This window comes from Cygnus olor, chromosome 3, assembly GCF_009769625.2.
Source record: "Cygnus olor isolate bCygOlo1 chromosome 3, bCygOlo1.pri.v2, whole genome shotgun sequence".
In the NCBI taxonomy this organism is placed as follows: Eukaryota; Metazoa; Chordata; class Aves; order Anseriformes; family Anatidae; genus Cygnus; species Cygnus olor.
Genome location: NC_049171.1, coordinates 18,378,989 through 18,451,077, shown reverse-complemented (window position 1 = coordinate 18,451,077; position 72,089 = coordinate 18,378,989).

The window sequence follows — 72,089 nt, the reverse complement described above, 5'->3', positions numbered from 1 at the left end:
CTGGTGAAAGCCTGAAAGCTGTTCAAAAACTGGAGAAAAGTAAAAGACAGGGTCTGTCTCATTTGGATTTCTCTTCAAGTAAACAGGAGCTACAAGAAGATTAAAACTGTGATGATAGGGCAGGAGCAGATGTTCACTCTTGAGGGCAGTGATGGAACAATAATTATAGCATATGTCAGTATCCTATAGACAACAGAAGACTTGTGCCAGTAACTGTAACTTGATAGATCTGGATGAATATGTCAGTACTGCTCATCTTTATGTTCAAATACACCGGGAACAAAGAGAAAAATAGAGACCCCTCCTCTCGCATGCATGCAAAAGACTTTGAAAACCATAGAGATATGATTCTAGAAAGAAAGGCAAGATTAATATTGGGTTTGTTTTTTTACTGTAATAAAGGGGAGAAAAATTATGAGTAGTGTTAGATGGGGAGGGTTTTTTGAAAGTGTTAACTTTTGGTTACCCAGGGAGGAGGGAACTGGATTAATCAGGGGAGAAGAGGTTGAGTTGCATCCCAAATAGATTAACTCAAGTGCTGCCTGCAAGTAAAAAGCCTAGAACTAAAGAACTGGAGAAAGAAAAAAAATGTAAAAGCAAGAAGAAAGAAGTCTGGAGAATGAAAGCTACACTGGTTAGCATATAAAACATAGAAAAACATCTTGAAAATACAACCCAGGCTTAACATACATAGCAGTGGTTTTTAGGCTTCTGCTGATAATTCCCACTTCTGGTTGTGATCCTCATTTCTACAGCTGAATTTGACCCTTATTTTCAGAACTACTGATAGAGTCATGCTTACATATGCCTGATGCAAATCATCAAATATATGAAAGTGTTTCAGCTTGCAGTTTGTCATGTCTGTTCTAAGATTTCAGCAGATGTTATTTATTTATTTAATCAAAAGCAGATTTTATCTAACATTGGTGCAAAGCTTCAAAGAATGCATATGCTTTTTCTTTTCTCTCTGTAAAGTAATACTGCTTTCACTGAGGAGCTCCAGAAAGCTGTTCCTGCTGAAGTCAGGGCAAATCTCTTACTGTCTTCTGTCTTACTAATTCAAGATGCCTGTATACAGAGAGTAATACCAAAATGAATTCTTACCCTGTTCTGTACAGTTCTCAGGTGCTGCCAGAGAAAAGTGGGCTTGGTTAGCAAAAAGGTAGTTTACAAGGTTTGATAGCAAAAGCAATAAGCAAGTATGTTATTTAGGTACTGATATTTAGAGTTTCACCATTTATTTCAATGGAACTGAGACTCCAGTCTAACTCCTTAAAAAAATGTCTTTAGTTATATCAGACAGGAGATAGTGCAAAGATTTCAAAACAATAAAAAGCGTGACCTTGTTTTTCTTAATATACCTTGCTAGAAGCCTTTCATTTTCTCTCTTTTCATATCTTTTTGGCACTTTCATCAATGTGGGTTATTGTGATGCAACTCAGGATTTGCCTTGGGTGTGAAAGAGAATAGCAAATGTGAGACATCCAATTTCATGTTACAAGGAAATAATACTTTGCCTGCATTCTTCCTGCCAGTTGGCCTACAACTCTGGCATTAGACATTTCAACAGTGAATAATGAGAGAGATCAGGAAGAACCGAGTTTAAAGCAAAATACCATAGAGAATATTACAGGATGACAGATTATTTTTAAAAGATCTATTTCCTTTGGTTTCTAAACAAATTATTCCATGTCCATATGGAACCTGTACAGGGACAGCAAATTATAATACAGTTTTCTCTAAGTGAAAAATATCAAGTTCTCTGTTATTCTATCACAATGAATAAATAAGAATGAAATGAACAGGAAGTGTTGGAGAAAAAAAGGTGTATATATTTTCATTGCAGTGTTTGAAATTGTATAGAAGTATTTAAGCCTGTCCCTGCTTCTGATTCTTCATTTACTCTCAGGGTAGGATAGCAGAAGCACCAATCGATGCAAGATTGTGAAATATCCAGAGGGTGTTATAGCTATAAGGGAGGCTTGATGGTTTGAATTCCAGGGTTCTCTCAGAAAATGAAAAAAAAAAGTTAAAAAAAAGTTATAAAAGTTAATTTTCATCTATAATTTTTTTCCAATGCCTTCTTCCTCTTACTGACATTTGTAGCTGTGCACAGTATTTGCTCAGAACTCCCCCTGCACTCCTCTCCAAAGGTGAGATACTCCCCTCACTGAAGTCTGGGATAAAACCTCCAAGCAAGAGAGGGATTTCCCATGTATCCTTTATCTACACTTGGCACAGAAGAAAATGGCAACAGGGCTGATACCTGTATTTTCTGTAACTTCTGCAGAATGAAGTATTCTGTGTCTTTGTGGATAGGTTAGAATCTCAGACCTATTAAATGACAGAAGAACAAAACAACAACAAAAAAGAAAAAAATAGCATAGTGGTATGACAAGAAAGCCATATCACATGTACTCTTTGTGATGTACAGTCAGAGTATGTCTTGAAGTTTTACATACAACTGTTCAAGGCCACTGAACTTGGCTTACAGCAGACATCTGTCCTACTGTGCCCAGAATTTAGCAGTACAATGACTTTATCTGCCTTCTTGAATAAGATTGAGGTGTTTATCTATCTGTTGTGTTGGGACTTCGCTTACAGTGGTATTCCAGATCAGCTACATATTTTACTTTAGATCTTCATTTGACATAAAACCATATGTAATCAATTATAGAACAGATGATCTGTGTTGGAGAAAACAGAATAAATGTTTGTTGGAAAAAGCTGCCAAAAAGCTCAAAGAGCCAATATTAGCGTGGCTGGACTTATTAACACAAGTTCAGCTCCAGCCATGCAAGCTCTTCTAGCTCCAACAGAGCCACTGAAGCTCCCTGTATAGTGCAGTTCTGAAAAAGCTCACTAGATGCAGCACAATAGGGCATGGATGCTACACAGTAGACAAGGATCCTAAAGTTATATTATTGAGCAAAACAGCATAGGTCCTGTTCTCTTGCCCCAAAGCTAGCTGATTTTGTCTTGGTACATTCATACTGTGCAACTCTCCCAAACAAGTTGGCACATGTAAATTGCCCATCTGGGGTTGTTCATGAACATGCCTGAATATTGCTTGGAACAATGCCACTTCCTGAAGCCAAATGGTTCTAGAGAACAGGTCTAACAATTTCAAAGTTGATAACAGGTCTTTTGACCAGATCTGTGCCCTGGAAGAGTAAAATTTACCAGTATAGATGTAGCCACTGACTTCAGTTTAGAACTGGATCCAGGATGTCTGCCTTATCATCCACAGCAAGATGAGTCAACAGAGTGCCCTGGTAGCTAGGAGGGCCACCTGTACCCTGGGGTGCATCAGGCACAACATTGCTAGCCTGTCGAGGGAAAAGATTGTCCTGTTCTGCTCTGTGCTGGTGTGGCCTCACCTCAAGCACTGTGTGCAGTTTGGGGCACCACAACCACAATATGAGAAGGACATAAAGCTATTAGAGACTGTCCAAAGGAGGGCTACAAAAATGGGGAAAGATCTAGAGGGAAAAACATATTCTTAGAATCATTTAGGTTGGAAAAGACCTAAATCAACTCTAAATGAAAGATCATCAAGTCCAACCATTCACCTAACACTACAAGTCCACTGCTAAACCAGGTCCCAAAGCATCACTTGTACATGTCTCTTAAATACCTCCAGGGATGGGGACTCCACCACCTCCCTGGGCAGCCTGTTCCACAAAGAAATACTTCCTGATACCCAATGTAAACCTTCTCTGGTGCAACTTGAGATCATTGCCTCACATCCTATCACTCATCTCCTGAGAAAAGAGAACACCTTCCTTGCCGCATCCTCCTTTCAGGTAGTTACAGAAAGCAGTGAGTTCTCCCCTCAGCCTCCTTTTCTTCACAAGTTTTCCTGCCCTCTTCATTTTGGGAGCAGCGACTTGTACAAAAGTGATTTTATGTAAGAGTAACTTGGATTAAGTAGATTTCACTCTGTCTTGTTCCCTGGGCCAGAGAATAGTACAGTTCTCAAAGCAGTATGTCTTTGCTTATGTGGTATTGGGCTTTGGGCAGTAACACTTTGAGGCCTGAGGTCACTGCACTCTGTGACCTGCATAATTTGCATTGATAATCTTGCTTCAGGTAAACAAGAGCAGCATACAGTTTCATTAAATTTCTGAAAGTATGTTGATGTCAGTATACAGGCTGGTATAAAATTAATTTTACCTGCAAATGTTCAGAAATGTGGGTTCACAGATGAAGTTCTCTATCTGTTATGGAAATCTAGACAGACACAGTCATTTATGCTTAAACTAAATTTATTTGTCTTCTGCAATTCATTTGTATATTAAGTGCATATTTTTGTAAGGGTGTAAGTGTGTAATGACCAGTAATGAAATAAATGAAAGTGTATTTATGGTTCCTAAAAGTGTCTGCATGTCTTTTTGGGTATATAAAGTATGAAATTGGCTGAGTTTGACAACAAGAAGAGACTAAGAGTTCCAGATATTATTTTTAAGGTTTTTTGTTTTGTTTTGTTTTGTTTTGTTTTGTTTTTTTGGTTTGGTTTGGTTTGGTTTGGTTTTTAATGTCACATAAATTGTTAAAAAAAATAAAAGAGGGGAAATGAGCAGAACAAATTAGCATGAACAAGCAAATCCCCTGAATGTGAATCATAGTAGGCTTCTGCCACATAGTAGGAGCCCGGAACACAGGTGCCCAGTGCTTAATGTGGGGATGGGCGCCTGGGGCTTGCATGCAGTGCCACTTGCCAGAACAACCTTTGCTACACTCAAGGCTCAGCATTTGTCAGTAACTTAAGGAACTACCTTCCCTTCATCCTTCTGGTTATCTAGTCATTGTAGGAGGAGCGACCAAAACCAGGCCAGGCCCAGCTGCTTGAGCTGGACCATCATCATGGCTCTGGCCAGACCCAGCTTGGGCTGCCTGGGGGCAGAGCAGGTCTGTTGCCACTCTTCTAGGTGAGTTTATCTGTGTGGAAGTGAGCTGTTCCATGCCAGATGCTTCAGGGACATAGAATGAGCCTTAGCCCAGTATAGCAGCTAGCACAGATAGAGCTCTAGATACTCCATTTTACTGCTTAATCCCTAACCAGGGTAAAAAAGCACACAGACAAATGTTTATCCTTAAGAGGTTTTTGTACCTTTTTAGTATTGGAAATGCAGACCTGTACAAAATAAAGAACACACTTACAGACATTTCTTTATCACAGTTTCCTCTCAGCACTCACAGGAGTTTTAGCCAAAGACAGCATCCTTTTAAGATTCACCAACTCCTCTTTCCTATAAATGTTTTTCTTTCCGCTGAATCATGTTCTTTCACTCCCTCCCTTTGCTGCCGATTACTTTTCTATGATTTTGGCTGGTTCTGCATTTACAAAAGATTATTTTGCTATGAAAACATACATTGAGCTTCCCGTCTCCCATTTAAAGCTTACTGACATGCTCTTTGAGTCTCTCAAAATTACATGCACTATCACCCCTTTGTTCAGCCTCTGGGGATTTTATACTCAACTTTTTCTGTTTCAGCATAAATTTGGAATTACTGGTTCTCCTAGACTAGTTTAAGGTACTCCTACCAAAATGAGATGGTAAACTAAATATCATCCATCTGACAGACGTTGGATACTGGCTTATTGCATAGTGAAGTAACCTAATTAAAACTGAAGTTAACATATTCTATTACTTCTCTGTGAAAGGAAGACTGTCTCTTGTTATATTTGGTATATTTATGACATCCCCAAATAATCAGTTTATTGCTCTGTGGATGGAAAATGAGGCCTGATATAGGATGAAAGGCTAAGCTTTTCCAGGCATAAAGCCTGAATAGAGTATTTACGGCACCTACGAATAGTTCAGAATATGTTCAGAGATCTCCATGTATCCATAAAGATCTAATAACTATAGTCACTGAAGCCTAGAGAGCAATTCAGATGAACAAGTACTTGAGAGTGAGCTGAATTCCCCTTTTGTCTCCATTGACTACATTGACCACATTTCCCTTGACTGTTACTGGTGCCTTTACACCTGGCTCATATAGAAATCCATGTCAGAAACAGCTATATTTATGAATGTGGGTTGCTTACCTATGCTCAGTTGTCTCAAACCATTTGAGATAGCATAGGATATCCTGTCTGGCCTTTCAGGAGCTGCTCCAAAGGCAGGAGTCTTGTGTCACATCTATCAGCCCCATGCAGATACCCTCAGAGATGGCCTGTGGCTATAGGCTCCTATTTTTAGTCAACCTAAACACGATTGTTCCAGTGTTTGAGTCTGGAGAGGAATTCCATCACCTGTCAGACTGTCACCAAGTGCTTTAATTTCTTTGAACTCAGTTCTGATAAAATGATTGTTAAAGAGGACCAAAGTCTCATCTATTTCCTGTTTCTCCTTCAATAGAACAAATTTCTATTTTATTGTGTACTTGCCTGGATAACTAATCAATGTTTGCTAAATTTGTCAAGATCTTTGCAGGAAAGTAACCAAAGTGAAATTGGTACTTCTATTTGGGAGGAGTTGACAGAGCAAATCTTTTTGTCTGTTGTTTTCCTATCCTGCCAGTTCTCAGGCAGAACATCATCTCATTTAGCCTCTCTCACCTTTTTGGTTAAATGTGTATAAAGTAAAGATAATCAGTCAGTTCTGCCCTCATATTGACCTGCTCAGCTCTCCAGGGTCAGTAGTATCACATCTTTCCCATTCAAGGTAGGAAAGGACTTGCTAAAAGCCATCTGATGCCTTGTTACTTCAAGATTAATCATCTGAGAAGCCCCCTAAGTGAGACAGCATGGAAGAGGGGACCAATATAAATGTAAGGTAGAAAAGAATATGACATTTTACTTAGAAAAAATGAAACAAGGCAGTATAGGATCAGGTCTGCCTATCTGTTTCTTATAAAGATTTGCTCCTTCCAGTGATAATTTGTATTCATTTATTTGAGCAGTGAAAAGCGTCTTTAATTTAACAGTAGGAAATGTTACGATTTTGTAATGCTATGTTTATTATTTGAGGAGTAATATAGTTCTGGAAATGTGTCAGAAAAACTGAAGAAAACAAACAAACTTCAGGGATTCATCATAGTCTTTCAGTCCAATTATTCCTGCACTTGTTTTTGCTTTGGTTCAATTTTTGGTGATCAAATTGAAAACTATCAAGACAGTAATTAATGTTATGTCTCCAAATCTTTATGTATGATGAAAGGCGATCACTCATCAGTATTACCAACCCCAGGATGTACGTGTGTGTGTGTGTCGGGGGGGGGGGGGGGGGGGGGGGGGGAGTAAAAAACAGAGACAGAATCTAAGTTCTCTTGAACTGCTCTAGCACATACTGTTGGATCAATTCATATAATTAGTGTGAATGTACAATGGGCCCTCCTGGCAAATGCTGTTCTCAGTGTGGGTCTAAGGTGCAGCGCTGCAATTGGAAAAGAGATCTTTTAAACTGCCTGGTTGAGCAGTACGGAATTCTGTGGATAGAATCCTTTCTATAATTGAAGGTGGTTTTGTTGTTGTTATTGCTGTTGCTTCTTCTCTTTACATCTATTCCAACATGTTTGACTGGAAAATGCTACAGTCATTTTTACTTTTCTGCTGATGCCATTGATGATTTCTAAATGTTCAATATTTCTTAAGCACAGAAAGCATTTTTAGTTGCAGAACTATGTGTGTGTAATTTGTACAACTGTGTCTAATAAAACATTTGGAAATGAATATTGTTTCTTTACAGGCACACTGTAATGGTGCGCTGAAATGTTCATTTTTGACTGTCAACACTGTACTGCAATTCATTTGACTTCACCTACCTGGGGTTTCAGCCATTCTGCTTACACACCACTCATATATTCTCAGAGATGTCCTTGCTTTCACCTACAAGGTTTCTATTAAACTCAGTAGTAGACCTGATAGAAATAAGTCATTCAAACCTTTTTCTGCTGCTTTGAATAAATATCTTTTTCATAAAGTCACAGTGATATGATCAATATTTATTAAAAATTAAAGGAAAATGTTTTAAAATAAAAGGGTATCATTTAAATATTTTAACAATTATAGATTTTGAATCAGTTACAATTTTTTAAAAAAAGTGAAACAAGCATTATAAAGCAGCATTTGTAATTTATCAAAATACAATCTTATATACATCTTATCCTAGGAAAATGTCACTGTTTTGCCCAGTTGGCTATTTTTGCCTGAAGTTTGCTGTTTTATCTGAAATAAGCAATAGATATAGAAATTACAAAAATTTCTAAGATAGAAATTTAATTTTCTGAACTGTGCAATAATTATATTGGTAATTGGTTTTCTCTGCAATTTCACCTCAATACCAGAGCTGCATGTTTTTTCTACGCTGTGATAACTTGACATTTGCAATACATATGTTTTCATTATGTGGTCTCTACTGAAATGAAAAGTTTAGTAGTCTCATAAAAATCTCCTTCAGCATTTGCAGAAAATCATTTTAATGACTAGTACATTTTAATGCCTAGTTTTCTCCTTCCTATCTGTTTGAGAGGTTGCTCCAATGACAGAATTCACATTTTGTATCAAGTAAATATTATTATTGAACATTTTTTTAGAAGGCAATGAACTCCATAACTGATTATTCTCACCTCTCAAATTTCTGTCACTGGGGATACCTGGATGCTGATTCAAGCTGTAGGATAGTCAGAATAGGTTTTTGTATAGGCTGAAGATATGGCAGTGCTTTGAGATCCTCGACATGGATGCAGATTTTAAAAAAGGATAAAGAATAGATGGACCCAAAAGATTTATGTTCCTGGAGTTTGAAATCTAGATTCAAGTGTTTGCATCTTGAGATATGCATAATATTAGCATAATAACAACATTATTTTTGAGTGATCTTTAGTTCTCATACTACGTTTTTTGAAAAGTGAGAAACAAGTTCATTTGTTATTATTATTGTCATTATTAACATTTATATTGCTGTATTGCACAGAATTTCCAGTCACTCTGAGGCCCAAATGAAGAGGGAGGAGAAGAAAGGTGCATTCAAATATATGCAGTTTTTCTAGGTATTGGCAATTACTGTTGTTATCAGCAAATAGTTCTCAGCACCCATTCTTCCCTTCAATCTATTCATTATTAATAATCTGATTTCTTACAAGCACACTGAAATAGGAAATGCAGAACAAATACTAATAATTATAATGCATATTGAGTGCCTTGCATTCTGGCATTTCATTTATTGAATGATGCTTCAATAAATTTATACATGACAGAATTTTATTAAACCTTCGGGTATCATGACAGTAGATTTTTGTTCCCTATCAGTTTAAATTCAATTCACTTTTTTTTTTTTTCTTTTTTTAAGTTTCAAAGCAGCATAAACAATTTAGATACTTTTCCGCTTATAGCACATTCTCTTCTCCTGGTTTTAGACAAGCTGGTTTTACTCTTGAAACTATTTAACTGCATAAACAATTCACAAATGATGCCCAATACATAAGAATGTGAGGCATGTCGACTTGTCTAGTAGGCATCTCTGGAATAACATATGTCCTAAAAGTCAGCTTGCTGTCACTGGGGAAATGGTGACATGTCTGAGGCACTGCTGCTGACATTGCATGAGGTTAATGAATGACAGTGCCAAAATGCCAGCACTTACCTTGTCACCGCCAAAGAGCTACAATTAAATTGCCCCTTAAAGAACTGACAAGTGACGAAAGGGGTTTCAGTGAAGGTCATGAGTATCTAAGATTTCTATTCCTTTGAGCACTGCTGTAATTTCTGATTTGCCACAAAGAAATCACAAGACAAATATCCTCTATAACCCAGCAGTCTTCCCACAGAATTATTAAATTACTGGGGTGCAGTTAGCATTAAACCTATAATATTGAGACATATTGTATGGCATCACAAGTTTACACACTATAACTGTTCTGTGTCCTAAGTTATATTTCTTTCTTGGTCAGCAGTATCTATAAAAAAGGGGGAAAGGCCCTCCAAAATGCATTAGAATTTTCTTTTTGAAAGAGCACAGAAGATTTTTTTTTTTCTCTTGAGAAAGACATGATTTGTATCTCCCATACGAAGGGAGGATGGGTACTGTCTAACAAAGGTTTGACTGTGTATCCACTGACAACAGAAGATGGAATGAATGTACCTCTTGTACTGATATTAATCTGAGCAAAATATTTCAGTCTTTTTTTCTTTCATTAATCAGGCAAAAATCCCATCAACAGAGGTCACAGAATTTGGTTTTCAGGGTTTAAATGGACGCTTTCAAATGATGCTCATGCTTTAAAGCCTTCATCTTTCTTACTGCATAGCAAAGGTAAGTCACATTCCTAGAACACATCAAACTTTATACATAGGTCAAATAAATTGGTGAAAGTATTTGCTCTGTATTAATTTTATCATGTGTCTGAGTCTTTGCAATACTAGAACTTTCTTTTACATCTTTGAGGGAAAGGGAATCTTGTTTATATTTTTAGACCTTAATTGTGAGAGTTGACTTATGAAGTAATAACAACTCAAAATTGAAAGGCAGGTAGAAGAAGAAATAAAAACAGTATTAAGGAAGACAGTAAGAGAAATCTTTCCATCTGAGCTTTGAAAATAAAGTATGTGGAAGCTCTGTGAAAAAAGCATTATTTTTTTTTCTTTTTTTTTCCAGGTGGTAGAAATTGCAGAAAACAGACGCGTTCACCCAAAAACAGTAGTGTGGAATGAGATAGAGAAAGCCCACTGTCAGCTGAGTGACAGGAACAGGCAGGGAGGAAGGCAAAGCTGGTAAAATGGGCAAGAACTTGTCCATGGTAAACTCCAAAATGGGAGGAGAGGCCCCATCTTCCTAAGGGCCCTAAAAGAACACCAAATGTTTTGACAGTAATTGTTGAGACTCCTGAAACTGAAGCACTCTACTTCCGAGGTGGAATTCACATTTACTAAATTTAGTGCTAATATTTTGAAATACTGAACTTTGTCTCTTGCCCAGACTTGTGGTGCTTCAGTAGTTAGGGAGCATGGTGAAACTACTATTGAGACTCCAATTACACTTTTTGCATTATGATAGAATTTTGCATTATGATTTCTTTCTAAAAAGTTGTTGGATTAAAAGATAATGATAATTTTTTTTTCTCTTTTTCTTTTAATAGTCTAGTGATAACAGTATTTCTACATGAAAGAAAAAATTAGGCATCTCAGCTCTGTGTAGTTCTACAAAGACACAACCATAAATGCATTTTCTCCTAGCAGACTATCAACATCCATTTCAATTTCTATTCATCTCCAGATTCCTTCTTCCATAGTTTCAGAGATTATCGGAACAAGCCTCTTAATGTCACTGCAAATGCAGAAATGTAGATGGAGGCTTCTAGATGAGATAGAAGACACTGTACCCCACATGCACTTTCAAAAATCTAGTGGCTTGTGGCTTCCCCAATGAGTACAGACTGGCTTCATCCAGAACTAGGCCAAATTACTCTCTTAGAAGTGACTAATGTATATAAGTAGCAAACATGGCCTTGACCATGCCCCATGAGCCACTCCTGCAAAGGGTAGGGATGCAGACATAGCACCAGAATAGAATATTTTGAGTATAAGACAAAGTAATGAAAAAAAAATGGTCCAGCTGTTAAAAAAGAATGTCCTGGACAGCTGTTTATCATGCCTAAAGCCAACCAGCAGCACTGTCTTCGCTTTCCAGTCTTTCAAAATTTCCCATTTAAACCATACTTTCGGACTATGAGGGCCAGCCTTGGAATAAACTTAAACTTTGCTTTAGAGCATAACTTATTTCTTATGTCTCATATGTAGGAAAAGTGATACATATCTCTAAATGTGAATACCCTTAATTTCAAAACCTTAGCCATTAATTTGCAATAATGAGGTATAATGAATATTCGTAGAAGATTTTATCTATATCTATTAATTTACCATCATATGCCATTGATATCTATGCATTCTTAGTTAATAACAAAAGGCAGAATTAAATGGAAAGCCGATAAAGCTTGTTTGCCATATGAGACCTGAATATTATGTTTAAAGGGTAATATGTTCTGTTTCAATGGCATTTGACTATGTAGTTCACTGGGTACATCACAGACAACTAAGCGGCTCTATGGATGTAATTTTATTGCTCATATAGGTCAGCATTTTTCACCTTGAATTTTAGGCATAAGCTAAAAAAACTGTCTTTCTGCACTTAGTAGAAACTGAGTGTCCTCACTTTCAATGGTTATTGTAAGACTCTCAGGAAATCTTTCACTTAGATTAAAGATCAAATGAAAAACTGTAATTATAACTCACACAGTTTTCGCCATAGTCTTTGATAAAAGGTTTCAGTCTCAGTCACCAACCATTATATATTCAGCTTCATGACATCATATTTAGTTTGGAAGCATTCTTCCCTTTTTAATTGCAATTTTATATATTAGTTGTTTTGCTACATGCTTTTTACAAAGAGGTGTGGTTGATTCAATTCTTTCAACTTCATTTCACCTTCCAAAACAAAAATTGCAACAAATTCTGTGATGTGCTGAATTTCTCTAATGAGCATATTCAAAGTGTGAGTAGATATATTCATGAAAAGAATGGGGGTAAGAAAAAACAAGCATGTACAAAACAATGTATTCACTTTTTTTTTTTTTTTTTTTTTTTTTCCCTGAGATAGATTTCCTTTGCAATTTCTGTTGACTAGAGATGTGGAAATATTTTTTGGCCTTCAGAAATTTTATATTTTACACATATAAAACTATCATTTTATATTCTGTAATGTGCTCTTCATATGAGGGACTAATTCTAGCTAAATCACTTAAGATCACCAAACTAATGACTTTGCGTAGTATAAAATTATTGAGTTTGCATATATTTACAAAGCAATTTTGCATCAAAAATTGGTGTCTAATATGGTTCATTTTTGCTTCCATGAATTAAATAATAATAATGGTCCATTACTGTAAATCTAATGCAAGCTTTTTGTCTGTGACTAAAAAAATGCATATTCTGCAACGGAAATGTCCAAGTACAATGCTGACACTACCCTGCTTTCATTGTACTATAAAGATAATTTGTTAACTTAGCCCTAACCATATATATAACCAATATAAGCACAGCTACTATTTGAGCATACAAAAATATACTTTTACAACAAAAAAATACCTATGTTGAAGCTTTGGGTTCAGCTCAGCTTCTCACACCCTTCAAAAAAATAAAAAAATAAAAAGTTGTGAACACTGTTTTGAAAGCTAAGTGATTTTTCACATTGGCTATATTTATGCCTAATAATATTTCGCTAATTGCCAAAAGTTTTCACAAAAGGTTTTGTGGTGTTGGTGTTTTTGGTTTTGGTTTGGTTTGGTGTTTTGTTACTTTGTTTTTTACACAAAACCCATCTTTACCTTCAGACTTGGGTAATAGTGCATTAAAAAGAGGATTTCACTATTCATCCCTTGTCTTCTGTTCATCTCCTATCTTACAAGTTTCATTTGTCAAACCAGAAAGCAGAAAAAATGTCTAATGATTAAGGTAGCCAATCATACAACCAAGTGGCAAACAGTCCATAGTTCACACATAAACAGCCTACATACTAGATACAGGGACATTCAACAAATGCCTAAACACTCTTTTTAAAAATTTTATTATTTTTTTTTAATTTGGATTTTATCCCTCATTTTCCTTTCTCCATTATTCTGTAATGTTGAAATCCTTATAATAAATCCTGACACCTGCAATTTCTTACATGGTAGTACGTGTGAAAGATTATAAATTTGAAATCCGATAATCATGTATGTTTCTCTGCCACTAAGATTTTAAACTTGAGAAAAGAAGGGTGGATAATAAACCTTTTTAAAATGGCAGCACCATGACATACTTTCTGGCCACAGCTGAGTTTTCTTACACTTGTACAACTCATGGACTTCCCTGTTATTTTCTGAAATTATTTCAAACCTGTTATTATTCTTCCCCATGTTATTTCTTCCGTGTTATTTTTCTGAAAGAAAACCAATATAAAATAGCACCACCTTGGTTTGCGGGTAAAGATATTCGAGGCCATGTCCCACTCTACAGAAAGGTAGCAGCCCCTGGCTTCCTCAGGGTCACACCAGTTGTTTGATTAGAGATGTGTGGTTGACACCATGGTGAATCAGGGCTAGGACTTTGTCTTAGACCCAGATTTCTTTCTAATTCTGATATCCAAAATGATGCACAATGGCATGCTCAGATAACAAAATTGATTTCAAATGCAGACACAGATCATTTCAAATTGGGAAGAGTTTGGGGTTTTATAGCCATTATTTAGTGGTATCTTGTATGTTCTTGTGGCAAATATCAGAGAGACTGAGGAAATTTAAAAGGAGAATGAAAACATGAGCAATAGATATAAGCACTGCAGAATCCTGGCAAAATGACTGGGAGAAGAAGAAAGCTCCATGACTGAAAAGGAAATTGGAATCATGAACAATAGTGTTCATAGTGTTATCCATTGAATTTTGCTGTGTTCAGAAAATAAAGTTTTTCTGTGTTCAGAAAATACATTTTTACATTCTTGAATGTAAACAGTACTGCATCAGGGTTGCCTCACCCCATAATCACTCTCTTGCTAATGACACTAAACTTAACTGCTGCATACAAAATATCATAATGATATTGTCATGAAACACAGGCTAATCTCTTACTCAGTCCTGAATGAAACAGCTCAAAAAAAAAAAAAAAAAAAAAAGCCAATGCTGAGCTGAAGTACATGTACTAAATGAAATAGTGTCTCTGTAAATGATACTTTAACAAATGCTTCTGGTAGGGAAAACCATAATGACAGAGACCATAAAGAGAGTGATGTGCCTGGACCCAGCCTTCAAAATTGAATATCTTGAGCAATGCACTTCTCTGGCAATTTCATGCATTTTCTCAGCTAATCTCACATCACAAATATCAAGCTTGTCATATTGATTTTAAAGGGGAGGTAAAAAAGTATGGAAAGGTAGCTTGCCTCTGTCAATCCTTCCAGGGTTGCCAGGCAACTTGATGACCTGATTCAGGACAGATTGTTACAGTGACCTGACTAAATACCCAAATCACCTGAGAATTTGTAAAGAAATTTCTACAAATTTGAATTATTGTTGCAATAAATATCATGTTTCCTGTTTGCCTTTACAAAGTATTATATCTTAAAGATGATTTTTTAATAAAAAACAAAGAATATTCTTTATGCCAAATAAAAATAGATAATTATATAAAAGAGGAAGAATGGTCTCTTTGGCACTGTAAACTTTGAGTTAATATTGTTTCCATCTGGAGTGCTAAAAGTGAAATATATAATTAATTTAGTATAACTTTTTTTTGCAACTACAGATTGTTTCTCAGATTTACTGTTTAGGTGGACTGTGTAGGACAGATGTGCGCAGACTAGGCTAAGTTCTAACGAAAATTTTTAGAATAACAATTTTTTCAACAGATGTTGATCTTTATTTTGCTGTAAGTAATGTTTCATATTTACAGAGTAAGTTTCTAAACTTAAATACTAATTACTAATTTTATTATTTATTTTTTTTACTATGGTCAAAGCCTGCTTTCAATCACTTTTTAGTTTTGCCAAATACTAACCATACTGATACTTCATGAAATAGATAAAATCAGGTGAATTGCTATGAAATACCAGCTGAAATGATTTAGCCATATCTGATAAATAGAGGGAATGTATGGATTAAGTGGGTCACTTACATCTCTGAATTTTGGAGCAGATAGATAAAGAAAACTATAATATAGATGTGCCTTTTGTGGTTTTCCTTTGAAAATTTGCCCAAATACACCCAGGTTATACATACATGTTCTGCAGAGTAAGATGTGAATGGTTTACTTCTCTGAAGTTCTGCTCTCATGGGATATATTTGTGCCAGTGAGTGCAGGAAACACAGTGCTCCTGTTCACAGACCCAAAGACATTAGGAATATTACATCTCCATTGCTCTCAGGCCCAGATACATCCCATCAAACAAGGCTTTTAATTTAGGAGCCTAACCTTTCTGGGCTTCCTATTCTGTGCATGGAGGGAGGTGCAGAGGACAATTTAGACTACACAAGACCATAAGGACTTTCCCCATTGACTATAGGGCACCCTAAAACAATTACCCTCCTAGTTTAAGTATGCCAGGTGGATGTCTAAATTACCACCAGATGGACTACTAGTGCCCCATGGATGTCACCATGGCAGCACTGGGGAGGAAGTCGTCTGATTTAAATGGAGAGAAAACGAGAACTGAACCATGATCAGGGGAGTAGGCTAGGAAAAAAGACGAAGGAGGAAGGACAAACACAACTTTAAGCTGTAATTAAGTTTGTTTGAAACTGGCTCTGCAAATGAGGAATCTGATAAAGAGAACAGAGCTTTGGTGGTAAATAGATTTCTTACTATCTTTTTTCTAGTGGTCCTCTAAGGAGATGTTTGTCTACTGCCCCTGCTATCAGATCTGGAGTAGTATCCTCAGAAATGCTCTGGTGGGAATGGACTGCTGTTCTTGCACTGAGAGGGTGGTGTGCTTGACAGCTCAAACCTCCTGTGTCCCAGTGGTCCCTGAACTTTATGTGGTAAATGAAGTAAGAAGCTGACATTGAATGGATCAATTAACATCTTTTCCAGAGTTTATATTATTTGGGAATACAGAAGAGAGTGATAAAGAATTTCAACAGTTTGACTTTCCATTTGCACCTACAAGCACATGCAAAATGAAGACACTCAATCTATTACTAACAATGTCTTGTTCTGAAGCACTTGATGTTTTCATAGTTTTCAGACAATTTAGGCATAAGGAGGTGACTCTGAAACTGTATTATACTCTGAAGGGTATTGTGTTCTCTGTAGAAATTAAGCATCTAAGAGAGGTGTTTGTTATCAAGAGGTACACAAAAGAGTTGAAAATACAGAAGAGTCTGTGAATGATTTGAGGCTGAAGAATGTACTTTGTGATTTGAGGTTGAAGAATGTACTTTACAATTCCAGTAACGTACAGAGGCCTTCGGCTGGGATATGAAACAAAGCACTTCTCCTTAAACACTCCAGGGACTCCACCACCGCCTTGTCCAACCAGTTCCAATGCCAAACTACTCTTTCTGAGAAGAAATGTCTCCTGATTTCCAACCTAAACCTCCCCTGGCACAACTTGCAGCCATTCCATCTAGTCCTATCATTGGTTATACGTGAGAAGAGGCCAACCCCCAGCTCCCCACAACTGCCTTTCTGGTAGTTGCAGAGAGCAATAAGGTCTCCTCTGAGCCTCCTCTTCTCCAGACTAAACAACCCCAGTTCCCTCAGCCACTCCTCATAGCACTTATGTTCCAGGCCCTTCACCAGCTTTGTAGCCCTTCTCTGGACATGCTCCAGGGCCTCAATGTCTTTTTTGTAGTGAGGGGCCCAAAACTGAACACAGTACTCAAGGTGCGGCCTCACCAGAGAGGAGTACAGGGGGACAATCACCTCCCTGGTCCTGCTGGCTACACTATTCCTGATACAAACTGGGATGCTGTTGGCTGGCCTTCTTGGCCACTTGGACACACTGCCGGCTCAAGTTAGGTGAGCATCGACCAACACCCCAAGATCCCTTTCCTCTACACAGCTTTCCAGTTACTCTGCCCCAAGCCTGTAGCGTTGCATGGAATTGTTGTGGCCAAAGTGCAGGACCTGTCACTTAGCCATGTTGAACCTCATCCCATTGGCCTCTACCTGTTGATACGACCTGTCCAGGTCCCTCTGTAGGGCTTTCCTACCCTCCGGCAGATTGACATTTCCCCCCAACATGGCATGGCCATCAAGACAGTTTTTAACCCAGGAAAGGCACCCACCTCATTTAGCAGCACAGCTGCATTTTCTTTACTCTTCTTTTTTCTGCTGATGTATTTGAAGAAGCCCTTCTTGTTGTCCTTGATGTCTCTTGCTAAATTTAATTCTAACTGGGCCTTGGCCTTCCTCATTGCATCCCTGCATTCTCTGACAATGTTCCTATGTTCCACCCAAGTGGTCTGTCCTTTCTTACACATCATAGAATCATTAAGGTTGGAAAAGACCTTCAAGATCATCTGGTCCAACCATCACCCTACTACTTCCTTCTGCTTAAGTTTTCCCAGGAGCTCCTTGCCCATCCACACAGGTCTCCTGCCCCCCTTTTGCTTGACTTCTTTCTCATAGGGATGCACTGATCCCGAGCTTGGAGGAAGTGGTGCTTGAATATTAGCCAACTCTCTTGGGCCCCTTTCCCTCTAGGGCCCTGGCCCAGGGGATTCTTCCAATTAGGTCCCTGAAGAGGTCAAATTTATCTCTCTTGAAATCCTGGGTTGCGGTCCTACTTTTTGACCTGCTTCCTCCTCGCAGGATATTGAACTCCAACATCTTGTGATCACTGCAGCTGAGACTGCTTTCAACCTTCACATTTCCAACTAGACCATCTCTGTTAGTACCACGTCCAGCAGCGCCCCTCTCCTTGTTGGTTCACCTACCACCTGCATCAAGAAGTTATCCGCGATGTTCTGCAGTAACCTCCTGGACTGTTTGTTCTGAGCTTTGTCTTCCCAGCAAATATTGGGATGGTTAAAGTCCCCCATACGAACCAGGACCTGTGAACGTGAGGCAACTTGCAGCTGCCTTTAGAAGGCCTCATCCACCTCCTCTTCCTGATCTGGTGGCCTGTAGTAAACACCCACCACAATGTCATCCCTGTTGGCCTGCCTTTTAATCCTCACCCATAGGCTCTTGACTCACATTTCGTCCCCTCCTAGGCAGAGCTGCATAGATTCCAGAGCAATGCCACCACCTCACCTTCCTGGCCTGTCTTTCCTAAAAAGCACAAAGCTGTCCATGGCCACATTCCAGTTATGAGAGCTGTCCCACCATGTCTCATTAACTGCAACGAGATCATAGCCCTGCAACTGCACACATACCTCCAGTTCCCCTTTTTTATTCCCCATGCTGCATACTTTTACACAGAGGCATTTGAGTTGGGCTCCTAATGCGTCTGCCTTTCTGGATGGGGCAACTATAACTCGTCCATGTGGGCCTACAGTAGCTCTCCTCTTAAGCTCTCTTCTGTCTCTAGGCTCTGTGCATCCTTTGCTAGCGCTGGTATTCAGCTATGTAGGATGCAATGTAAAATGATATGTAAGAGCTTTCAGCCATTCCAGACTGAAGCTTTCTGTGAGTAGCTTTGTCACGATGGGCTTCCAGCAGTCAGAAGTTCTTGGCAAAGATCTGATGCAGAATGACATGCAGAGCTCAAAGTGATAATTCATTCAATGACACAAAACTGTAGAATTGCACCTCCCGAAACAAACAAACAAACAAACAAACAAAAAAGACTTGGGAATTAGGTAAAAGTAGTGTAATGGATAGTATCACTTTAATGCATATCATAGATGTTGACAGGCATCAGAAAACTGCTTAAACAGAAGGTGATTCTTCACTAGGAAAGGCTGGTGTATCATGTTCTACAAACTTATAGTTGAGACACTAGTTGAGAACTTACAGTTGAGACATGTTATCACCTAAAAGTAACAACATATGTATTAATGGAAAATAGGAACAGGAACAGGAGTGTAAACAAACTTGCTACCACTAGATCTCGCAAGACTTGGTGGTTTTGTGCTTTCAGTTCACCATTTCTAAAGAAAAGGATTATTGACATTTCCTGTTTTCCATAGGGTATGGGGGATGAAGGATGAAAAGCACAATCATAACTGCTCAACAAAATAACTTATTTATTATAAGTTATTATAAGCACTGTCCAAAGCTTTTATGGTGGTGGTGAGACTCTTGTGATAGTATTGTAATATTTGGTTTTGTACCAGGAGGAAAAAAAACACAGTGTCGATGCTTTTTTTTTATATAGTTATATATCTAGTATTTCTCTAAGATATAATTTTTTACTTTTTTTTTTTTTTTTTTTTTTTTTTTTTTCCAAAAGCGCTGCACATAAAGACTGATACTTTAGCATCGGAATACTTATCCAGACGTTTAGCAAAGTTCTGACAGATTTGGCTGCCTATATTCCTTAATCTTGAAGAAGCAAAGGAAAGGAAGAACACAGTGCTCATATAACTTTTGTTCTCTCACTCACTCGAGACTGACTCTGATTTGTAGCTTACCATAAGGATGTCTTGATGACACAGAGCTAGTGCAACCAGATTTATTCTCCCAGTTTGGGGAGACGTTTAGAATGATTATAGGTTTGGAGTAGAAGAAGAACAAAGACTATTTGACAAAGAACTATTTGTAGAGTAGGCTTCAGTGGATTGCACTGAGAAGCAGTTATCAAAAAAATAGAGATGTCCCATAGAGAAAGATTCTGGGCCCACAGTTTTTCAGTTTTGTATTTAGTGGTTAACTAACTCAACACTACAGGGAAAGCTCTGCCAACTGGCTGGAGGAGAGATCATGAGAAAAAGGGTAGCTGGATACCAAAATGGTGGCCTGCTCTTTCTGCTCAGTACAATCTAATAGACCACCCTGAAAAACAGATCTTGTACACCTTTTGTGCCAATCCAACAGAAACATGATGAGAAATTACAGAAAAAAAGAAAAAAAAAAAAAAAGAAAAAAGAAGCCAAACTTTTGCAAATCAAGTACAGGAAAAAATGCCATTTATAATATTGAGAGAAAGGGAGAGAAAAAGACTATAAAATTGATGAGGAAATAGGTCCTGTAAATTAAAAGAAAATTCTTAACCATAACATCCTCAATTTTTTAGTAACCTTTCAAAGAGAGTAATGGGAGCAAGGACCTAAACTGTTTCAAGATGAAGCTTGATAAATGTTTACAAAGGATTGTATGACATACTAGAGGTGTGTTTCATATTCAAAATAAAAGATTGAAATAAGAAACTTTCTTATAGTGGAGTTGAAAGGAATGTAATCAACACTTTTTTAGTCATATATTTATATTGAATTAACTATATTCTAGAGGTCATATGTAAGCATTGAAGAAAATAGTTTTCCCTTTTCCTTGTAACTTGATTTCCTTTCCTCAGGTACAGTAGGGATTAACCACAAAACCAGTTGTTGTGTGAAGTGCTCTGAAACACCCTATAATACTGAAAAACTCACATTTAGCTGATGTGTCCTTCCAGTGCTTGGAGTTGAACTGCTTGCCAGATGCTGGAAGAGGAAGCTATTTTCCCAAGGTCAGACTCTAAGCAACCCTTTTTTTTTTTTTTTTTTTTTCACTCAGGAGCATGGGCTGTAATTTGTGTGTTCAAGCATATCTGCTGTTCTTCAGTAGCCTACTGGAGATTTTTTCACTTTTTTCCTTCAACACTTCAATACTCATACATAAGTTTGTAAGAATTGTGAGTGCTGTTTGCCTGCTGTGGCATGGGAGGGCAGAAAATAAAATTTCATACCTGTATTGTAAAAATCTGGACTACAAGTTCCAGGTAGATTTTTTTTGGTCCTATATTTTAGGGCACTTCTTGATCATTAGTGGGCAGCCATGAGATGAGGTGGCGTTATTATCAAGGTGGGTGTGATTCATTCAGAAATTTAGAAATCTGTATTTTTAATCATGGGCAGTTTCCTGAACTACATCTATCCCTCACCCTATTAAAAGCCTAAAAGACTTCTAGTAATACCCAAATATGTATATAAAAAAAATAAATAAAAATAAATAAAAATATGAATATTTTCATTTTCTGATCTTTTCTGTGTTAAGGGTTAAAAATCATAGAGGTCAATCAAATAATTTCAGGTTCTCTCTGGAAATTATTTCTTTTCATTATTCCTGTGCAGTGTTCAATAACAATCTGGCATTTGCTTAACAAGACAACATCCTTTCTGTTCACAGGTCCTTTCTCTTTTTCAGAAATTAACAGTCTACAAAAGATAATGAGCTCAGTGAATCTTATTAACACAAGCTACAGCTGACTGACAAGTAAGTACATGGCTGTCATGTAATCTAATCATGGTGTTATAATTCAATTAACTATTGATTTTAGTTACCGATACGATATTCTAACTGTTGCAGAAAAACATTCAGTATTTGTAAAGTTTTTTGTTGTTGGTGGTGGTGATGCTTTGCTTTTTTGTTTGTTTAATACAATTTTACCAGTACCAGACATTAGTGAACTTAGACATTATGGAATTGTATGTATTTTATGTTTAACAAAAATACTGTTATTTTCACATTTTACTAGCTATGAGCTATTCTGAAGTTTCTTCAGTTGATCAGCCTAATTAGACTTGGAAATGAAGAGGGGACTATTTGCTGTTTATTTAATACTGTTGTGGTTTAGCCCGGCTGGCAGCTAAACACCACACAGCCGTTCGCTCACCCTCCCCCCTCCCTCTCCGGGATGGGGGAGAGAAACGGGAAAGTGAAGTCTGTGAGTTGAGATAAAGACAGTTTATTAAGACAGGGAAAAGAATAATAATAATAATAATAATAATAATAATAATAATAATAATAATAGTAATAATGTGTACGAAATAAGTGATGCACAATGCAATTGCTCACCACCCGTTGACCGATGCCCAGCCTATCCCCGAGCAGCCGGCCCCACCCTCCACCCCGGCTAGCCACCCCTATATATTGTTCAGCATGACGTCAGATGGTATGGAATACCCCTTTGGCCAGTTTGGGTCAGCTCTCCTGGGTCTGTCCCCTCCCAGCTCCTGCTGCATCCCTAGCCTGCTCGCTAGCAGGACAGAGCGAGAAGCTGAAAAGTCCTTGGCTTGGTGTAAGCACTGCTCTACAACACTTAAAACATCAGCATGTTATCAGCGCTCTTCTCATTCTAATCCAAAACATAGCACCCTGCCAGCTACTAGGAGGAAAATTAACTCTGTCCTACCTGAAACCAGGACAAATACCTATATAGATCTGATGCTTTATCATTTGGCATTTGTATAATCATTCATATCTATGGACAATGAATATAAAAGAGGCATGAAGCCTTTTTTTTTCCAGACTGTTCATTTATCTACCCATCTGGACTAGTGTATATGAACACACATGGAGTCATAACACATATGAATCAGGCACAGCATTGCTAGCTGGTCGAGGGAAGGGATTGTCCTGTTCTGCTCTGTGCTACTGTGGCCTCCCCTCAAGTACTGTGTGCAGTTTTGGGCAACACAGTATAAAAATGACATTAAATTATTAGATAGTGTCCAAAGGAGGTCTACAAAGATGGTAAAGGGTCTAGAGGGGACAAAGTATGAGGTCCTGTGGAGGTTAGTTGATTAGTTCAGCCCAGAGAAGAGGAGACTGCGGGGATGCCTCATGTCGGCCTGCAGCTTCCTCACGAGGGGAGCGGAGGGGTAGGCGCTGAGCTCTGCTCTCTGGGGACAGCGACAGGACCCGAGGGAATAGCATGGAGCTGGGACAGGGGAGGGTCAGGCTGGGTGTTAGGAAAAGGTTCTTCACCCAGAGAGTGATCGGGCACTGGGACAGGCTCCCCAGGGCAGTGGTCACAGTATTGAGCCTGTCAGAGTTCAAGAAGCATGTGCACAATGCTCTCAGACATAGTGTCTGATTTTTGGGTGGTCCTGTGTGGAGCCAGGAGTTAGACTCCATGATCATTGTGCTTCCCTTCCAACTTGAAATATTCTATGAGTCTATGAATTCCTCCTTTTTGGACATGGTCCATCATTTAACTCTGCACCAGTGAGTACAGTTCTTAGAGCTCTCTTATAGCAGTATTCCAGACTACTAGTGTTTAAATACTGTTAGAACCGTGCCAGAGACTGAAGGCTTTAGATACTTCCTTTCAAACTGCTGATACCCGTCATGAGTTGCTTGGATTTCAGCTTGTGCTGTGTAAAAATTAACAGTGTACATATTTTGCTTTAGTGTGTATTTTTCTAGCAGTATGAATATCCGTCAGACACTGTTCCCTGAATCTGGTTACACCAGAAGCTTCAAAATCGCAGGGTCTTTTACCTGACAGATATATCAGTCAACTAAAGTGACTGAGGCTTGCCAGCTTGCCTGTATACCAGTTATATTAACACTCTGAAAGAACCAGCAAATAATGCAGGTAATTCAAAACAAGAGTCTTTTATGCCTATCACGCATAATTTACATGTATGGAATAGTGTATTAGAATGACTTAGTAAAAAGAAACGCTATTGCAGAGCATTACTTTTTAATGTCATTGTTTACCTCATTTCTTGTTCCAGTATGGCCCAAGCCCAGGCAGTTTGTTTTGTCACTGGCATTGCCAGAAGACACAGACGGCAAGTTAAATTTAATAAGCAATCTGCCTACTTTCAGGAAAGTAATGCATTATCTCACTCTCACAAATGGGTACCTATCACCAGCTTCTGTGTATAACCATTTTAATGTGAGTGGCATCCTGGCTGAAGAACGCTTCTTCTGTGTAGTCTTAACAGATAAGCAGTTCTTCAGTATGACTGTTTTGTTTTGTTCTGAATTCCTTTCTAAGGAATATATGCCTTTCTATGGGGACATATCCCCATAACAAGTGAAAGCGGTACAGCTAGGGAAGCCTCCAGCCTCAGTGTTGCTAGCCTAACTGATGGTGAAGATTTGGTGCCAGGGGAGTCTGTTTTGCCCTGTATAAGCACTCATGGGATGCCTGCTAGCCATGTTCTCAGATAGCTAGCCCACGCAATCATGTTACAGCAAATTTCTTCCCTAAAATAACTATATAAAAGCAGCTGGGATATGTCTGTAGTTTTTATAGTTTCAGTGCAAGTTGCTGTGTAGAGTTTTTAATTGATATTGTCTAGGATGGGCTGTGATTCTTCAATGGAGAAAGAGTGAGTAAGAGAGGGGACACTTCATTCCCATTCATAAGCTGACTTATTTTCTTTATGTAAGTATACTCAGATTTTGTAGTAATGGTGGAATATAAATATATTCTTTAAGACTTATTATTCACTTTATTTGATGTATGCCTCCAGCCAGAACGTGTTATGTAAAATAACAGGGCAGGGTGGAAATAAATATGAAAGGTACCTTTCAGCATACTGGAGTGCAGAAGCATCCCTCCACCTAACAAGATGGCCCTGCAATATTGTCAGCTTGCAGTCACAGCACTCAGTCAAAACCAACACTGCATAGTCAAACCTTGTTGAAAGCAATCACTATTTTAGGATTTAACAGCAACACAGAATCATTTTAATTATGCCATAAGAACAAACCCCGATGAAATAGGGCTCTATAATTCTTAATACACTTTACTTTTTTTGTATACCTGAGTTAATTAATAAATTAAAAATCACACTGCAGGACACTGAGAACTGCAGCCTCACAGACAGCTAGATCACCATCTCCTAATCACCCTGTTGTCCACTGCTTCAGTTAAGTGCCAGGCTCCTAGTGCAACCTGTGTGCTTCTGAAGGGTAACAGTGGATGGACACTCATTCTGCAGATTTTCTTTAGGGGAACAGTCAGAGACAGGAATGCATGGTCCAGCATGTAACACACTTTGGTACACAGATAGAGCATAGGTCCCTGGAGCAGGACTGTGGGAGACACCTGAAATATTCCTGCTCTCTTGTGTGGATTCATTTAAATCTCATCAGGCTGGTGTCTAAAGATGTTAACCAAGAATACAGAATGGAGGCACCATAAGTAAATCAAATGCATAAAGACAAGTGAAAAAATAAAAAATAAAAATAAAAAGGAACTAATGTTCTTTTTGGTCTCTCTGTCACAGAAGTAACCACCAAAATTGCACATCTTCCTGGGCACGGTTTACTTGAAAAGCTATTCAACCCTTTTGTCAGGGAGGGCAAAACTATGCTAAACTGTGGTTAAATAGCTAAATCTGCTATTTCAGTGGTAATCCCCAGTGGGGAGCACACTTTTTATATGATGGCCTTTCAGAACTTGTCCTTCAACAACATGGAGCAGTGACAGATGCTTGCAAAGTATATGGTCACACATAAGGATGCCACTTGGTGAGGATGGAGTCCCTGAAAGGGACTTTTGCTGCCAGGGGATGTTGCGGTACCCACCATCTCTCACTCTGGGCAATTGTCCACCTGTCCAAAAAGGATTTGGCTGCAAATATTCATAGCTTCTTCTAATGACAAACACAGTGAAATTACCACAGTGTCTTGTTAGTTTCCAGGTTCTGCTACCTGGGAAAGAAAGAGGCCAAAAGCTGAGTGCTGATATAAAAATTAGTTGAGCTAACCAACTTATTTTTTGAACATGCAATATTCTGGGCATACTGTTCCGACGTGCCTAAAGAAAGCAAGAGAGCAGCACCAGGCAATACTGCAAGGTGCACACGTGTTTTTGTACAGATTCAAAAAAACAAAGCTGACAAGCAGACTTGCCTAAATTGGGTGGGTTGGTGTTCGCCCAGAGCTGTCACTAATTCAATGCAGATCGTCTGTGTAATATGAGTGCTTATTTTCAAAAGAAACAGGGTGGAAAAAGTGTGTGCAATTCTCATGAGAGCCTGATTGCAAAAGGCATGGTTGGAGCTGATTAGCCTGTTTACCCTGCCAGTTTTCACACACAGACAGATAGGCAGTCTCATGCATTTCCCCAAGCAGATTCTGGAAAAGGCTGATGAAGAAAATGAAATCCGGTTTAATTTCCATTTTTTACTCAGCCCGTTGTTGCAAAGAGGGATAGTGCTTCAGCTGGAGATCTCTTGTCATAAGTGGAAAAAAAGGACTAATTCTGATACAATCTTTGTGACATATCAGTAGTTCCTGAACTTACTCCCTTATTTTGCCTGCCAGGGCTGAGATTTTGATCAATTGGTCACCGTGCAAAATCAATTTGCTTTTTCCTTCTGCTTTTTACTGTTGCTTTGCAAGTGGACTTTTTTTTTTTTTTCCACTGCATTTTAAGTTACTTACAACTTTAATGTTACCTACAGAATCTTTTTAATCTTTGGGTACTTGCAGAATATTTAATTTAATGTCAGGAATAGAAGTTTCCCTTTCTAAATTGTTTCCATTGCTCCGGCGGCTCTAAGTCACAGCCTGCCTTCTCCCCTGGACAATCTATGGTCTCTTTTCAAGCCTCAGATTTTTCCATACTTTACTTGTGTTGTTGCTTTTCTTTAACTGAAAGAGCTGTTTTCTTTTCCTAATTTTAAATTGCTATTCACTTTTCTGTTATAACTTGAGGTTTGAATTTGGTTTCAGAGTTCAGCATGTCAGGCGGCCCAGGGATCCAAAGGTAGCACAGGGAGAAATGCATCAGTTCTGGGGGATTCCCTGCTGTTTGGACTGATTTTCCTGAGACTACTTACAGCATTTTTAGGACTGCAATATTTAGTATAGGTGAAAATTTATGTTTGTTTTCGTTGTTTTTTAATTGCTAAATAGTTGTAAAGAAGTGTCATGAGTGGGATACATCTTACCAAATATGTGCCATCCAAATTTAGGTATCTAATCTAAGCTAGTGTAATTGTCTGCTCTAAATTAGAAAGAGAGACAAGTACCTCCAGACAGCAATATACCCCATTTTCATTCTCTCTCTGCATCTTATTGGGTCTTGGGAAGGTCAATGTAAACTAAACATAGTTGAGGAATTTGTAACTGTAGGAGAAATCATCAACAGGAAAATATATAGCACCAAGGAATCAGGCCTGCCAGCTAGGACATCATCAGGCATTTCAAAAAAAGCAAAAAAAAAAAAAAAGAATTGCATGGTAGAGCAAGCAAAAAAACAGTAGGCAAAAAGTACACTTGATTCTGATTATACTAGAGTGTTCTGGCACAGTAAAAAATCTTCATAGAGGGTGTAAATATAGTTTACTCCCACAGGAAGGCTCTTTTACCCCTGTTTGCTTCAGATGTCATCTAACTTGAGTGAAGATGTCGTAAAATTGAAAACTGAGGAATATGTCTTTTTAAAAACAGATTATTTTATGTGTCTACTGCATATTAAACAAAATACATATAAAAAAAATACTCCAAGGCAATTTCAGCATCTACAATTGATAGCTTAGGACAAATTGGCAGCTACAAATTGCTTGTTGCCTGTCTAATGCATAAGCACATTCTCAGAATGGTATTTACTTAGGCATGAAAAGTATCCTTCCTAGAAATAACACGATTATGCAAATAGTGTCTTGACAACTTTTCACTCTAAAACAGTCATGCAATTAATGTTTCTGAGCTATTATTTCCATGACAATATTTGGGAAATACCTAATTTATAACCAAGAGGTTTAGGACAAGGTCTGTAGTGCAGGGACACCCCTGTAGCGAGGAGGCACCCTGGACATATCCCAGAACTTTAATTTGTAGACTGCTGTGTGCACCAGAACCTGTTTTAGTTGTCTTGGCTCCTACAGACTGGATTATGGAATTATTTATGCTCCTCCAAAAGTGATGTAAAGGACTGTTCTAAGTAGGGAGATGCCTACTGTTAATATAGTCAACATGCAGCTGATTGCAGCTAGAAAGTAGGAAAAACTATAGCTACCAGAGGATCCTCAGCTCCCTATAGTGTCTTGGCACCTCATTCAGGGAAGATTTCTTTTTGTTCTGGGTCCTTTTCCTGATTTCTACGATTATAACAGGTGAAAGTAGGGTGGGTGTAAGAGCAGTGGTTCCACCCAAGCCCTCCCATAACAGGCATTTCCATCTTCTGGTGACGGCAAAACACTTCCTCTGTTGCACCAGATGAAGGACCATCTGACAATATTAACCTGGAATGAAGCAACTTGCAGAGAGAAGTTTCAAAAAGCCATTTTACAAGCCATTTGCTGGCAGTAGGGGTGAAATGTATCACTCTTAATGCTCACTTTGCAGCTATTAAACCACAGAAGAAAAAAGGAGCAAAGAAATCTAGACAGGAATGCATGTATGCATGCTGAGATGTTGTAACTGCAATTACAGTTTACTGAGCTGAGATAGGCTTGAGAGAAGTGTGTTTTCTGATTTCTGATCCTAGAGTCATTTTGGACTTCAATATTAAGCAATATATATATATGTATATATATAAAATTCATAAATATTTATATACTTCTGGAAGTGTGAGGTCTGGATTTCATGACTATCTTTCTATTTCCAAGTTCCCTGTTCCCTAACTGCTTAGCTGATACATTAGGCTTTCAGAAGGATTTTTTTTTTTTTCCCCTATGTGAGCACCTCCAAGGACCTAGGGGGAGGAATATGTAGTTTCTGGTTCCTAACTAGCCTAAGGAAGTGTTAAATGCCTTCTGATCAACCCTTCCAGAACAAAGCAAATTCTGAATATCTGTCTACAAATGTGTACTTCTAGGTATGCAGGGAAACTCGGAGTTAAAGAGAAAAGTGGAATCTTTTTCAGAGTTCAGACATGTCAATGTTTGAACTGAATGATCTGTTTTGAAATGAATGGCTGTACCTGAGTTCATGATTTTCATACATGTCCATTCTGTTTTAGATACTGAAGTTTTCTTGGGTGTTAATCTTTGATACTTTGGTCCCCACTACACTCCAATATCTTTGCTGAAGATCTGAGACACTGCAACCAAATTATTTTAAGAAGTTACATAACTGTATTGCACAGCTAACTGTACTAAGCAGTTTTGCTAAATAACATGTGAAGCTTGCTGTGAGTCAGATTCAGATGCCCTCTCTCGTGTGGAATATTTCTGTGCTGCACATCTAATTAGAAATGCCCAGACTAGCAGTTTGTTCAGTTTTGTTCAGTATTCTTATTTTGAATAGGTACAGAAGGTGCTGACACATGATGTTCAAATACTTTCCCATAGGCAGAGGATGGCAGTCATCTCAGTATCCACAGTGTGACATGCATTTACAATTCCCTTGTATCAACCCTCCTAAGGGCTGACAGGTAATGAGGCTCTTTGCATATGATCTTGTGCATTTCATTATTATCACTAGGTTCTAATAATATTCAAATGTGGGATAACAGGTACAAGGAATTTTTAGCCACATTGGAAAACATTCAGAAAATAATTTGGTCAGGAACCTCAGTCTGCCACTGCAGCTGCCTTTAGTTTTTCTGATTACCTGGAGTTTCAAACATGAGTGCAGCTGACACTTTCTCAGTTAGGAATAGAAATGCTAACCAGTCTTGTGATTTTATTTTTATTCCTTCATCACACTTTTTTCAGTGCCCCTTTCTCTTCACTATCCTATTGAAACAGTTAAGAACGATGATGTGGATCTTTCAGAGGCATGTAACCTTAGGAAAGCAACCATAGCAGGTCCAGTAAATGCAAAAGAGGGGCAGGACTTCACTTTGCATTCATATATGCAATCACAAAAAATATGGGATCAGAGTAAATGCAGTCTGAACCATCCATGTTACTGGTTCTCTTTGGTTAAAGGCCATTTTGGTCTTAACTATCTGGTTCTGACAGTTTCGCTGGGACTTCTGAGGCCATGCCCAATTCAGCCAGTCTTCTGGAACAGCTGAAAGTATAACTATACACAGTTTAACTATAACTGGATGAGATAAAAAGGTGAGAAAATTAGAGCTGGTCTTTCCAGCCCAAGAAGTCAGGCATTTGTTCATATTCTTCTCAAGGCAGGTGCAGGAGAATTGCAAAGGCAATGTCAAGGTTTCATTTAACCTGAACGATGCCTAAATACCATCAAATGTAGCTGCTGGTCCCAACGTCAAAGCACTCACCCAGCAAGACGTGGCTGATGAGCAGGGCTATGCTGCATGCTCCTGCAGGAATCTCTTGGGCTGGGCCACCCCTGCACTGTACTGTGAAGAAGGTGAGACAGATGCTTTCACTAAGTTTCTTTTTGTATTATCAACATAGTCGTTTCCTAATGAGATGTTAGTGTGGGTGATCTGTTTTGTTTGTTGTTGTTGTTGTTGTTGTTGAAGACAAACTAACAAAGAAAGAAAAAAATAAAACAAAACCTTCTTGTATTATATTTCTACCACATACTCTTCCACTTCAAGCACTGAATACAGTTGTCTTTGAAGGGACATGCAATACATAATCTAATGAAGGTTTTGGTAGGAGAGCTACAGAATTGTTGTCTCACATCTGCAGATACAGCCAGTGTAATAAAATGTGGTATGCATCTATGCTTTCTATTTATGAGATGCTACAATGTTATCAGCTCCATTTCAGAAGGCTTGCTGGGGTCTGAAACAAGTACAGCTAACCAGCAGACAAGTGTCTGCAGCTGTCTAGAAGAGTAAGTTTCAGTAATAGCAATCCTGTTTCCTGAAAGCTTCTCTTTTATGAGGAATAAAAATGTATATTATTATCCTAGAAAGCAAGAGAAAGTAAACGCAAACATATTATTTTCCATGAGCAGTGTAAATATTACTGTGTTCCTGTACACAACTGTCCAAATGCTTACTGAATTCTATCACTGAAAAGATCTTCTAAGTGCCTAAGAAGTTTATGTGCAATTTAATAGGATCAGTATTAGCAGCATTAGCACTGATACTTAAATGGGAGCTCTGATCCAACCTTAAGCTCTGTGAGTCCTGAAGACAATACTTATTACAACAACATAAGTATCATCTTCAATGCCATTAAAATAAAATATGAATACACATCAATTTCAGTGTCAGGAGACATACTGTAAAGATCAACAATAATTCAACTGAAGATCTCTCTGGAAGCCTATAAAGCCTGAATACTGCAGCACGAGCTATACAGAAATTAGAACTCTTTGAGTAGTACTTATGCATATAGAATATTGTTATTTTTTGTCTTTCATTTTTCTAGAGCATTCACAAGGCAATTCTGCGATTTAAAAATTCATTAAAGTGCATCTCAACACTGTACAAGCATAAGGATATTTGAAAAGTCTTTAACACTGTTATTTGTGATATGAATTTCAAACCTGCCTACCTCAGTTCTTTGAATACTGCTCAGACATGGTATAGCTGAACCAAAGTGCTCAAAGGACAAAAGAGTGATACTTATTGGCAGATTCTGTCTGGTTTGTGCCACTCCAGTAATGCAAGGAAATAGCAAATCTGTTGTCTGTTGTGCTGTAGCTGTCAGTAATTGCTTTATGGCTTCAGAATAGCACAAGGTAGATGAAGAGTTGTTGAATGTGGATCAAATATTCACAATTATTCATTACCCTCATCCAGCTTTAAAGAAAATATACTAACTGTAGCCAGGCTATAATAAAACTACCAGAGTTATCCAGTGCTGAAGCAATAATTCTTTTTAATAAAGGGTCTGGCAATAGTTCTTACCAATAGTTCTTACCATTGGTACCCAAAGTAAGTGCTTAGGCTCATTAAGGGTCTAATTGTATCTCTGGGAGAATGAGCTGCTTTCTACATGTCAGCTGATCAACAGGAACTGCGTCTGCATTCACATTTACTGTAAACACTTCTGCAAAGCTGAACCTTGGAGTGTTTAATATATCTTACCATGGCCATGGGTTATGCACCTCCCGGACCTGGCTCCCACAAGCCTTCCAACACGTCCTCCAGCACCTGTCCAGCCTCAGAAGAGGCACTCCATTGAGCAGCAGGGGCTGTGGATGACTCTGCCATCCTGTCCCCCTGCCTTCTTCATACACATGTTCACATGATGGTGCGTGCGGTGTTACCCATGCCACCACAACCAATCATTTTGTGTTCTTTTACGTCCTAACTCTTCAACTATTTGTCAATACTGGGATATAAGGTTATTTCCTAGAAGAGTCATGTTTTCTAAACATCATCAGTTCTGCAAGACCTTAGCTTTTGAAGTTGGAGCTCCTGAGAAAACAACGTCCTGGCTGAGTGAAATGGGCTTGGTCGTGTGCGTCCCTTAAGACTATCTGGTAACAGGTCTCATTAGGCTATGGAAATATAGGAGGATTAATGTTATTGGCTAAGAAAGGGTCTGAAAGATCTGTAGGGCACTACTGGTTATCTTGGTGTGACTCAGGGATGATGCTACCGGAGCAGAAATGTGGGAGACAAGGGATTGGAAGCAAGGAAGCATTGCATTTGGCAAAGGTGTAAATCTCTGTAGTAGGAGTTGTTTTAGAGTGAACCAATGAAGTGGAACATTCCCTGGCATGGGAAAGGTTTTGGAAGAGAAGTCCATGGTTAAGGAGATCTTTGAAAGAAAGATAAAGTTTGGAGGAGAGACTTCATAGAGAAAAAGAGACTGAGGACACTAGGGGAGAGAGATCACAGCTCTAAGGGACTCGATTTTTTGGACAGCCTACTGCCAGAAAGGTCAGAAAACAGCAGAAGGTCCTGGACTACAAGAAGCTCACTGTCATCATGTAGTGAGCAACCCATTGATTTAAAGGTGGGGACAATCTCATTGAACAGTATAGCTCTCTCCTCTCTTTCCATTTAAGTTACTTAATACACTCCTGCCACATCTTTACTTTGTATTCAAATATAATAGTTCTGCTCAAAAACAAACAAACAAACAAACAAAACACAATACAAATGGGTTTGATAGCAGTTGCAATGCAGTGTTTAGATGAGGAAAGACCCCTAATGTGGTTCAGAATTAAACCTGAATGGCAGATTTGTCACCAACCAGTGAGTTTGTGACAAATTCAATATTGAAGAACTCATGAAATATTGAAGTATATGAAGAAGAATTCATGAGTTTTTCTTTATAACAGTTACAGATCTGTTCTATCACAGATGTTTTATTATGTATCTTCCATTTTCTAGTGAAATATTTCCAAGTTCTAGATTGAAAGGACTTCGTTCATATGTCTTATTCATTTCTCTGGACTGTAATAGCATTTGCTTCACATTTTAGCATGATTAGAACACACCAGCACGAACACAGTGTCAAGAGGTCTCTACAGATGATTTCTGCAGAAAACCAAACCACCTCTACTACCACCCCAGACTCTGAGGGGATTTCAGAGTACAGGATAAATTAACCTGTCTTATTCTGCATGATTTGGGAACATAAACTTTGACTATAGAGAAGGGTTTGGCAAAGCCCCTCTTAAGATAGCCCATTCGGTTGTCAATTTACCTGAGTAGGCAAGCTCTTTTCATGGGTAACTTTCTGCTGTGTTAGATGCCGTGACTAGGGAATTAATCTTTTACACATGCAGAGATCAAAAGTGTCTGCAAGATCAGAATGTAAATAAACAGAATTTATTTATCTCTTTTCCATCATCCCATTCATTCACCCTTCTTATGGATTAATGAAGTATCAATAGAAGGATTAACAAAGAGGCAAACCACACTATGGCAGTGGCATTCTTGCAGTAAGGAACACTGAAAATTTCATGAGCAACAGCTTCCATACTACCCTGAAAAGCTACATCCTTCTGGAATTCCAATGAATCAATGCTTATTCATCCCTTTCTAATGGTACACACACTGTAACTCCAGTTACTACAAATTCATATCATGGGAAAAGACAAAAGCTGTTTCTAAAGACCTGGAAGCAAATTTCCCTGCACGTCTCACGGCAGCTATGCAAATTAGGATTATATTGCTCATGTTAATATGAGGTGATACGAAAAATATTTGGGGCTCTTTCAGAGATCCCATAGTACATCCCTCAGTCTAGAGGCAGAGATTTAACTTTTGCTGCAATCATTATTTTATTATTAAAAGTGTACGTGTCAGTGATAAGAGGTTCGACAAGGCTAGTAAATGAGAATCTCAAGTTGTATTCTGTACTGAGTTTTGCTCAGCAGAGAGGTTTGACATTTCTGCTGATGTCAGCTGCCATGGTAGACCCTTGTCATTTGTACAGAAAAACAACACCTCATTACAAAGGGTATAATTTTTTTCCATTCTCTTTTAATCTCACCAATTATAACCCACATTTACAGTCTAACTGAATGACACTTTGTTCAAAACATGCCAAATTGTGCTGGCTTGGGATCATATGTCAATGCAACTAGAACAAGGTTGAAACTAACAGATAAAATATTTTGATATATAATCTGAAAAAAAATCATGAAACCTGTGAGACAACCTTTTGAATAGTGTTGTAATGCTGGTTTCTTATACAGTGAGTGAAAAGACTGATATAATATCATATATATGTCAAATATATCAATTTTTCAATCCTGGGAATGTAGATCTTGGCAGAACAGTGGCTTTTATTATACTACTTGGTACAAACAATACTTAATTGTCTCAAAATGTACATTGAGAACATTTTCTCTGAAGCTGTTCAGGGAAGACAGAAGTTAAGACTAACAAAGGTTATTGCAATTCCTAAATCCTGCAAAAGGACAATAGCAAACCACCTCTAATAATCTTCCTTGATGTCCTGTCAGTTTCAAGAGGTTTCGGGGCAAGGTCCTCTCTTTCAAGACTGGTTTCCTTAGCAGAAGTTCTGTGACCATATGTCCTGCATGAGGATACCCAATACCAGTATTAGTCATATTGTGAAACTAATCACTCTGGAAAGTGACTCTGATTATTAACACTACACTAGAGGTTTGCAATAGGTATTTTTCCAGTTTGAGGGAAGTTCATCCTGTACAAAAGGACACCAGATGTATGATCAAGCTACTAGAGCCCCTCAAGCAAGTTCACTCTAGTTTTTAGGAAAAATGTTAACGTCATTTTAACTGCTGCTGACTCAACCATAAAGAGGTAGTGCAATCCTTAAATCATAAACTGCAGAGATATGGTCACTATAATTTTGGAGCATCAGCGTATGTGCTTTTGCACATTGTTGAGTTAACAGGGCTGTTGAGGGAAGCTTAGAGCAAAGGGGACAGGATAGGGATAGGGTACAAGATAAGGGCAGTCTGATTGATGGTAACTAAATGAAAAGACAAGTTATACTTCCCAAATTGTGTATGAAGAAAGTAAAAAAGGGGAGTTATCTTTTCCTTCCTGATGAATGGTAGGTTTTACTTGCTTCATTTGCAGCCTTAAACAAGGGAAACAGCTGGACTTCGAGCTGAAATTCTCCTCAGTATCACTTTATCCTGCCTAAGTATTCCCCGACATGCATGTTCTCTTGGATTGATCACATTTCTCCTTCTCCTTCTCCTTAAGCACTACTGGGATAGCTAAGGCAATTTCACAAGCAGAATGATTTATATTGTGTCCCAAACCAAGAGTATTCACAATGTAGGAGTTCTGGACATTTTCCCTGGTTAGTGCTTGCTGTTATCTCACAGGCAAAATAAAGCTTTCCAACACCTCACCAAAGGTATCTGCACATTGGTGAGCAGCAACAAAGGTTAAAAGTTCTGAGAGGGATAGAAGAAATGCAGATATTTGAAGGAGTAGTGAGACTGAGAGGGGATGAAAGCAGTGAATAGGGCAGAAGTGAGGCAAGGGGTACACAGCAAATGTTTGAGGCAGACTAGAGAGATGTAAATGTAGGTGGATGCTTTCCTGCTGCTCTCCATGGATCCTGACAGCAGCACATGACGGTGTCACCCATCCACACAGCCCTCCTTTCCATTCATTCCATTAATCACTGGCTGCCGCTGAGTGTGAAGCACAGAACGAGAGGGGTGCTCTCGTTAGCATGTAGCCATCCTTCATTTCAGTTCTCACTGCCAGTCATACACATCAGTCTGAACAAGCAGTACTCTAGACCTCAAGGAAAAAAACATGAGTTGGGAAGGGGAAAGAAAGAAAAAAAAAAAAAAGATTTCTGATGACTGTGGAGGAATATAAAAGGAGACGAGAGGTGACGGTTGCAGAAAGGACATAAAGCAGGGACAAAACCCAATTTTCTCTGCAGGATGGAGCAATCTATTAAAATATTTTCTGTTGGACTCATGGTTAAAATCTATCAAGCTAAGAGTTTTTTGTTTGTTTGTTTGTTTGTTTTTTCCCCCCATATTAGTGGTTTTCTTAAATTCTCAGCAAGGGTTAAGAGCACTTTATTTGCAGGATATCGTCTTTTCATAAATGTGGCTAACTCTTGCCAATAGCTACAACTGGGATGTAGCCAGGCTTCCTATATGAGGGGAAGTCCAGTTTGTACCATTAAGAGATGTGAAGTGGTGCTGTTGTGGCACCCTTAGAGTTTTGAAGGTCTTGCACTGTCTCACAGGCCAACTCTTATTCTCCTGATGGCATCTGCATTTAAATTTATAAAACTGTTTGGTTATAATTTACAGGGCTTACACCATATCCAGTTGTAGTTATGCCCACTTAAAGAAAACATGCAGCTGATCTTTCTGTTATTAAAGACTAGACTACAGCCAGGGAACTGGAATGACAGGTTTCAGTTTGAGCAAAATATTGTTTAAAAAGTAGATTAAATATTAAATGGCTATTTAATTTTCCCAGCAGTACAAGAATTCTAAAATATATGAAATCTGAAGTATTTTTTCTGCTCATAAATTTCTTGGTGTTCATGTCACCAGTTCCGTATCATTCATCCTGCACTTGGCTGCTAACTGAAGTGTCTCATAGAGCTCACTGACTGATCATATGCCTCAAAAAAATAATCTACTCTTTTTTTTTTTTTTCCTTGATTAGTGAGATTTGTACACCATTAATATATAGGCCTGTCACAAGAAAAATGCCAAAGAACTTTGAGTGGCTACAGGTGTTTTTGTTGTTGTTGTTGTTGTTGTTTGTTTGTTTGTTTTAAGTTAAAATACAAAATCAAAACATTTGCTTTTTCTTAGAGCCTGAATTTTGTACTTAGTGAGCCAATTTTATGTTATGTTGGTAGTATAAAGTTGTTTCATGCTGAATTCAATTCAATTTATGTCTTCTTGAAAGACAAGTACCCCTCTGGTTGAGTGTGAATGAGAATCTTATCCAATACATATGTGTATACTTTGAATTTTGAACTTACAAATGAATCTGGTGATAAGCACCAAGCCTCAGATTATCATGCCTCAAGGACCTCATAGTTTCCTTTAATGTTTTATTATCTCTGCCTCAGAACTACAGGCACTGGTCATCCACCAATACCTCAGCAAGCAAATCAATGTTAAAACACAATAAAAAAAATTGGAACTGCCACAAAGAGCTTCCACATTAGTTGAACACAAAGTTCTGTAAAGAATACTCTAAATTTCTTTTAAATCATATGAAAAATTGTGAAGTAGCCATGGCTTACTTGATTCCAGTGGACATTTTTTTTTTTTTTTCCACATGTATTTCATGTATCCCATTGGCGTAGTTGTGTTTTGCTTACAGTTTCTGGCCCCTTGAGCTTAGTTTCATGGTCTTCATTCAGTGATGTGCTAGCAGAAATTCATATTTTTCATTCTTTCTATCTTGTAAGTAAATGACTAAGTAGTTTACTAACAGATAAATATCCTAATTGATTTCAGAGGGATTTATGTGTTTGTAATTAGTTACTGAAGTTCACTTTATAAATTCTAACATGCTCCAAAACTGACCAAAACTTTTTTTTTTTTTTTTTCCAATAGAAGCTAATGCATAGTGTAGGATATAAAAATAGCAATAAAGTAGGATTTATGTTTGCATGACTCAGTGTGACTATATTCATGCTCATAATTCAGCAAACTTGAGAAAATACCTCTCCCATGACCCTGCCACAACACATTGGCAGCTTCAGTATGAAACATGCATTCCTGAGCCTGCAGGTGATTCTCACTGCAGAAGATCACATATTCACAACTACCCAGGAAAACCTGAGAACTGGTAAAATGGAGGATAAAATACAACTTCAGAAGATTATTCAAAGGAAGCCACTCTAAAGTCAAAATCCTCAGACTAGATTTAAGGTTTGAAGAAAGGCAATTCACCTCAAATAGGAGCAAATAAAAGATACTTTAAAAGCATAGGATTAAAAAGTAGACATAAAAGAACAGTGATACCCTCTTTTCAAGTAATAGAACAAACTATATTATGAGCAGCATTTTGAAGTGTACATCAAACTGATTTTTCCCCCTTTATCCTTTTTAATCTCTACCAGATGCACTTTAAATTCAAGTTTTACATTCCTAACCATAACTTGTCTGGACACACAGAAAGAGCATTGAGAGACATTAGTGGCATTCCTTTTCTTTTTCTTCCTCTGTCACTTTATTTTTTTACAGCTGCTGAAAGCTTATCTTCTTAAGATTCTCAGTTTTATAGATTGGGTTTACTTAATTTTCATCCATGTTTTAGGCTCAAAACATTTCCATACCATTCTTCTGCGGGATGCTCACTGTGAAAAAGATGCACCACACACACAATTTTATATATAAATGACCCCAAAGACAATCTGACATGATTGTTGTTGGCATGGTAGAAAATATATTCACAATGCTACTTTAAAGTTTAAATGACAGAACATATCGTGATTGAAATCTCCGAATGAAAACGCTGTAGGTGGAAAGAAGGGTTTTCATTAAGACACACCAATACTCAGTAGCACTTCTGCATTGATCCCTCAGGGTCATAATTTGCTCAGGAATGATGAAATGCAGTTTCCTTTCCCATAAATGTTTTAGGCTTTTTTTTTTCTTTTTCTTTTTCTTTTTCTTTTTTAAGAGATTGTCAGTAATAATTTTCTCTTTTATTCTTTCCTTCTCCTCCCTTCCACCTCATTTAATTGTGGGTCACGATGGATTTGCTGTTTACACTGTTTCTTTTAATTAGAACTACATACATGTGAAGCAAAATATTGTGCTACTAGTGTTTTTTATTTATTTATTTTTTTTCCATTCCAAGGAATGCCCATGACTATTATCATGCAGTAGTAGAGTCTCTAGAATAGGCTGGGTTTTTTTGTTTGTTTGTTTGTTTGTTTGTTTTCCATTAAGGCAGCACAATACTTTCTAACGATGTTTAACAAATTCTGGACAGTTTCAGCAACTGTCTGCTGACCCTACGCTGTAAACATAGGAAACATTCCAAGGATTATAAAAGGCAGAGCAAATTTTATTTTATTTTATTTTATTTTTTCCTGCAGGTAACAACCTGGCTGTTTGTTATTTATTGTGAATCTGTTCAGCAGGGTGAACAAGAATAATTACATTTTTAAACATTGTCAAATCCACAAAACATAAAAAGTGCAATGCATATAATGTTGCAAATAACTCTCAGTGAGGAAACTCTAGGATAAATGGTACAAAATAAACCCCTCAAACATTTGATTAATCAACTCCATTCCCCTTTTCCCCTCGTCTTTCAAATTCATGGGCAAATGACATTTGCCTTTCCCCGGCATGCACCTCTCCATTAAACCAGGGAGTTTGCCTGGGGCCATACCTATATATCTGATCCATGCATAATGAAGCATGAAGCTGCCAATTGTAGAGAGCGTCTGCTGTGTCAGAGACTGATAGGCATTTCATTTGCTGAACTCCCAAGGGCCCTCACACATCTCAGGGTTCATGTAGTATTTATTTTAGGCACTCACATTTCTCATCTGTGAACTTCACACCATATGTAGAATGAGTAACACAAGCTCTACATGAAAAAGCTCTCCAGGTAGTTTTAAATGTAACTCAGTGGAGTGGGTACATTGTGGGCTTGAAAAATAGGCTTGCATGGGAAATGAAGGAATATTAAGCTTTGTCCATACAACAGCTGTCTGAGTCTTTCACTGGATAAGAATGGCCATATTCTAATAAGATCACTGCTCTACACTTCCATTGCATAAAATGTTGTGTGGCATGTACTTTGTGGATCTACATTTTTCACAAATTATTGCTTCTCTGCTATACTGTCTACAAGGAAATGCTCACGTGCTTTCTAAAGTGCAGTCTTGTTAGGTCTGAGGCTCACAGTCAGAGGGAGGCTGATGGATAGCTAGCCCATATGCTGTGCATCTTTGAAATCTGAAGGCTGAAAAACAACCCTGAAAGGATTGCTTTAGTTCTCAGTATCTGACCTTACAGAATTATTAATGTGAATGTATATCTGTTTATTTTGCTCCTAGGCATCTGGAAAATTTTTCATATGAAATTCTGTCTTTTAGTATTAACATGAGGGAGAATAATAAAGAGAGCGAAGTAAAAGAAATGTCTACTTGCTATAGGTTTCGTTTCTGAATAGGTGTTTTTAAGCATAACAAAACCTTTGATATTTGCTTCTCTATATGTACGCGAGGTGATTACAAGAACCTTGTGAAAAATCTTTGCATGTAAACATTCACAGGGGACATGCTCCTAGGACAGGATGATGTAGACTAGACAGTAAAAATGACCTATACAAAATAGATCTGTTTGGCTGCTGGGAATTAAGCTTGTTTCTGGGAGCAGATAAATACCAAGTCCCCAATCAGAAGTGTTTAAACATGCACATAACATGAAGTCCTTTGCTGTTTCAGTGGTTCCATTCCCAGATTACTCTAGTTGAATTAAATGCTTTTGTAGGTGCAGGCTGTGACGAGACTGAACCCTCTGCTGGTTTGAAGTGCCTTTAATGGAGCAACGTCAATTTAAAACAGGAGTATTGTTACCCTGCAATTCCACCTTCATCTATTTGTAACAGTCATGCTCTCAGAGTCCAAACTTCTTTTGGGATCAGCTTTCTCTATTTTGGCTCTTATTGAAGAGGACTCTTTTATTTATTTTATTTTTTTTTACCTTTACAAATCTTCAAAGGCCTTTTCTGTGGGTGTTACATGTCATGTATGGTTCATAATAGGCAATGCTGTGAATGAGACAGTTCACTACTATTAAGCTAATGAAATACAAAGTGTAAGTGGTTTCATTATGCCAGCAGCAATTCTGTCTTACATTTCATTGCAATGCTTATTCGGTAGTACGTTGTACAGTAGGAAATTCTATTGATTTTTTTTTTTCTTATTATTAACTTTGAGCTGTAAAAAGACATAACGGAACCCTACTCCATGTATATATAATCTTGAAAACAAGCTGAATGAATAGGGTTGCCTGCATGGAATTAGGGTATTACAATAACGAATGCAATCATGTTGTGAAAGGCTTTTTATATTGTTCATGGTCACACAAGAGTGCAGCAAAATTTCTCTGGCAAGTAGCATTTTGGCATTCTCCGGCTTTCAAATTCCTAATCACAACTCTATCTTAATGTGAAGATTTTATTTCCAGTACATTATTTATTTGTGTGCGCTTATAAGCATATGCTGAATGTTTAAAAAAAATATGTATATATATATGTACAGTTCATTAGCGTGGCTGAAATTAAGTAGGTGTTATTGACAGAAGAATAAATTGTACAGTGGCGAATTCAGTTCCTTTCATTGCAGCTGCTGTGGGAAAGCTGTAAGCTGTCTTTAAGCTGCCTTATTGGTACAAATACATGCATGTGCAGGTGTCTTCATTTATGTGCATACATAATATATGCAAGAAGACAGGTACTGCATGTATGTGTATACCTACTTGGCCTGTGGCCATGCACATTTATTTTCTTTAATTGCCATGTTCAAAAGGCTGAGAAAGGCACACGAAGGAAAGACACAGACATCTCCTGATTCATGTGTCATCTACGACGCAGCTGACTGCATTGCAGGTCTTCTCCTGCTGCCAGTGGAATTCAACCATGATGAGGAGGGACCACCCTCTAATGGAGAAAAATAGTATTTCGGCTTCAGGCCTCATTTGAATATTGGCTTTCAGCTTTGCCTTTGTAGCATGGCTGCAGCATGACGCAGTGAAGCAGAGACCGCACAGTACCTTAGCACAGAAGGGGCAATTTACAGACAGCTGGCCCGAAAATGTGTCAGATGCTTTCCATTCAGACTGCTCCCATGACTTTAATCCTGTGGTGTAGAACCTCATTTCTGAGTTTAGTTTTTAGTCAGTTTGTATTTTATACATGTCAACAAGCATTTTAGACATGTAAATACTAGTGGCATAAATAGACATTTCCCCTCTAAATCTCACCAAGAAAAGCAGTGCTCCTAGCAAAGAGATTTCATAGTCAGGCAGTTGCAGCACTCTCTGAGAGGTGTATTTATTTCAGAAGCCTACATGCATTTCTGCTTAATTGTGCAGAATAAAAAAAAAAAAAAAAAAGGGGGGAATTTATCCTTCTTGAATTCAGACTTAAGTATCATGCATGTAAAAACCTCTAGCTCTGCAAAGATATATCCCCAAATACAACAAATATTTCCCTCAACATTTTGAAAATTTCATTTCCACAAGGAATCTCTTTGGTCTTGTTGAATTTTTCTCTTTTTTTTTTTGTTTTGTTTTGTTTTGTTTTGTTGTTTGTTTGTTTGTTTTTTCCAGTTAATATTGTAATTTAGAAATGTCTGTTCATGCTCTTCAACAGGATATACAACAGGAAATACCCAAATGGATGTTCAAATTCTCTGTCAGAGAAACCACATGACAAACACATTGTATTCATGTATAACACCATGAATATTCATTACTAGGAAGCGTCTCTTTAATCAACACTGAAGATACTTAGCCAATAGAACTGATTCATGTATTCATTGCTGAAAGGCTCAAACCCCTCTAAGTCTGTCAGTGTAAGCTTACATGTATTGTTCATTTCAGTTCAGGTAAACCTTAAAAGGGTATAAATTATGTTTTCCAGCCAGTGGGTAATTCAGACATTCACACCTGCAAAAGTCTGCAGAGGTGTTGTAATCAAAGATAATATTAAAAAAATAATAATAATAATGAAAGCACAGTTAACCGGTTTGTAAGAGGTAATTACATTTCACCTCTCTAAAATTCCCCTGATTGCTTCAATAGTGAATGAAAGCTCTTTTCTTAAACTGCTGTGTGTTGCTGCTACACACTATTGACAGTAGACCTTGATGGAAAAATCTCTAGTTGTAGTATTGTTTTCCAAATTTAAATGTTGATTAATCAGAAATTACATGCATATGTACTTTCACATGTACATACACATACACACTCATGTATACATACATGCATATATGTGATTTGGGATTTTTTTTTTTTTTGATAACCTGTTTATGAAGGAAATGATACCTTTATACAGCAAAGAGAATTGTTTATATGCTCCCCTGTGCAGGAAGTACTCACTTTATGTCAAATAAAGCAGAATACAATGACATTTCCTCTTTCTGGCCACTTCTTTGTCCAGGTGGTGTTTGTGTATAAGATTCTTTGCAGGCAGAATATTGCATGGATAGCAGCTGGGAGGAGGGATGCTTGGGCAGAAAGTCTAGCCTTGCATGTATAAGAAAAAACAGCTGCAATCTGGCTCAAAATTTCTGTATTCTGTCCTTAAATTTTGAAGTGCTCCAGGATGATGAAACATGGTATGTAAATGAAACATATTGAAATTGCATGTCTAAATGTCTAAAATGTATTGAAGAAATTGAGAATGTAATACAAAGAATAGAGAAGAAGGGAGCACAGGCTGAGCAATACATTTTCACAAATAAAGAGCTGCAATAAATAATATATGTTATATGATTGATTCAGCTGAGGCAATCTCTGAATTACCACTTGTATTTTCCTTCGCCATTGCCTTATGAAATTGGTAAAAATTGTCACCTTAGAGAAGTGAGATGGCAGAATTTACCAACTCAGACCCATGCAACTGTGCATTTCATCTGCTACTTTTCTGTTTAATGACTCGCATGGTTTTTATCCAGAACTAATTTCATGTGGATAGAGGTGCCAGTACCTGTGCTAAAACGCTAATACATATTCAGGCTGTAGCACAGTGGTCTATACTGTTCTGCAGTGAGTCTTGCTACTGTCGCTCCTTGGTGTGAAAACTACTCTGGTATTTATAAAATTGGCCTCCTAGTGCTCTTGAGGAGCTGGGTTTTTGAATTGTTCTTGTTCCTCTTTTCCAGCGGAAGCACAGAGAGCTGTGGAATGTGATCACAGCATGCTGGAAGTCAGTGACCAACATGCAGTATGAAGTTTTACTTTAGGAGATTTATTCCTAAATTTAGGGGAGGGACACCACAAATATATTGACTCACAAGTTTCAGGATGGAATTTGCCTCAACTATACTTACATGCACCCCAAAAATCCTCTGGCTGTCTAAGACTCCATTTGTAGTCAAAGTGAAAAGATTTTACTCTCCTGTGGTGAGTCACCCTACAAATCATAGGTACCGGATACTTACCTTAAAATTGGAGGAACTGATCCTTTGGAGATGTGTCTTTCTTGATGACAGGGGGAACGTGAAAAATAATTTTAGCTTAAATGCCTAATTTTCAGGTCTCTAAATTACGATGAACCCTGCTTTACACAACTAGATAATTATTTAGATCCCAATTAACCACAGAGAAGACTACATAAAGTGGAGCCATCAGTGAAACACCATGTTGATACTTCAATGTATGGGCTACAGCCTGAACATTAGATGTCTTCATGCAGGTTTAAAATAGTGCTAACAAAGGAGCTGCCTTGGAGAGCTGTCATGTCTCTGTACACCTGTCATGGAAAACAGCTTTGAGCAGTTATGGTTAAAGACTTTGCACAAATGCAAATTAAGGATTGATTGAGTGATAGGTTCTTGCTCAATGTACAGCCCATGTACCGCTTTCTTGGTCAATTTTTTTCTTCTTAAAATAATCTTTCTTCTTAAAATAGTTTTAAGTTGAAATGATGGGATGATACAACAAAAGAAAGAGAGAGAAAGAGAGAAAGCGAGAGAGAGAGAGAGGAAAGAGAAGAAAGAAAGAAAGAAAGAAAAAGAAAGAAAAAAAGAAAGAAAGAAAAGAGAAAGAAAGAAAGAAAGAAAGAGAAAGAAGAAGAAAGAAAGAAAGAGAAAGAAAGAAAGAAAGAGAAAGAAAGAAAGAAAGAAAGAAAGAAAGAAAAAGAAAGAAAGAATGAGAGAAAGAAGGAAGGAAGGAAGGAAGGAAGGAAGGAAGGAAGGAAGGAAGGAAGGAAGGAAGGAGGGAAGGAAGGAGGGAAGGAGGGAAGGAAGGAAGGAAGGAAGGAAGGAAGGAAGGAAGGAAGGAAGGAAGGAAGGAAGGAAGGAAGGTTGGTTGGTTTAGTCTAGCAGGAAGCTCTGGGTGTTGAGCTGCTTACCAAGAGCTGGGAAGGCAGCCATTCCCACACACTGCCTCCTTTGGAGGTTCAGCCTGCCTGGGATGGTTATCCTGTGTGAGAACTGAACTAAAATGGCTGGCTGTTTGTCTGCTTACATTCAAGCTGGCTTCCATCAAGAGCAGAGCTGGAGTACCACCTTCACACATGACCGAGGATGTCGTCACATCTTTTTCCAGGTCTGGCCATCATCCTTCCTTTGAAACACTGCTGCCTGCATTTCTATGTGGTCTAAAACCACCCACATCTCTTGGCTTCTGCAGAGCTCTGTGGATGTACTACATCTGAGATTTTTAGCCACTATCTAAAAAATCCTGTTTGAATTATATCCAGTGGGTTAAATTTGGTGGCAGTAACGTCACACAGTCCTCCTAGCTTCCAAGCGACTGCAAGAGTATAACTGTTGGCAGAGGCTATCTCATTTTGTCTTAGCAGAGCACAGCTCATTTAATCCTTTTAAGACTTGGAACCACTGTTATTCATGGTCTGACTTGAACCATCATTCTAGGTGCTTTTATCACCTGATTAATTAGGAATCAAAGTAGAAGCATGCTGCCTAGTGAATTCTGTATCCTTTTTTACCCATCAATAATGGGTGACACAGCTCCACATTTTGAACGAACACAACATTGACTTCTTGCCTTTTTGCAAGAGAAAAGATCCATCTTGGAGAAATATTGCACATGCTCATTTGGAATCTTTCCAAAGATCGATTATAGGTAGTTTACCTGTCTGCATGTAAAGGATCTTTGGGCATAAAGGACTTTGCATGTGACAGGGTTCTGGACACAGTAGTTGGTCAGAACACCCCAACAATGAAGAGCAAAAAGCTCAGTTCAGGTTTCATTGTTCTGAAGGCACCAGTCTTCCTTTCAAAAAAAAATTTCCAAGGCTTATTAACAAAGTTACACCTCCTCATTACTCCTAGCTACCTGATCCCATGACACAGCATTAGTAACCTGCTCTTTCTCATCACAGTAGAGGTAGCTTTTAAATCTCCACCATGCAATGAAAGCAGGAAGACAGAGTCAGCCACGGCTCTGCTGCAGGTCCTCCTATGCTATCGGTCCATGCCAAAAAGATCTTGTCACTGTCAATGTTGATGGAGGAGATGCAGTTCACTTAAAGCTTGTGTCTGTCCCTGTTTCTTACTCAAAGGAGGCTGATATTGCTCAGCTTTAATGAACTTATTAAAGAATGGTTTCAGTGGATGTATGAAAGGGGGAGACGGATAAGGCACTACTATGCAAAATATATAGATTTTTTTTTTTTGGACTCATTTTCAGATTTACAATTTATCCATCCCCAGTCCAGACATGAATTACATAGTCATAGTTTTATTTTGAATTATTCATCTTTTCAACAATCTACATTAAAGATTGGCATATTTTTGGCAAATATTGTAGTAAACAGCCTATGTTCTGTTTCACACAAGTATTTAGAAGGAGATGTTAATCACACAGACCCTAGAGCCAACTTTTTAGCTCTGTCTCCAAAAGAAAAATATACCTTGAATGTGGTGCAGAGGTGAATAATATATCACATTACTAGGTTTTTCTTCATACAGCACACTAATACAACAACGTCTATGCCGAGCAGTATCCCAGAAACTATTATAACATTTCTAAACAGCCTGCCTGTTTTTCATATGTTATCAGCCAGTGTAGTTAAGGGAGTAAAAGTTCAAACGTGCCTTCCTTTTTTACTACCATATTGAAAGCGTCTACTTAACAGGCTGTCTCAGGTATGCATGAGGGTCAGAGGAACACAGCACTCCTACCCATTAGATTAGAAAAAGTAGATCATCTAAGGGTGGAAATATTATAGAAATGATCATGGAGTATCTGTAAGCAGAAAGTACTGTCAGAGAGTGATGCTTCAGCTGCTGTGTCAGGGTCTGGTACAAGTGGTGATGCATGAAACTGTCAGTAGCAAAAGTAAAGACCAGATTAGTCAATTAATATGTCTATCTTGAAAAATCATAGTGGTTGTCTTTTTGTTGACAACAGGGAAAAACAGAATTGTTATTTTGAAAAATATTTTTGATGAACGGTGGCCATTTTAGAAATATAGCTTGTGAAGGATTTGCATATATTTATTTAAATTACCTTTATAAAATTTAAAACTGGAGGATTTAAGTCCAAGGAGGATATATTATTTAAAAATAGTGCAAACATTCTTAGGGAGCCCTTTGTCCCCCAAACTATTTTTCTTTTTCTTTCCTTCTTCCTTCCTTCCTTCCTTCCTTCCTTCCTTCCTTCCTTCCTTCCTTCCTTCCTTCCCTCCTTCCTTCCCTCCTTCCTTCCTTCCTTCCTTCCTTCCTTCCTTCCTTCCTTCCTTCCTTTCTTCCTTTTTCTCTTTCTCTTTCTTTCTTTCTTTCTTTCTTTCTTTCTTTCTTTCTTTCTTTCTTTCTTTCTTTCTTTCTTTCTTTCTTTCTCTTTCTTTTTCTTTCTTTCTTTCTTTCTTTCTTTCTTTCTTTCTTTCTTTCTTTCTTTCTTTCTTTCTTTCTTTCTTTCTTTCTTTCTTTCTTTCTTTCTTTCTTTCTTTCTTTCTTTCTTTCTTTTTCTTTCTTTCCTGAAGGTATGCAGCACTCTTTGACAACTTTTGCTTTATGCAGAGATCTAATTTTGAGTTAATTCTGAAACCATGGCTCAATAAATTTCGCTTTTTGATGAGCAAGCCATGAATAAACGAGAGGACTTATCTCACCACACAGTTTTTCAGGCAAAATAGCTGCAGGTTACGTTTTATACCAAAATTTGTGGTATAAACATTTCTTTCAAGATCATGCATTCAGAAACATTTGTATCCGAAAAAAATGACATATACAAAATTGTTTATAAAGCAAAAGCTTTGTATATAAAAATAGAAAAGCAACCTTGGAAAGCTTAAATATTTGGTTAGCTTTAAGAAAATAATCTTAAAAGTAATCATTTATGTTTCTGACTATGTACAAAGGACACGAATATATTGTCCACTAACATGGTAACTTGTCACTGTATGTAGAATTCCCACTGACCCCAAGGGTAGTGAGCAATATATTTGGAAAGTAAAGGATCAGGTCATCCAGAAATGCTTTTATCTATGTTGGATGGCTTTTCTATCAACAAATGACTTCAATTTTTATCTATTTATTTATTTATTTATTCAGTAGCAGACGGGGACCCTGATGTACCAATAAAAGAGAACAGAAGTTTCAGATGTACCAATAAAAGAGAACATGCAAGTTAATCAGATATTAATGTGACTTAAAAAAAAAAAAAAAAAAAAAAAAAAAGCACTGATTTAGAGTGATTTAGAATGATGTCTCAAATATGCAATGTCTGACAAAATGGATTGATACTCTTTTCGAAAGCAACCATAAAGAAAATAAAAACAAAGCAAAGCAAAACAAAGCAAAAAAAAAATACCTTCAGTACCAGTAATAGTAATAATAGTTAAATATAGATGTATTGTAAGATTGTGAGATGTGTATATGACTGAAGCTTTCAGCCTATACTGAAGATCTATATATTCCCAACCTCGAATAAAAATAAGAGTTTTATCGGTGGTGGTGGTGGAGGTTTTGGTTTGTTTGTTTTGTTTTTGTTAAGGCTTTAGCTTAAAATGAAATTGGAAAAGAAAAAACAAACTAACAAACAGAATTTTCACCTTTTAACATATTATATCAGTTCAATGTTTCATCTCTCTCATTTTTATAAAATAGTAGACAACTTGTAACTGTCATACTTGATTAATATAAATATAATATTCTTGGTAGTCAGAGATTTTTAAAAAGTTGGATTTCATAAATCAGACATACTATCCCCAATATATATCAGGCATTATCTAAATGTCAGTGTTTCCTGGTAGATGTTCCCAAATGGAAGTGTTCTGAATACGGTGTACTCATAACTCGCTGCTTGTCCAGTGAAGTTCATATCTGCTTTTGTTGTCATTTTGTCCTGTCCCCTCCACAGATGGGGAGCTGCCAATCACTCTGAAATCTGGTGGGGTTGCTTATTCACTACTTCCTTCCTTTGTTCTACCATCTTTTTACTCTCCTGATAGCTTTCCACCTTCTCTTAGACACCTCTCGTTATCATTCATCTTGTGCCATTGTTTAGGTGGCTGCTTTGTAACTTAAGCTCTACTCTTTCTCTCACTAGCTTTTATATAGTTTACTGTGGGACAAATAGTGAAGCAAGCTGAAGATCAGCTGAACTTAATTCATTCTAGTGTGTGTATAAAACGTTAAATCAAACTGAATTCACGTGTGATGCACAGGTCCTCAATGACAGTGTCAGCAGTTAGCACAATGCAGGATGTCCATTTCATTTCAGTCTTTTTATTTTGCCTCCTGCCTTTCACCTTCATAATAATATTATGATTTTTTTTATTATAATTTTTAATAATTTATATTTTGAAAAAAAATACAATTTTGTGGCATCACTTAATAAGGGATCTTGTCCAAAGTTATTTGGACATTCATCAAATATATCTGCAACATGCCACAAAAATAAAATCTTCCCCCCCAAAAAATATATGACAGTTATATATATATATATATATATATATATATATATAATATAAAGACGAAATAAATAAAATATATAATATACATTTCTATTTTGCGTGCTCTATAGAGTCACTTGGGCAATGCAAATTGTAGTTCAGCATCTGTTTCACTTATCTGAGTTGTGGAGATGGGAATGATTTAAGATAAGACTGGTAAGATTAATAAAAAGAGAATAATTTGGCTTATAAAGGGTATTTACATATTGGTGTGATGCAGCTGTTATTTCCATATGAAATGAAAAGGTAAATTAGACAAAAATTGGTTACAAAATAATTTAACTGCAAGACAATTTTATCCTTAGTAACACAGCCTTGTGAGACAGCAAGGTGGGAAATGTGACCTTCAAAACAAAGGTTTTTTGGTTTATGTGTTTGGGTTGTTTGTTTCTTTGTTTTGTTTTTGATTTGTTTTTGTTTTAAATTAACTTCTAATCTACATGAGGCTTGATGTGGTATGTCATGGCCTTCTGGTTTCCTTTGGTTAATTCCAGACCCATTCCTTGCTCAGCCTTCCATTTGTTTTTATTAAAGTATAGTTAGTTACTTGCTATCCTTTCACTTCTCAACATAAATGTTTTTGTACTGCTTTGGATAAATTGTGTTACTAATAAAGAACTTTAAAATAATGTTGACCTTGCTACATATAAATTAAGTGTAATATTAACATTTAGCTATTAGTCCTTCAAGACTTGTGCTTTTGATCTTTTTTTTTTAATTTTTTTTATGACTAGCCAAAAAGGAATGTACTTGAAGTCTTATTTAAGCTAAATGTGTTGCCGTAATCAACCTTACACTCTATTATTACTTCCAAAGTTTTGACTGATCTAAGCATGTTTTCAACTATTGATTCATGTTTAATAACAGCCATATCAGGAAGACAGTCAAAGCTTTATTATTGTGTAGATTTTGCCCTTAAATCACTTGTATTAATCATGCCTGATGACTGAATATTCAATACTTATGACTTTCTTTTCCTTTTTCCCCTCCACCTCCTTCATTTCACACTTCTATAACTTTGATCTCTTATTGTCAAGTCTATAGCCAGAGCAAAAACCACTGAAGTCTGCTTTCGCCCTATTCATTTAAATGTCAAAGGATCAAACTGTCAGTATCTTCTGTAGAGTTCCTGGCAGAAGCAAAATAACAGATATTTCTGGGTATGATGCTGTACAGAGACAAGGAAAAGAAGAGGAACAATCACTCCTGTATAATTGGAATACTATATCTGTGCTTTCTATTCACATCTCGCTATTCTATCAAAATCTAATGGGTAAAATCAAATATATAAGTCAGTTGCACCATAATTCTTCAGATATTAATTAAATCTAAGACCCAGGGTTAGAAGAAATAAGGCTCAAAAGCCCCCATCTCCAAAAGTGTAATGCTATTCTGTGTGGCTATTTTTATTTTATTTTTATTTTTATTTTTATTTTTATTTTTATTTTTATTTTTATTTTATTTTTATTTTGTTCCTAAGTGTATTGGCTATATATATTTTCACAGTATATAAAACTGGGCAAAAATTTCACATAAAAAGCCTTTTAACTTTGCTTATTACTATTAGTGCTTTAATTATTACCTTTTGACTAGTGAGACACAACCTTTTTAAAATACTGTGTTTTGTTTCTGGCTTCATGCCATAAACTGGGAACGCAGCGGTTAACCCCTCTCTGTGCTAACTGTATCTCTACAGTGTTAGAGATGGAAGAAGATAGAGATAAGAGGTTTCCTTTGCCTGACATGATTCACCTGTCCTTATATTCTGTCTTTCAATTACAAGTAGGATCTGTCTTCCTTTTAATTTGAGTGCTGCTAGTTTTGGGGATCCTGCCAATCTTATTCTTTCTGATTCTCTTTCATTGTATTTGTGCTGTGCTGGAGAGTTTAACCTCTGTCCTGGCATGGATGCAGCAGTGTCAAAACTCTGTAGGTGTCACATCCTCAGGTTCTTTGGGTAAGAGAGTCACAGATATGAAAACTTTTGCCCTGATCCTTGGGCCTGTTCAGTCATGTGTTGACCACTGTTATTAATGAAAGTCAGCAAGATTGTCTAAAGTAATTAACTCTCATACAAATTCAACACATCAAATGCAAGGAAAATTGCACTTAAAAGTTATGAATGGCGTCTATCAAATCCCGTTTAAATTATTTCATCCACTATGTATTTTTTTTAAGTAATGCTGTAGAAAATTCAATGTTCATTCTCTGAAACTTAATGTTACTATGTTATGTAGAGCTCTAAGAATCTGACATGGCAACTCACTTGATGGGGATCCTTTTGAAGAAAGATTTGTTCCAGTAAAACTGTTATTCCAGATGCCTTCTCTATATATCTTGAATACTTGAGGACAGTTAATTATAAGAAAAATGAAGCTTGCATACAGGAATATGACTTTAGTATAATATAAAAAAGTAATGTTATCATTATATGCACTCTTGAAAGTAAATAGTTTCAGCAATTCTGAGCAACGATTATTTCCATGAAATGAGGAAAGAGCATTTTGTCCTCTCAATAGTTGTAGTCAGAATTTATTGTGGACTATAAACAGTGAGTTGTCCCGTGTCGTGTTCACCACTCCCTCCCCCCTCCCCTCCCCCCCTCCCCCCCCCTTAGGTTTTTAATCAGAAATGGGAAAATACAGTCCCATCATTGAAATTATCCAAACAGTCAATGAGAGTGGAGATGAAGAGAACGACAGTGAGCCATATAACCCTCTGCAAAGGATGAACTTGTCCACACCTGGAAATATTAGAAAAAGATGTACAGGTATATGCTCAGTTCTGTAAACTGCTAAACACAATCTCATTATAGAAGGGGAAGGTCCCCAGTGTTTTATAATCTCAGCCACGGGAATTCAAACATGATTGGATTTCTAGTTCAGTCAGAATGAAAATACATGTGATTGTCCATTAATCTAAGGCAATAGTCTTCTGTTGCCAAAATTCATAAAAATAAAGTCAGACGTTAGGCCATGAAGAAAAAAAAAAAAGAAAATAAAAAAAAATAAAAATATCCCCCCCCCCAATACACAATTAGAGAAGAAAGTTATCAGTGATGTTGAAATTATCTCATCAAAAAGGAAGCTATCAAGTTCTATTAGTTATTGGTATTATTTTTTTTATGCTCAGAATAAATATATATAAACTGGATATGTTTATAAAATAAAACATAATTATGGTAATGTGGGATCCAATAATTTTGCAATACATTTTTGAAAGTGACAAGTGTGGAAATAGGACATTTTCATCCTTATATTCCCCTTTGGCATTAGTTCCACTGCATCAGGATCTCATATTTGCTTAAATTTAAAGCCCTTTTGGAATCTCTGGCCCTGAAGTGAGAGACCCTCACTCTTTCCAAACATAGCCTGCCTTTTCTATTACTATCTGCACAAATTTATGTTTGTCTTTATTACCATGCACTTTGTTTGTTGCCAGGTCTTCAAGTGATTCAGATTATTCTGAACTGGTGTCTCAATCATCGTGTCACCTGTAATACTAGACATTTTTCATGTTTTTCTCCAAGCCATTACATATAGCATAGCACTATCAACAAATCTCTCTAGAAACCAATTATAAATGCGAAAGTTCAGTGATGACTCCTTGTTTATCATTTCACCCTGCTAGTTCCTACTCCATTCAGTAAATGCTGTATCCCTACTTTATTACTATTGACATAAAAGGTATTTAGTTTGATATTCTTACTCTGTATACTCCTTAGAGAACTTTTCTGCATTATGAGAGTTAGCAATTCTGCCATTTCTTCACCTATTAAGATTTATTTTTGATTATTATAAGAAGTAGTTGTTTAAGGGTATTATCTTTCATTTCGCTGGTGATCAGTCTTATTGCCCCCGGAAAGAACCTCCACATCACACTCAAGATAAAGTGTGGCTGTAACAAATCAAATTCCTTCTCTTCAAGTTAGCACCCGATCCAACATATGCAAGCACCAAGATCCCATACCCAGGCCATTTCCCTGCACCTGTATTTGTAATGAAACCTAATTCCATAGCACTGGCTAGTTCATCATATGAGAAGAAAGGTGTGGCAGTCTTCAAGATCAACCCTCTGTACATCTTACTGGCCTCTGCAAAACACACCAACACATTCAAGGACCTTGACTCTAACTTTGCTCTGAAAAGCACGCCTCCATGGTGGGCACAGGATGATGAAAGGAAGGAATGCTTGTCTCATCTCCTGTGATGTGGGACTGCTTTTATACCCATTACCATCAACTCTGGATAATGCCATTGCCAGTACTCCTGTGCACCTAAAAAAGAGATCACCATCATCACCACTTTCACCTCCAGACTGAGCCCTACTAATGACAGTACTAGGCTGTGAAAGGACTGCTACCATTATCCTTCTTGATATGCTTTCTCTGCTACTGTGAGCACCCAGGCTAAATGCCAGCACTACTTTAACTGTAAGCGTAAGCCTATGGTAAAGGTATTAATCCTCAGTCTTAAAGAAAGATGAGGCCATGGTGGCCTCATTTTTCACTCTGCAAATTTTGGCTGGTATGTTGGTTGAGTGGACTAATGAAACATTTAATGTCCAAACCTGAACCCTACAAGCTTATGCATAGACTTCATATCCTGTGAATGGGAAGACCCCCAAGGGAGAATATATGTCTGATAAAATCTGTCTTCTCAATCTAGTAAACTCTACAGCATACACTAAATAGGAGGTCCCAGATAAACTAGATATCCAAGCTCTAATCATAAGACCCTTAACCACTCTCATAGCTCATGTAAATGCCCATGTCTATGAAGAGACCAGCTTCCCATATGTCTCTGCAGTCCTTGAAAATCTCAGTAGTAAAATGCAGAATAAAGATTTTCAAACCCTTTTTATTCCTAACCCTATCCTTACTATAATGGTAATTAGAGCCAGGAAAAAAATCCCTGAGCTAAATGAGATCCTATTATTTCGATCCTATTAACACTATGCCCTCTTCCTACCCCTGCAGGCACTTTTGAATCCAGTAGTAATCACAGCTCTGAATGTGTACATTCTCAGATTCTAACCCTAACAACACTCCTGAATTCTGACCCTAATTAAACTTAACTTTAATTATTGAAGGAACAATTGTACCTCAAAAGCAAACATGACTTATTGGACCTTTTCCTAAGTCTGTGGGCCCTTCAGTGACTGTTACTAAAATGGAATTTTGAAGGTTTATTCCAAGTCCCTCCCCAAACCCCATTCTACTCCAGTGTCTATTCGTAGCCTACAGTGAATGAAACACGATACTGTCTTCTGTGAGCAGCATTTCTTATTCCTAACTTCTAATTCTTCAGTAATTAATAGAAATTTTGAGTCTTTATATTCCCAAATTCTACCTGAAATCTCAGTCTTAGCTGTATCCATGAGAAGAGGAGAGGAGAGGAGAGGAGAGGAGAGGAGAGGAGAGGAGAGGAGAGGAGAGGAGAGGAGAGGAGAGGAGAGGAGAGGAGAGGAGAGGAGAGGAGAGGAGAGGAGAGGAGAGCAGAGGAGAGCAGAGGAGAGCAGAGGAGATTATATAAGTTATGAAGACTTCCTGATTATTTTAAAAATCATTCACAAATCCTTATCTTTGCACAATTATTGTATGTCTAATTGATGTACAACCTCAGAGGATCATTGGCTTCATATTGTACCTAACACATCATTTCTCAAACAGAGATTACTATTAGTTATCTCTCTTCCATGCTTTGCATATGTTGCTAAAGTAGCATCAATCCATGCTAAAATGAATTTTAATCTGTCATATTATGATCACATCTACAATGCTGTAAATGCATAAGTTCAGTAAAAAAATCATCTGTAAAATGGATTTACTAAGCTCTTCCTTTGGATTTCTTCCTTTTATTTTCCAAGAAAAGATAGAACAATCTAAATTTGAAAATAAAAACATACAAAAACATACCCTTCCAAAAACATACATATTATGCATTTTAATTTGACTGCCAAAGGAATGAAATTAAAGTTATGTAATGTAAAGGAATGTAATGTGCTTGAAAAAGCAATGTGACACAAATCTTTCAAAATCTCAAAACATTTTACATACTTGTAAATTAAACCTTATCACACATTCACTGTAGTATGTTAAAAATTATATGGATTATATTTTAGCAGTGGATAGTCTGAGCCACATACATCACCTTACAGAGAAAAGATTGTATCTGCAAATGCCAGCAGTACATCTATGGGATCCAGGAAGCAGGACTAAGTTTCCCATTCATTTGAAGTTTCATAGCACCAATTTAACACCATTTCATTAAAACAACTTAATATTCACCACAACAAAGTTGTTTATTTTTAAAATTATCCCAAATCCATTTTTATATATGTATTTTTATTTATCTGTGTATTCCTTTCTATTCATATCTTGTGGCATATAGTACTGAGCTTGGAGAAGGGATATATGTTGGTATGTTGTGTAAGCTTAGCTCTGTAAAAATTAAGTGATTTATTTTGATGAATCTAATTGATTTTCAAAACATGTCAGTCACTCATCTCTCAGGTCCATAGTAGTTATAAGGAGATATTACTGCTTCCTTCTCTTTTTATGACAATTTCCTTCAGAAATAACCATTTATTGCTTTGTGTAGTATATCACCTAGTACACAAGTTGCATCTGTACTGGTAAGTGTCACATGCCTGTGAGTTTAGTACCAGTTTGCTAGTGCTGCAGCCAACTGGATGACATGCTCTGCAGCCATGCTACTACCTTCTCTTACCCTGCTGAAGATGGTAGCATCATGCAGACTGCCATTGGGAAATGATCCCAAATGCAACCGAGTTGCCTGGGAAAGCATTTGATGATGTCAGAACCACAGACACTGACTGTGCTACTGTCTTAACACCACCACTTTACAGACCATGGACTGACAACACCAGGAAACATTCTTGGTGCTGTTTACAAAGAAGCATGAGTACTCTTCTCAAAGAACCATGAGATACTTGTATAGATTAGTGTCTGTAATGTATTGTTATTGATATTAATGACACTAATAACTAAACTTGAACTTCCAATCAAGTTGTGAGATATTAAACTCTGCATGAGTCCTCAGAAATGTACATCCTAATTCAAACTACACTTGCAGTCCCTTAAAAACAAGGTAGTGTAATATTCAATCCTTTCCATATCAACATCATACATTGTAAAGCATCTTTCAGTTTCAGAGGGGAAGAATGTATCCAAAGGACACTGAAGATGAAGCAAGCTCAAGTTACAAGATTAAGCAGAGAGAAAGTTTTCTAGCTTGACTTCATTTAGTTTTTCATTTTACATTTTATAGCATAAGATTGCATATTCCTCGATAAAATTCAGTGTTTCAAAAATTTGCTGAATTTTGTAAAATTTATGACTAGTGGGCATAGGTAAATTTTTTTTAGATGGAGGGATAAAAGATGCATATGGCATTCAATGTGGAAAAATTAACCTCTGTTTCAAAAGTGATGTTTGGCAGGAACATTTGTTTGGCCCTATGGACTTTTATGTAAAAGCTTGCCATTATGTATAAACCTGTAAAAGGCACTTTCATAAACCATGAGAGAGAAAATACCTCATAGACATTTGCATCATGGATTCTCCAAGTGATGAATTTGATTACTTAAGAAGGAATACTTTATAGCTGTAAATAATACAACAGATACCTCGGTGGTAGATCAGCATTCAAAATAATGTGTTCAGTCCTGGTCAAAACCAGGACAGAAGAATAAAAGGAAATTTAGGGAAGGGCAGTAAGAATAATTAAAGCTGTGAAGAGAAATTCATAGAACGAATAAAAGGAATGAGATGGTTTATTTCAGATGGGAATTAATAGAAGGATGCATGATGAAATTAAACAGGAGAGTTAGTGATATTGAAAAGATACATTGGGACCTGCTTTTTAGTGTACCTCCTGGAACGATAATGAGACAATATGGTTTCCTTGCTAAATGATGTTGGGATCCAGACACTCATCAGTTAATCAGCATGTAATTGATCTGTGTGACAAGAATATCCAGAGTTTTTTTTTTTTTTTTTTTTTTTTTTTTTTTTTTTTTGTGAAGTAGCAGAATTTATTTAAATTGTCTTGTATTAGATGGGGAAAGCTGTGGTTTTGTGGCCCGGGAAAGAAGCTTTTTCTGACACCAGGTGATTCTTAAATACCCACTATATTTCTGAAATCTGCAGCCATAGCACAACACCATGTCAAAGTGTTGGATACACAAGTGGCAATTCCTGTCAGGATATCTCCCAGTATGAAGAAGTCTATTCCCCTGGAGAAAAGAGAGAAGAAATAGTGAGGTTCTACAATGCATAAGTCTACTGTGGAATTTCTGATACTAAATATTACAAAAGCAATTGTAACATCTGCAGTTATGCTTCTTTAGAGATTTCCTGGAGTATAACGCCAAGCTTATCTTCTTCTGAATGACAGATCTGAATTCTTTTTCATGTAGCAGATAATATTTTTCTCCCTACCTGAACTCTTCTGTATCTTAGAAAGGGATTTGCAGCTTGTGCTCTTTCATTCCCTTCTTATGATGCCTCATTCTTAGCTATGTCATTTTCTCTACAGGCATGCTTTTCCATTCCTAGCTATATTTATTATTTTTTTTTCCAGGTGTCCTCTTTTTTTTCCCTTCCCAGTTTTCACCAAGTACTTCCAAATTCATACTTATACACATTGTTTCCCTTTGGTTTATTTCCTTTCTTGCCAGGCTATCTCACACCCTTATTTTCCCCATATGCCTTAAATGTTTTGTTTCCTCTGTTTCCAAGTCCCTCTGTCCCCCACAGTTATTTTATAAACCCCATTCTACACCAGCATCCCAACTTTTTTCCCAATTTTTCATTTGCTTTTTTCATGTTCTACTTGCACAGTTCTGGGGCTCAGATAGAGCAGATAAAACCTGTGAGAGGAGGAGAGAAACAGGTTGCAGTATTTGACAGATGGTCTTTTTTTTTTTTTTCCCTCAGATTTTTATCTGAAAATGATGCTAACATAGCAATGAAATCTTAGATTACTCATGAAAATTGGCCACTACATCACTCTCCAAAAACAAGAAAATTAAGTCAACTTTAGGCTTAATCAAAAAGTCAAATCATAAATCTTTCCAAAGAGCTCTTCGGACCAGTAAAAAAAAGAATACATGTGCTAAATAACCAAATTCAAATTTTCTTTTTGCCTGGGATATGTTCAGGAAAGAAAAAGAAGAGGTTACTAAGTGGCACAGATTGTGAACTAGCGGCTGAAGCTAGAGCTTGACAGATGTCCAGTGTTTGATGGGCCTCTAGAATTCAAATTACTCTCAGATTAGCCAGCACATCTCCAGTAATAAAGGAGAATAATGATTTGAGCTCTCTTATTTATTCATTTTACACTGAGTCTGAAAGCCATAAAACACTATGCTGATGGATGCAAATTGTCTCAGACAATTAGCTGCAATTGTACAAAAGCAAATTTGAAGTCTCTCCAGTTTAATAAGCAAGATGCCTTGGATTGCATTTCAAATATTAGCGAAGTAAACAAAAACAAAAATAAAAACAAAAACTAAACTAAAACCGCATATAGTGGGCAGACAGATGTGTAATGTCCAGGGTGTGACTGGAAAGCGCTGCTAGGAATTTAAATCTGCAGTGAGGACACTTCAGCAAAAAACAATACCACAACTCATATGCAAATTTGTACATCCTTTGTGCAGAATTTAGTAATAATATTTTCTTACAATTAGTAGCAGCATTGTAATCCTATTCTTTATAATATTTCTTGGTTTGTCTGCTAGGTCTAAATAGATTCATTATGTTTACAATTCCTTCATAAAAAAAGAAGTGCAAGGTTACTTGATTCTCTCAGTAACACAGAAAACCTATCTACAATGTTTTTCTGACAGGTTTTTCTGTAAAACAATCCTGAAGAATACTTTTACTACTGATCAGTCAGCAAGCTAGCAACATTATTCTAAAAATTTGAGACAATTTTCCTTTTATGTTGCCAAAGAACCACAATTCTGTCTGGACACTTTCAAGCTGCATGGTAGATATTTTCCCGTCTTGAGACGTTTGCAGTTGGAAGCAAATTGAGCCCTGGTCATTCAGAAAGGAACTTGAAGGAAGTGTAGGAAGTTATGGCTTAATCTGTTTCACATTGAAAACGTTAATTATGCTTATGGACATTAAAAATTCATGGTTGTATTTGTAGATGAAATCCATGACATAAGTACAACAAATCTAAGGAATCCCCCAAAATATCAGATTTACTGCCTTTTTCCTGGACTTGTGCAGCAGGTACATTGTGTTCCCAACACACCAGGGTGACGGCAGATTTCCTGAACAATGCTGTAGAAACCTTTATCACGATCTCCTCTATTACATATCTAGTCACAGCAGCTCAATAGATCCTCCTTCAGTTGGCTCAGGGCTGTGTCTGTCCCATTTGCCTGTTTTAGCTTTGAAGTTATGACAAATGGCTTCTGTGAAGTTGACATCAAAGCTGAAACAGTGACAAAGGCTGAGACTGGATGATCTCTTTTGGAAGTATCAGGTTCTGCAAAACTGATGGGAATATAGTGGGGATCTACGAATCACCACTAGCTAGTATCTATTACACCAACAAGGAGTGCCGTGATTTCATATAATTGGTCCCAAATCAGTGAGTAAATTTTTCAGTGTTGTGAAGGAGGAAAATATTATAAATGTGAGGTAATATGCCTAATACCACACAATTAATCAATGAAAGAATAAGAAAATCATCCCAGAGTCTCTCTTGGTGAGCCTGACCTTTGATAATGAGACCACACTTACTTTATCAGCATAAGAGAGCTGCAAGGGATATCAATTAGTTATTAGGAAGAGACAGCAGCACCTGAAGTAAAAGCCCTGGTTCTCATTTAGCCTAAGGCCTTTTCCACTGCACTAACAGTGCAAATGAACTTACACAGTGTGTGAAAATTGCATTTGCAGTTGTAGAACAGTAAAATGGGCCTTTGTGTAAGATGTCAATTGGATTCTTTCTTTCTATTTCCTGCTTTCCAACACATCTGCTATTGAGATGAGAATGGTCATGAAGGACATACTCAGTATGTATTAGCAGTCCCAGTGTGCTATGGTATTTCCACAATAATTGTTTCAGCTTGAAGTTGGGTCTGAAACAATAGACATCTAAAGGAATTGTCTCTTGAGTTTCCCTTGTGGAGGCTGAGGTAATTAAAACTGAGAATAGTGTATATGATTTTATACAAATGAGTACAGACTGTGCATTTGGAAGATTTACATTTAAAACATTTTGCTTCCTCAGATTCTGACCTGCATATTGATACAGCCAATATGCAGGTCAGAATTTTCTAATGACATTTGTGGTAAATTTCTGATGAAATTTGTGGTAAACCAAGTAACAACAACATGAGTTTTTATATCTAAATTCAAACTTTAATTCAGCAAATATCTTCCTGCCTTCGGCAATAATATATATATATATTTTAAAGTACAATAAAAATAGTCCCAAGAGCAATCACTATCTCTGTAATAAATTCCTTACAGTTTGAAAGCCTTGCCTGTTGTCCATTCTCCTTTCATCCATGGCTAGTCAATGTCACTTTCCACTTGCTCAGAAAATCAGGTTAGTGAGTCATCAGTGGATTTGGGAAAAAGCTGCATTTTTTCCATGTTCTGTTTACCCCATATCCTTAATTACTTTGTCTTGCAAAATTTAGTCTCATCTTTGTATGATATTATTAAACTCCTACAGAATATTCTTGAAGACTGAGTCAAATGATGCTTTTTTCTTCTTTTCCTTCCTTCCTTCCTTCCTTCCTTCCTTCCTTCCTTCCTTCCTTCCTTCCTTCCTTCCTTCCTTCCTTCCTTCCTTTCTTCCTTCCGTCCTTCCCTCCTTCCTTCCCTCCTTCCCTACCTTCTTTCAAGATATTTCCAAATCTTTACCCAAACCTCCTTGCGTTAAAGTCTCCTTCCTGCTCTGTTCCACCTTTATTGATAGAACTCAGGAGCTTTTCAACTATTTAAAAATTTTTCTTTGCAAAGTCTTAGTCAGATTGACTTTTGGCAATTCTTACTTTTTTCCTCTATTACCTGAACTTTAATGTATAACTTTCTTTGCTGATCAATCAATCCTTTTTTTTTTTTTAATTTTATTTATTTGTTTTTCATTCCTCGCAGACACGCTTCTTACTCCAAATACCCTTTTTAAGGTGCTATAAATCAAGTGTAAGATTACATAGTTTTCACGTCTTGTGCAAAGTATTTTTGAAATCACAGCTTTTAACACATTTATTTAAAGCCAGTATTATACTTTAACAAATATGGATATCTATCGGCATATCTGCACAATCCATAGTGCACACCAGTTGGTGTCAAAGTAGTAATTAAATACAGTGCAAAAGCAAATCAGGTCCTCCAAATGTTAATCTCATTATCACCTTCTCAGCACTGCTTGCCAGAAAGTTAACAGCCGTTAAAGCTCTGCTGCTCATCCAATCAGAATATTAAATTAATCAGTATGGCCTGACACAAATATTGCCAGTGGTGTTAATCCTTTTCTTTGTACATAGCAAGTGGGGAAAATAAGTGGCAGTCTATGGAGCTCGATACATTCCTATTAATATTTCAAGTGTGTATCCTGCTTTGGAATGTTTTATGTCATGGTGTGCAACATTGGTATGAAAAGTTTCTCAGAGACTGGAAAATGCATCTCATGTCTGGTTCCCAAGCTCTTTCCCTCGTCTGTGCTCCCCTAGCAATGGTCATAGCTTTTTCTCTATTCTGTCTGTCTGTGCTGTCATATGATTTCCTGGCAAATTTTTTTAAAATGTTCCAGCAGTCTATGAAATCAGATATGATTAGATAGATGTATCCAGACAGGCTCCAGGATTCAACAGGCATCTGTTGTAGGGAGCCATCTGAATCACAATCTAACATTGTTCCTTTAAATGCATTTTGGGTATCACAAAAGCTATATAGTGATTTCTTTTATTTATTTATTTATGCTATAAGCAGAAAAACGTTGTGTGAAAACAGTGACTGAAAGAATTCTCCTGTGCTGTAAATCTTGGCTAATGAAAGACGTTGTGTTCTCGGAGACTTGGATACTGTTTGGCTGAGGCCTTTGCCCTGTTTTGTTATGATAGTTGCAGCTAAGCCATGATCCTGTCAGAATTAATCACAGATAATAAAAAATAACAATAATAATAAAAAATCAAACTTACATAATTCTACCTTTCATGTGGATACTTCTATTTATAAATAATGCACAGCTATAAAAAACAGGCTTACAGCCTTCCAAAGTTACAAGTGTGTTAATACATCTAGTTGTGCACATACGTATGAACGGTTGCACATACATGAGAATATACATACATGTGAAAACACATAGACACGTATGTCCATGTGTATAGAGCTACCTAAATATATTTGCATGTGTATTTCTGTATTAACACAGAACATACATACATGCATATACTCACACTGCAAGAAGAATAAATATTCATTGCTCATTTTAATAATTCATCATAATAAATATTTATATAACATACACAATGATGTGTTGTGGTATAAATGTTTCAGTGGCAGGAGTTAGGGCTGAATACATTATTTATGAGTGACAAAGCCACAAGTAAGTCATGCAGGTCAGCAATAAAATCCTTCTACTTCACTGTCAGGAATTTGTCACATATTATTAACGGGAGAGAGAAATATTTTTTCAAATTTTCCAACTGTTTAAAAATGGTTGTATCATTATTCTCCTGTATAAAGACCCTCCTTATGACCAGAATTCAAAATATGCAACCACATACCTAAATTTAACATTTAAAATTATCTGTATTTTCGTACAGTTGTACCAGTTAATTCCGTTGTCATTCATTAACAGGGAGTAAAGATAGTGTTGATACAAAGATATTATTAGTCCCAAATTACCCATAACTTTTTGAAAGTAGACCTGTGACTCAGATAAGAACACAGCGTGACACATTGCAAAATATAACACAACAAATTTGCCAGGGCTCAGAGTTGCACTTTTTTTTTTTTTTAATTTACTTTTTACTTTTTTTAAGTGCTATAAAAACTCCACAATTTGGAACAATTGCTTTTCTGGCAGTAGGATTTTATCTTTTTTATTCAACTGAATAGTCAGTTGTCTGAAGCTGTTCAGAGGTCTGGAATATTCAAATCAGTCTTAGAGGAGATGGATTAGTGGCAGGAAAAGGTAACCGATAAACAGAAGAAGCATGTGATGAACTTTATTTATAGCATGGTTTAGCAATTTATCATGTGACTATACAATTTACCTCACTGCTGTTACCATTACTTGTTTAGTAATGTGCATTGTTTTGCATGGTTTTACTTGTATTTTCACAGGTTTGGTTACTTTTACTTTTGTTACTTTTGTTCAGGTATGTAAGATATTATAAACAAACATACATGATATATCTTTTCTGATATAATAAAATGCTGTGGTGATGACAGGAAATAATTCTGGCTAAAAAGGCATAATCATCAAAAGTGTTCAACCTAGGCAAATAGGCAAGTACAGTTTTGAAAAATGTAGTTTGTGTGGATAGCTTCCATATAGTCTTGTATTGTAATGGTCTGGAAATAAATAAATAAGTAATAATCTTTAGATTAGACTAGTATTGTCCTAAATGTCAGTCTGTGAGAAATGTTTCCATATACTATGTACACGTCTTTTTATATGTATGTGTGTGTGTAAACACACTTTTTTTTTTTTTTTTTGGTCAGTCTTTTACGTTTGTCATTTAGGAGAAGGAAGAGAGCACACCAAGAAAAGTAATATTTTTTTCCTCTACCACATTAGCAAGAAACTGCTGATACCAATACCTTGCAACCCCCTGCAACATAATACTAGTATCTCTTCTTCCAAGCCCCTAAGCCTAACTGTGCGTATTTTCATTAATTATAATTTGGAGGAGATGGAGAGTTTCTTTGAGGTGACAGACAAACAGCAGGATATCATGAATATGTATTGCATGTCTGAGAAAATAAATTAACAGGGGCCATCCACTCTGGTGACCCACTTAGGCTGTCATTGATGAGTGTGACAGGAAGGTTCTGTAAGAACTGAATTTGCATGACAGACTTTTCTCCTGATCAACTAATTTACCTTATGCATTTAGATTATTTTAAGCTCTACACGGCAGTCAGGTAATTAATCACTAAATCACCAATAGTGACATTAAGGTACAAGCAATACATTATTGCTGATTACCACTTAAAACTCTACCTTGTCAGGCTTCAGCTCAAAAATTGGTGTAATTTTACATTGAGTAATGAAATACATCATCTGATATGTTCATAAGGTTAGATGTTTAGGGAAAGAGATTGGCATGCTATAAATAAATATATTTTTCTTGTTCTTTATGACAAACATGCACAAATGATGTAAACTCTTACAGCAGTACTCACTTGCTGCCATTTATTACATTATATTAAAAAGAGGTTCCATTAAGACTAAACGTTTAAAATTCTTAGAGTGAAAATGCTTGTGTATGTGCATATACATATGTGCATATATATACATATATATACGTACAGACATATGAATGAAACACCCTCTTCTGTGACTCAGATGCCATCAAACAATGTACTCATTTTGAGCCAAATAAATCTAACATTAAAATAATATTGAATAATTATAATAAAATAGATATCTAAAAGCATAAGAACGTTACAATGTGTATTTATTTGATGCAGCATAGGCTTAAAGATAATGTGTTCCTGTGTTGGAGATTTTTTACTGATTCATGTTAGCTTAATTCACAGCCAGTAGCAACTTTTGAGTCTCTCAGTCACTTTCTTGGTGAGTTGAGTTTTATCTTAAAGTTATGCTATGAAGATCACACATCAATTTTCACGTATTTTAACAAATACATCAACTAAGGCATGTAAAAAACAAAGTTAAAAAAGACCACCTGGTCTCTTAGCAACTCAAAAATGAAGGCTAGATTTATTTATTTACTTATTTCCCTGGTGGACGTATGAAAAGTCCTCTACTCTAAAAACACATCAGACATCAGCAGTCATGTTAATAATGTAGGGAATGCACATAAAGAACCTATAAAACCTTGTTTTGAAAACTGGCAGAGAACTTTGATTGTTTACGTGCTTTTTACTGACTTTTAGACTACATGGTTTTAATAATAGCAGGAAGATCCAGCACAAAATTCCTGAACCCAAAAGTCCTCAGCCACCTTGGAAACTTAAGATTCTTTGTTGAAGGATAGCACATTGTTGTTTGAGAGCTGCTGTCTTTAATCATCTGTGCTTTTCTGAAATCAAAGAAACAAATCAGGTCTAGAAGGCTTATTTATCCTGAGGTGCACTTGGCAAATAAGTTGTTTGTATCTCCATTGCAGTGACCAGGGATTCATCAGGCCTTGCCTGTCTTTGCCTTTTGGTTATGTTCATCAGTTGGGATGTAATAGAGTGGGAAAAAACAAAATTCATTTGGAAGCCAAGGTAATGCTTTATACATAAAATTAATTAGTTTTCTTTCACAATCAACAGCTCTTTCTGACTCTCTTTACATTTGGTCAGACTTTTCCGTACACTTATTGAAGAGTTTTGAACAGCACTGAGAAAGTCCCAGAAAGCAAAGTTCTGTAAGTTAAGCTACAATTGTATCTTAAAGTTTTATTTTAGGTTCCAACCAGCAGCTGAGTTTAAGTGACCAGAGAAGCACAGTAAGAGGTAAGGCCATTCAAGTCATCAGCCTAAGTACTCCGCAAATTTAGAAAATGGCATAGGGGTTGCTCAGAAATGCTGAAAGAACAGCTATTTCCAATGCCACCAAAGTCCACAGTCAGTGAAACTTTTCCCAGATGTCTCTTACACCTATATTTAGTAAATAAAGGAGTAGATCTTTTGCGCTACTAGAAGAGAAAAAGTCAGTGTTGCAGAAAAATGAGCCAGACACTTTGGACTCTCCATAGTACACAGTCCATATTCTGGGCTACAGAGGCAGGAATCATAATACATTTGCTGGTCTTACAGGAAATTCTTTACCTGTACCCAGTTTTGTAAATTGGTTTACCTCAATGTATGTCAGCAAAGCAAAGCTATTTCAACAATGCCTCTGTCTGTAACTAATTTTTACATGGTTAGAGGCAGAGTCCCCATTCCCTCAAACCCCAAATGTACATATTGTCTTGTCACTAAAAACAAAGGAAGCCTCCTCTGAAGTTCGGATTGAAGCTGTTCTTCATCTCATACGCAGCAGTGAAGAACAGATAGTAGTTGGGGTGATCACTGGAAGACCATGAAACAGAAGCAGGTTTTCTGTGCAGTGCAACAGCCCAAAAGGAGACAGAAATTTTGTGATCCTTGGCTCAGTCTGTCCAAATATATATTACACTGAAAGCAGCCTGAAATCCATCTTTGAATAAGCTGAAGTTTGTGATCTTGGAAAGCATTTGTTCACATCACATATGTTACTGTGGCAACAACAAAAAGTGGTTGAAACTGAGACATTTTGCAGAAAAGAATCCAAGATTAATTTCAATTGAAAAATGAGAAAGAGAGTGTGAAACCAGAAATACAATCACAGGCTCATATGTAAGTACTTCAATGCTTTGTTCCCTGCTCCAAATCCTGTATATACAGTGTGCATTAAATATACAGACAACATATCAACAAATCTTTACTAGGAAGGGATAATCCAGGATTCATGTCCCACATCTGAGTTTGCAAACACAAGTTCATGGTTCAGATCATGGTCTCTCCCTGGACCTTCACAGTAGGTATGGAAGGTTTAGTTCTGCAGCACACTGCTCCCCCTTTGCATTGCACACTGAGTCCAGTGAAGGCTCCAGAACAGTGATGGTCCCTCTCGTACCAGCTGGAACAATACGACTTATTGCCAAGGACTCAACATCTATCCTGGCTCTCTACCTTTTCCCCAGCAATAATACCCTACTAATTCCCACTATTTTGCCATTCCAATATCTACCAATATACTAGTTGAAAGAAAGGAATTCCACATTTCCTGGAAAGCAGGAAAGAAAAAGGAATTCCCTGACAATCTTGTTTACTTAGATAAAATGCAGATATTGAAATTGGTTAGAGGCTTGGAATGTTAGCATAAAACCTCCTATTTTAGTGGGATTAGTGGGCAGAATGCTCATGTAATTCAAGAAATATAATATGTACAATTCACAGGGTTTCAAAGTGAGGGAACGGGACGTGAGTCATTTCTGGAGAAGAGTGGTTTGTGAACAGAGATATAAGAAGCTAGGGAGTCCTTTCATCATTTTTCCTTTCCTTTCCTTTTTTTTTTTTTTTTCCTTTTCCTTCTTCTCTGTATATTACATGTTGCCTGAAAAAGAAAGTAGCCTGTTCCTGGAAGGATATTAATTTTGACCAAGTAATTTTGAACAATGTCATCTTAGTAGAACATATTTTTTCACTATTTTTTTCAAATATATTTTCCTTGATTTATATATTTCCTTGAGGGTTGTCTGGATTTTCAAGACTCATCTAGAAGGAAAAGAGCCATGACCAATAAACAACTTAATGAAATTCTTCCTGCAGCTAATTTGTGTGGGGACAAAGACCCTTTGTAACCACTGTTTCTCATTTTTACAATTTAAAAAAAAAAAACAAAACAAACAAACACACACATCAAAAAATGGACTGTTTTCAGCTCATGAATGAAAACCTTTCATTTACAACCAATGGAAACAGTATATTTTTTACACCAAAGATTTCAGGAAGAAAAATAACTTTCCAGTTTTCAAACATTAGTAATGTATAAACTGCAAGTGAAAAGACTTATTTGCATGCTTAACTTAATCATGTGAATAGGCCTGTTCAGTATGTGCATGTGTATTTGCAGAATGGAAGCCCAAAAGACCAATCTTAGTCCCAGCAGAATTAGGAAAGGCTTTACCAATTATTTCAGTAGGAACAGGATCATGACATTACATATGAATGAGAATTGATGATTTAGAGACATGATTGTTTTCAGAGCAACTGTTTTGTACCCTGCCAATTTGTCCAGCTCCCTAAGGTCTGTTATTTAGTCCCATGATTCCCTATCTTCACTGGGAAAGATACATACTGCTTCACCCTTACAAGAAGCTGTGAAATTAGCCATTTAGTTTAGGAAGCAATTCTTGGCAAAAGATTAAGTTTTAAAATGCTTGAGAATAACTCTTAATATTAAGACAGAATGGATCAAGAAACAAAGTGAGATTAATTTACAGTTGACCACTAAAGTGTCCTGAATCATTCAATAAGTATAGTCTTTGGGACAATCCCCTTCCCAAAGTATGATTTAATATTTAATTTTAAATAATATTTAATTAACAATGTGTGTGTAAAAAAAATATATGATTTAATGAAATATAGCAGGTGGTTCCTTTGGAGTTTTTTTTTTTTTTAATTTCAGAAGAGAGAGTTATAAATATAATTAATTTAAATTCGCAGTCAGAAATTCTCTAGTTGAAATTCTAAATGGCAAACACTCTTCAGCTGCCTTGCTTAACTCAGTCTTCACCATCCTTTCTCTTGTGTCCGCCTGTTGGTTCCTTTTCCTTTCCCAGAAGACAAAAAAAAAAAAAAAAAAGGAGGGGGTGGACGATAGGGATGGGAAGGGAAGGGACGGGAGGGGAAGGGAAGGGAAGGGAAGGGAAGGGAAGGGAAGGGAAGGGAAGGGAAGGGAAGGGAAGGGAAGGGAAGGGAAGGGAAGGGAAGGGAAGGGAAGGGAAGGGAAAAGGACAGAAGTTTGCAGCAAAGGATGACCATGTAATTGTATAATCGTATTGAACTTGGGCCAAGTTTTCAGGAAAATGATTTGCAGATGCCAAACTTTCCTCTTGACATGTAACTGTGTTTTCAGGTGCTTATAGTTTGTTTTACCACCTAGGATCATGTCACACAATTGCATTTCAAGATCCATTATTTCGCTACCTTAAGTCCTTTGCCATTTAAGTTATCATAGCAGTTACAAAATGATAAGCCTGTTGATCCTGAATTCCGAAGAAATCACTCTTTTCCTTTGGAAAACACCAGAAGGCTGAAAGGCTGTGATAGTGCTTAGGGCCAAGACTGAGGACCACTTTTTTTTTTTTATTTTTTTTCTTAAAATGGCCCAATCACGTAAAATTTGAGTGTGCTTTGCCATTCTCATAAAATATGCAGTAGGTGTATTCTTAATGACTCATAGAGACACAGAAATCTACTGTAGGTGCAAAACCAGCCATTAGCCTCCTGTCACACCTTGCTTCTTTAGGGGGTCATGCCAAGGATGTGCTTTTAAATATTCCTTACCTTTTTGTATGTCTTCACTTCGTTCCTTGCTTTTGTTTCTCTTTCTGTGCAGCTGCAATAGTGGCAGCTTCCACCTTTTTTACTTCTTCATATTGAATTTTCCCTCTTCTTCTTCTAAGTGCATCTCCTCTGTTTTGTTTTTTTTTTTCCTCATCCCTGCCATCACTGTCCTTTTCTTCATGCTGCCAGCATCTTCCACCATCCCTCCTGCTTGCCATCTTCTTTGGTCCTGTTGCCTGCCTGTCCCTCTGTTGGCAGCAGCCCTGGATTCCTCTCTCTGCTCTCTCTCACCAATTAGCAGCAAGGCACTGCCACCTGCAGATAGAAGCTTTGACAGTGACAACTGCATGGGAAGTAGGAAACAGAAAAATCTAGCCACTGAAGGAGCAGCAGCTGCGTAGATTTTGGAGGTTTTTACTTTGGAGTAGAAATTGGTTTTCCTACATTTTCTTAAATGCACGCTTATTTAATATAAGGTATAGTCTTGTATTAAAGTTTGCCAGATTCAACATGTTTAAACAGGATGTAGTAGTAGAATATCCCTTGTGATACAAACTGAAGCCTTGTGTTAAAGTTACAAAGTTATGTTCAAGTCTGACCAGGGTATGAATGGCTCACTGGACATTAATTTACAGTCTGAGCAAGCATAGGTTTATACCCTCCTTGTGTGCTCTTGGATACAGCAAGTGGCACTGCTTAATTATGCCTGTCTGATTTACTATCTAAGCTTCTTCAGAGGATCCAAACAAGCCTTCATCCCCATTTTAGACACTGACTTACCAGTGAAAATCTTCAGTCAGATATATTTACAAAAGGCAATAAGAAGCACCTCAGTTTAAAACCATTTTCTTCTGTCCTTTGGGGGATTATTGGCAATCAGAGGAGTGTTCATCTTTGGGCATTGGAAATCTGTATTAATAAACTAAATGTGCTCTCTGGAACTGAAGTCAACTGCCATGGCATGCCCTGTTCAAGCTACTAAACTTTCTTGATCTTCAGAGTAAGATGGTCATATTTACATCTCACATTGGGAAAATTCTTGCTGACTCCTGAACTTTCCAAGCACTTTTTCTGAAAGTGTTCATTATCCGGGACCAAGACAATGCCAGATCTGTTCTAAAATATAAAAGTTTAGGCAATGGAGTTATAGTCCTGGAAAAATCCTTTGGCTTTTTTAATATACTTGAAGTAGCCTTTTATCATTTAACTGCTTGGAGAAAAATCAGGATGCCTCAGAAGTGTTTGTTTCAGGCTCTGACTTATTTCCTCTCTGAAGATCTGATGCTCTTCAAAAACCAGCTTGTTCTGCTCAAATATGCAGAAAGCTCTGCATCCTCTTTTCCAGCATGGCTCCTGTGTACTAGCACTTTGATTTTGATTCTGAGACAGAGAGCACATCACCTGTTAAAGTCTTACAAAGAATGATAACCATTCCCACCCCTTCCATCCTGTACTTTTACAAATTGAGTGCATCACAGATGCCAGCTACTACAGCAAAAGAGTTTGTTTAAATGGGTGGACAGCATCTTCTGTACTGTGAACAACTGCTTTGCCACATTGCAGCCTAGACCTGGACTCATGGCTGCCTTTCCCTCAGT